At 40.7% G+C, this 69,193-nt stretch overlaps 1 protein-coding gene across 1 annotated transcript; it reads right to left on the bottom strand.

Annotated features, from left to right (window-relative positions):
• Window positions 1-21,448: 21,448 nt before the first annotated feature.
• Window positions 21,449-68,681, bottom strand: mrpl52 (mitochondrial ribosomal protein L52). The gene is made up of 5 exons (XM_028793648.2): window positions 68,582-68,681; window positions 52,330-52,423; window positions 30,759-30,826; window positions 30,594-30,658; window positions 21,449-21,602 (listed from the first exon to the last, which is right to left on the bottom strand). The coding sequence occupies exons 1-5, from the start codon at window positions 68,613-68,615 to the stop codon at window positions 21,450-21,452; spliced, it is 414 nt and encodes a 137-aa protein (XP_028649481.1). The 5' UTR covers window positions 68,616-68,681; the 3' UTR covers window position 21,449.
• Between the last annotated feature and the right edge of the window lie 512 nt (window positions 68,682-69,193).

Genomic DNA, 69,193 nt, shown 5'->3' with positions numbered 1-69,193 from the left:
GGTTAGACTGACTTAAGAATGAGTTATAGATGCGCTTTGACATGGACCGGCATTCCCCTCAAAGCTGGTTCCCACCTAACATCCGAAGATGCCAGAAAACTCTCCCACCTTTCGCAAACTCTGAACCGGTAATGCGTGGGCTCTGAAAAAAAGACGGACAAAAGAATAGTCCAAAGGTGCCTCCGGTCCACTTTAAATCGTAGTTGCGCTTAGCGAAGTTCGAGTCACTTCGTTACACTGTCAGCCCTCTATCCTGATGAGAAACGCGATAGGAACGCTGGACGGAGCAGGCCACCGTATCCTCAGCACATCCTTATCCTCAGCACATGTTCACCGCCTCTCGGGGAATTCCCAGACCTTCCATAAGCTATTTGATATAATCCCCCTACTGTGCCCTTTCCTTAGAGAAGGCACAAAGGGGGCATTCTTCTAATTACCTGCTCAAAGTACGTCAGCTGGCTGTGGAAAGCAGCGGCTCGACCTGAAGCTCCTTACACTGGCAGAGAGTTTGAGCCCAGCGACCCCAACCGGGAACTTCACTTCGGCCGCTTGAACCCCAAACTTTCTGATATGACAAGTCAGATGCTTCTCGCCTTACTATAACCAGTACTATTATTTGTATTATTATTGTCATCATCATATGTGTTGTCGCCTTTGTCCCGACGGATTCCCCTTGTCTCCGTCTATTGTTGTATTTTCTGCGATTGTTTCCTCAGATCATTTTATTTGCCCCAGATAGTATAAGCGCAGTGGCTATATTTACATTAGAAACATATTTGGTTTATCATTTAAATATTTGTTTTAAAAGTGTAAACATATTCTGGCCGCTTCATACATCGGTTGCGCCATCACTGTCTCCGTTTTGTGTTGTTAACTAAGCTAAGGCTGTACTGCGGCTCAGCCTCAAGTCGTATTTCGTTAATCCTCGTCATTTAGTTGTTGAACCTTCACTGATTCACGCAGCATGTCCTGAGCTGAACTCTCATGAGGTGGCCTAGTGGCTGTGAACCTGTACCGTAAGACATACAGATGCTGATTCAATCCCATCCACCGAATCTGTGTGACGCCTCGCGAGTCCCTCGGCCCGTCTATTGTAATATGGAGGTGTTTGCACTTGGATCGTTATTGGCAGTGCCCTAGAGTGGTGTGCAACACGCTATATTAGGTAAAGTTGCTTATTCTGTACATTTGGCTGGGCAAAGGCTGATGTGCAATAAAGCTGGGTGCTCTAAAAAAAAAAAACGTTTGTCTTACACCAGAGACAGAGGTTTTAATTTTACTTTGGACTGAAATGTATTACAGTAAGAGACTATATAAATGAGGATTATTTAGTCTGTCATTTCTACAGTCAGAGTTACAGAGTGTAAGGCACTCTATTTTTTTTACACTAGGAACAGAAGCTGCCATTTTATTCTATAGATGTCTACACCTTGGGACAGGCTGGCATACAGTAAGGTGCTATGTAAAATAAAGTTGTTTACTCTCTCTTTTTCAACACCATGAGTAGGGGATGCCATTTTATTCTGTACATTTCTATACTTTACTGGGATGTAATGTGGTAAGGCACTATATAAAAGTAATTGTCTATTCTGTATATTTCTAAAGCAGGAGACTTGGTCGCCATTAAATTTTGTATACTTTACACTTTAGAACAAGATGGTGTGTTGTACATTGAGGCATTACTGCAAATTAAGGTTGTTTGTTTTATACATTTCTACAGTTAAGGCAGGGACTGCTGTTCTCCCAACTAACTGAACCTGAAAATAAATGAAGATCATGTAAAATGCAAAATGTTTACAGTCAAATGGTGTAATGCACCCTGACCTTTCCCATGTCTGCCTTGAGAACTTTCTCAGGTTTTTGCCCAGTTTCAATATTCTGCTGCTTTCTGATTTTTATTTATGACACGTGAAAATTTGAAATAATATTTATCATTTACCAGATAAACATCTTGAATATATAGTGCCTTTATAAGCTGTGTCTACACAGCCTACTCCACACATTTGCAGACCAAGGCAAGTGAAACAAACAAACAAAAACAAAAAAGAAACTCCAAATGAAATTAAAATGGAAGCATGCTACTGAAGTGTTAAATATATAAGCTCTGCTGGCCCCAAGATAACTCAAGTACAAAAGGAATCCTGGGAGTTGACGGGCCTCTTGTCTGAATGGGATTAAATGCCACTGATCCATCCATTTTGTGAAAAGCTACATGTGCAAGGCAGGAGTCAGCCCTGGATGAGATGCCAGTCCACTGTAGGGAATACTGAAATGTCCTGAGCCAACTTACAATTCATTTGAGAATATTCTAGCACTGTGGGAACCTGCTATATGAGTAGACAATGTGTTTTACGTATCTTATACACCACCTTTCCCTGTTGAACCCCACATTGGCTCCACAATGGCTGATTTATTTCAAGTTGGTACTAACCGGTAAGAACAATTATGATGTTATTAAGCTGATTTTTCTCACCAGCTTCAGGATTTGGAATGCAACCCATAAAGCTGTGGGTTCAACCCCCATCTCTGACTCACTATGTGACCTTGAGTGAGCCAATTGCAAAATTAAATAAATAAATAAAATCACTTGTGTTTTTGCTATAAAGTTCAAAACTGTCAATGTAGAAAGGCACTATATAAGGTAAGGGGTCTTGATTTTTTGTGTTGTTGCCATAAAGATGTAATAATTTACAATGCCAAAGCATTGTCAGACCTGCTTAAACCACTTCAGGGGTTTGGGGGGCAACGCCTATCACAACAGCATTGGGCATACAGAATGAGCCAGTCCTGGGTGGGGCAGCTACATAGAGCCCACTCACATACACACACACACACACACACACACACACTCTCAGGGCCAATTTAGAGTCACCAGTGAACCTGGCCTGTGAGGATGTGGGACATTTATTGGTGCATCCATTGGGAAAGCCACAGGGACAACCATGACCGGGCACAAGAATCAAACCCATGAAGCACTACCGCCAACTCATTTAAAGGGTCTTCATTACAGAGTCAACTGGAAGTCAACAGAGGCCAACTGTGGTCTGGATGCCATTTTAGGGCATAGTTACATAGGGTTAGTTTGCGGTCTCCAATCAACCTGATAAGTGGAGTTTGGACTGCCGAAGAAAAGTAAAAGTCTCCAGAATAGGAACAAAGGGAGAACATGCAGATTTGACATAGAAGGCACCCCAGTGGACTGTAATCTGAGTGAAGAGAGAATTGCAAAGGATTTGTAAAGGTGCCTTATCCTGTATATTGTATCTGCATCTGAACAGTCAATCACTCTTTCTGAATGTGCCTAATCTAATTCAGGGTTGTGGGGAGCTGGAGCCTAGCAGTGTCACGTGCTAATTCTGTATGTGGTGTCAATCCATTGTATAACATGCTCACTCACACTGGTCCAATTTAGACTCACCAACCAACCTAACCTACACATCTTAAAGCTATAGAAGGAAAAAACAAAAACATACAGACATGGGGAGAGTAGTGATTATGGAGGCCAAATGTTTAGCTGACTGGCCTGGCTGCTTCACACAACACTATATTATTACAGAGGTTGAGCAAACTGAAATAAATAGAGGCAGCCTGTGACCTGCTGGGCCTCAATGGTTAGCTGAAAAGTAAGGGCAGTTGACACCAAAAACAATTCAACTGCACCCTGAGGAGCTCCATTCATGGCAATTACTGATGGAGCCGAATTTGGCCCACTTAAGGATATTACTGTTAAAAAGGTGGACTTTCTAAGAACCAATGGCCATTGGCAGCTAACCAATCAGGCTATTCATTAAAAAAAAACTGGCATGCATAATCTATTGAATTTCATGAAAATAAGTACATTTTAACATAATCCAGTATTGCTTAAAGGGAAAGGGCAGACTTGTTTATTATGAAGTCACATTACTGCAGCTGGAAAGAGAAAAGAGGCTTTGACCAGAAAGCAGCCACCAGCTTCCCAGCAAGCCACAGGCCAAGATCCGAAGCAGAGGAGATTGAGAATGAGATCTGCGCCTCCTCCTGTGCTGGGATGTTTGTCATGCCCTTGGCTTTTGTAAATCCTTTTGGTATTTCAAACATTTAACTGCTTAACTTTATATTAATGACATAGATTCCGATACAGTTAGTAAACTTGTGAAATGAGAAGTAGACCCTAAAATTGGAGTAACGTCACACATTGAGGGGGCAGTAAAAACCATTTAGAAAGACCTGGACATGCTTCAGAATGGGGCAAACATTTGGCAACTGCATTTTAATATGGAAAAGTGTAATAAATACAAGATGGGAGGCATCATCTTACGGGAAGCAACCTCTGAAATGGATTTAGGGCTTTCTGTTGACACACTTTCATTGTCTAAGCAATGTGCAGAAGCAATTGAAGGCAAAAAATGTTAGGATATATTGTACAAACTGTAGAATATAAATTGAGTGATGTTATACTTAGACTAAAAAGTTCACTGGTTAGACCACATCTGGAGTATTGTGTGCAGTTCAGGACACCATGGTACAAGAAAGACATAGCAGCACTTGAAGCTGTACAGAGGAGAACAACCAAGTCCATCTCAGAGCTTAAGGACATGTCCTACTGTGACAGACTCAGAGAATTGGGGAACTAATCCTCAAAGGCATTGATGAAGCAGATTCAGCAGAATTCTTTCAGCTTAAGGGTGAATCACGTACTCAAGAACACCAGAGGAAGTTAAGCGTACTTAGGACTGAAGTCAGGAAGTACTTCTTTATGCAAAGAGTTGTTGGAATCTGGAACAAACTAATGACACATGTAGTAGAAGCAGAAACCTCGACAATCTTGAAGACGAATCTGGATGAAATATTGGGACAGCTTAGCTATTACCCTAAAGGACTGAATGGTCTCCACTCATTGGAGACTCTTATGTAACTGCTTATGTTAATGAAGTGCAAATCTTTGCTAGAGGTCTTCAATAATTGTTCATATTTAATTAACCAAATACAACACGTCTATAGAGTCATTCAAATTAAGATGTCCACGAGATGTTTACAAGGTAATGGTGAGATCACTTGCTGTCCGGAGTCTCAGATGAGGTGTCCTTGTAAGTGGGCTGTCTGCTCTTAGGGGAGACAGACATAGAAAACCACTGCAGTGACTTATATTTAGCTCAAAATGGAAACATGTTTAAAACCTCTATAGGGAGAACATGCAAATTCCACATAGACAACTACCACTCTGTGATTTGAATGCAGGACAATGGAGCTGTGAGGCATCAGGGCTAACCCCTGCAAAATCATGCTGCCTCGTCCACTAAATCAAAATGGTTAATTTTCTTTCAAAACCAGGCTGAAGTGGACATGTCTGATGACTGCTATATAAATTAAACTTCCTCTAATTCTGCAAAAGTCCTGCTGGTTTCATTTTATTATTTGCAGAATGGCCATATAAATGTCGGTGGTGGAGAGGCGGCAGGGTCAAATACAAGTTCATAGCTCATGTTGGGAAATGTGTTTGCCAGCATCTCAGTCCTGCAGTCTGGATGCCAAAGCCTAAGCTGGGGAGGAGAAGACGGCCTTGGCCTTGTCGGATAGAAATGTGTCAAAATGAAGGACACACAAGAGTGACTTGACTGACCACTATGGCCCAAGCCTTCCCCACAAAAGCACACAGTATGAAAGGCTGCTGCTCCTCATTTCAACGTCCTCCCGGCCCGACGCTTGATGTCAGACTCTGCTGCTCCACCACGGCCTTTGTTTCTCAGCTCCATGTCAGCAGTGCCTGCTTTCACTCCCAGGCAGATCAGGAAAACAAAGGCAGCAGTTCCAGCCAAATCCCCCCCCAATACAACCCAAATCTTTATCTCTGTAAAGTTTCACAAGAGGATAAATCAGCCAGCCACAGAAAAGCCAAGAGACTAGAGCTCTGACATCACGTCTCTACACTGTGTCAGCATATCCAAAAACTGCCCCCCCCCAACTCCAGAGTCCTAAGACACTCATGCCGACTGGACAGGCGAGACTTCAGACTGTGTATCTGTGCAGGGACTAAGGCAAACAAAGAGTTAAAAGTGGCTGACTCCCTTTTTTCACAGGAATCTGCTCACATGCTCATTTTTTTTAACTGGAAAACACAAAGGGAAAAAAATAATAATAATAAAGTGCCTTTGCAAGCTGGTGAAACACCACAAACAAACTTCCTGCTGACTACCGCCCCCCCCCCCCTCCCCCTAAGGCTCCAGATCAAGTTGTGTTTCCAATTACCAACCCGCCCCCACCCCCCACCTTTCTCATTCCCGTTCCCAGCTGAGCTCATTTTCGGTGAAACTTCAGATTCAGCACTTTATTGCTCTCTCCTCTCAGCTCTCTTTCTCAATCACTGCTCTGCACTGCTGCCGCTCTCTTCCACTCCTATCCTTGTTTGGTGTCACTCTGTCTGACCCTTCCCCCTGCCCACCCCCCACTGCTCATTAAGACAGCCTAATTCATGGTAGCGTCTTTACAAGAGGAAATGGCCTCCCACTGCTGGATGGGCATGTCACCTCGCCCAGTACTCACCAGCTTTGCAGGATGTTGCTCAAAATATGCCTCACATGTCTGGTTGCCTCCTGTTTTTACACTGGAGAACCCCATCTGCCTTCTTTTAGAAGTGCTCAGCAGAGATCATCTTCAGAAGGCACATTTAAGGAAGACTAGCCTTATTATTAACCCCCAGCATCCCCTGGTCTCTTGTATTACACACTGGCCTTCTGGCCTACAGGAAAGTCAAAAGTTTTAAGTTGATTGTCTAGCCTTCAAGACATGAATTTCCCAACCTGTCCTTTTAATCATAATGGACAGCAACAGTCCAAACTGATCTTCTAATCTTGATGGACACCAACAATCAAAACAGATCATTTAGCCCTGATGGACACCAATAGTCCTATCTGACCCTCTGATCGTGATGGACACCAATAGTCCTATCTGGCCCTCTGATCGTGATGGACACCAATAGTCCTATCTGACCTTTTTTTATGGACAATGGTAGTCCAAAATAATCTGATCTTTATTTCTGTCTTGACAGACACCATTAGTCCTCTCTGATTTTCTAGTCTTGACTGATTCTGATAGTTCTAACTGACCTTCTGATTGTGATAAACACCAATAGTCCTATCTGACCCTCTGATCTTGATGGACACCAATAGTTGTAACTGACTTTCTGATTTTGATAAACACCAATAGTCCAAACTGACTTCCTGGCCTTCAGTGGTGCCAATAATTCAGATTGATTTTCTGATCTTCACAGACACAATTTATCATAAATGATTTTCTGGCCTTCACTGACAATGACAGCCCAATTTGTTATGATCATCAAAAATACCAATTGTCCAAAGTGGTCATCTCATCTTCAAGAACACAGAGTTGAAACTGTCCATTTCATCTCTTACTTTTTATACGGACAATGGTAGTCCAAAATAATCTGATCTTTATTTCTGTCTTGACAGACACCATTAGTCCTCTCTGATCTTCTAGTCTAGACGAACACTGATAGTTCTAACTGACTTTCTGATTTTGATAAACACCAATAGTCCAAACTGACTTTCTGGCCTTCAGCAGTGCTGATAGTTCAGACTGATATTTTGATGTTCACAGACATAATTTATCATAAATGATCTTCTGGCCTTCACTGACAATGACAGCCCAATTTGTTATGATCATCAAAAATACCATTTACCCAAAGTGGTCATCTAGTCTACAAGAACACAGAGCTGAAACTGTTCTTTTACTATTCTAGTTTTTAAGGACAATGGTAGTTTAAAATAATCTGATCTTCACTTTAATCTTGATGGACATCATTAGTCCTAACCACTTCTTCCCATATATACAAACATTTTAGAACACCTCTGTTTTTTCAGTTTTTGTGGAGATGCACACAGTTTAATTTCTTAATATTTCATGAAATTAAGGCAAAGAAATTCATCAAAGTAGCCACCTTTTGCTGATATAGCAGCCAAACTGTGGTAACCCTTTTGATTTAGAATCCCAGTCACTTTGTGCAAGTCACCAACTCTGCCTCCAGCAAAAGAACCCCAGAATAATCACACAACCTCCTCCATGTTTGTGACAGTTGGTGTCACACAATGAGGAACCACCCTTTCACTAACTTGACAGCAAACACCCTGCAAGATGAAGCCAAGATTCCCAATTTTGATTCATTGGTCTTTCTTCCAGTCTGCAGTAGTCCACAGCTGGTATGAGGTGAGACACAAAAATAACCGGATTGGTAAAAAAAAAAATTTATTGATGAATTACAGCATTCTAAACATTGTCGCCTTCTATCTACTCCACCACTTGATCTTTACACCGCTCCATACGTATCTTCCATTGATTGAAACAGTGCTGGAAGTCTTCTTACTTGAGGCTCATCAACAGGCTTACCGTTTCTGTCTTCACTTTAGTAAGTAAAAATCACAGGGAGCTAAATCGGGCAAATAGGGAGGATGATCGAGGACAGGAATGTTTTTGTCAGTCAAAAACTGTTTTATGGAGAAAAGAATTGCGCGTGGGAGCGTTGACTTGTCTTGTCTCGCTGTTCGCTTTTTTCACCCGACATTGCCGCAGCAACTTGTGTAGCGACTGTTATGCCAATACTGACTGGGCTATTCACCAGATATACTTAGATGGGCGGCGGTTTAAGAGGGCATGTAAAAGGGGATATACTGTGGTTCTATGGTTCACATCCAGCTGACCTCCAGACGGTTTTCCAGGAAAGCCTCAAGCTCAGTCCGGTTATTTTTGTGTCTCACCTCGTATTTCAAGGCCCTATTTCGTCCTTTAAGAAATGGCTTTCTTAACTGCCATTCGCCCTCTCAAACCTGAAGCATAATCTTCACAGTACAAACTGAGACTTGCTTTTGTCAACCAGCTCTGTTAATGTACTTGATCTGTTGTGCTGCGAGGTGTCTGTGATCACTCCAGCTGGTGACCCTCACAAACTTGTCTTCTGACTGGGTTGTGACTTTAGGTCGGCCAGATCTCTTCCTATCAGTTTTTCAGGTTTCCAATTGCCTTTGGATTGTGTAGGACACCACTGTACTCACTGACACTTTTTTTTTTTGCAGTTTCTCTAAATGAAAGGCATACACTTCCAAGGGTAATAATGTTCCATCTCATTTCATTTGTTAATTGCCATTATAATTAGAATATTGTCCAAGTAGTACTTCAGAGAGTGCAGTAACACAGTCTGTTCCCACTCTGCTTTAAGACAGACAGAGAGATTTTAAGTAATCAGCAGAAGCTGGGACACCTGTGCAAACTGTGTGCTTCAACTTGCAAGGCTTCATTTACGTTAATTGCTGCAAAACATCAGCAGGTTGTAATCTATTAGTTGTTCTCTAAAGAAGGCTCATTTATAATATTCTGAAGTTTCCCTTTTTTCAGTTTTTGCTAACCTAAACTTAAAATTTAGACCTCTTGTCAGTTTTCTGTTTACCTTTTCACCATTTTAGGTTATTCTTTATATTTCAACTGCATACATTTGAAGGAAAACTGGAAGAAGGGATGTGTTCTAAACTCATTGACCAGTACTGAAAGTGTCTTGCAAATCGAGTGTGGTCATCAGAGTGAGCACCTCTTTGTTGATTCGAGAACAAACATCCAAGCGTAGGTCCTCTTTGGTGAATCAAGTACAGCAGCCGTGGGTTGGGTTAGCACCCCCTTGGTGAATTGAGAGCAGGAGGGGGACCTACCCTAATTACCAATAAAGACAATAGCAACTCGTAAACTACTAGTACTCTGGGATCTTCTGGTATTCACATGCAGTGATGGTCCAAACTGATTATGATCTTCACAGACACCAACTGTTAACAGTGGTCTTCAAGAACATTAAAGGTGTTTTCACACTCATCATCCTTTTGTGTCAGGTAGTACGGTTGCGTTTCACACAGCATACTTTCATGAGAACCAAAAGTAAAAATAAACACCTCTTCGACTTCTTTCATTGGGTAGAAACAATCTCTTCCTGGGAACAATCATCATGGAGGGTCACCACCATACAGGCAATAATTATGTGGTAAGTGGTTTGTTTGTCAAACACAGCTCTGCGAACAGAATACCTATTATCTGTTAGCTAGTGGAGTCCATGTAAATTATGTGCTCCTTCGTATGCTACAGGAAGGACATGTTACATCCGGGCGACTCTACAAAAGACGGCAGGCTTTGCTGAGGGCATACAGTGATGCGCGTCAATTTCACTTAGGCAGTAGACGTATCAGGCAGGTTTCATTTCACAGTATTTTGCATATTTACTCTCCAGTATTCACCATATGAATGTAACCTCTATTTAGTTTATCTCAAATCACGTCTACTAGTCTTTAAGCCTATAAATATTTGTTGTATATTGTACTGAGAGGATGCCCGACCTGTGCGCATCACTCTTGCAGTGTAAGATTATGGCATTTGATCATTGGTTTCACAGGGCTTGCTTCTCATTGCTTTGGTAGATGGTTTGATTTACCCAATCACAATTAGGGAGATGTTAAGCAAAATGACACCTTTTTTTGGCTAAATAGAAAGATTATAATATGCAAGGTTTCGAGGAAACTCAGGCCCCTTCATCTTGCCTGAACAAGGGGCCTTAGTTGCCTCGAAAGCTTGCATATTGTAATCTTTCTAGTTAGCCAATAATAGGTGTCATTTTGCTTAACTTCTCACTAAATCCATAATGGCTAACACAGTACAACACTCTAGAACTCCAGTCACAAGTGAAATTAAACCTTTTTTTGGTTATATAACATGTCCAAACTTTAGTTAGAGAGGCTCTGAGACTAAATCAGGCGCTAGGCTTGCTCTGATTCGCTGGTATTTGTGCCAGCTGTTTAATGCAAATTCTCAGAGGGGGTATCTATCTGGGTGTCTGGATGTCAGTAAAAGCACAGCATGACTACAACTTGCACACACTGTACTCCTAATGCACAGTATTTACTGTACTTACATCATACGTCCTGTGAACCACTCCAGGGCTTGCTAGGTAGGGCACCAAGACCACCGAGTGTTTCTAAAGACTCTCAGTCTGGTTGTTTTGGTCTGCACCAGAGTTCATATCTACCTAAACCAAGAGAACTATGGGAAAAAAATCACTCTGGAGTTTGAAAAAACTGGTCCAAAGACTTAGTGTGAAAACACTGTCCTTCTCATCCTGTTGTCTTCAAGAACACTGCTAGCGAAAAACAATCTGATCTTTACAGAACGCCAACAGTCCTATCAGCTCCTATTCACTGAAACCATTTGTCAGCGGCATAACTAGAATCCTTTAGGCCTTAGCCATGCAAAAAAATGAATTAGCGTCCCTCATGTGAAATTCATTTTAAATCCCAGTTAAGAACTATCAATTACAGTAGATATGTCAAGCATATAAGCTACGTAATTAGGCTTTATGGAATGGTGAGAATGATAACACCATTGACCTTTTCATTCCAGTGTAAACTAGGCAATTGTGTTTATAATAAAAGTTTGAAAAACAAAAACACACGGCCATTGTTAGCCTCCCAGCCCCATGGGCACCGCTGCAATTGCCCTGCCTGTACTGCCAATCATTATGCCACTGACATTTGTCCAAATGGATCTCCTGGTCTTCATAGTCAGAAATTCTAAAATGATACGACCTTCACATACACACAACAATTGTTCTTCTTCTTCTTCCTTTTCATCTTTTCTCACTTGTATGTGGGGTTGATGTGCTTGATAAACCTTCTCTCCATATAGCTCAGTCAGTCCTGCACCACCACCTCCTCAGTCAAACCCGTTTCCTTTAGATATTTTTTTTTTTACTTTATCCATCCATCCATCCGCAGGCGGAGTGGTGGCTCTGAAGCTAGGGATCTGCTCTGGAAATCGGACGGTTGCCGGTTCAAATCCCTTAAATCCCAAAAGGGACTTTGCTCAGTTGAGCCCTTGAGCAAAGTCCTTAACCTGCAATTGCTCCATCCTATGACGTCAATCTGCATCCAGTCCTGCATGTAGGCCCTCCAACCTGCACTCCAGCCACCATACAAAACCTCACATTGGTTCCATTCCATCTGAACTAGTGTGGTGCTGAGGTGTTGCACGCTGCATGGCTGCACTCGGGTCCTAATCTCGGATCCTGAGGTGGTTTGTCATGTAGTGAATGCGGCAATGCGCTGTATCAGCGTGTGCTCCTGACCTCATCCATCCACCTCCGACTTAGCTTCCCTCACTTTCTCTTCCCTTGTACTTCCATTCCTATCACTTATCCATCCATCTATTATCCAACCCATTATATTCTAACTACAGGGTCACGGGGGTCTGCAGGAGCCAATCCCAGCCAACACAGGGTGCAAGGCAGGAAACAAACCTCGGGCAAGGCGCCAGCTCACCGCAGGGCTCACACACACACACACACACACACACACCAAGCACACTCTAGGGACAATTTAGGATCGCCAATGCACCTAACCTGCATGTCTTTGGACTGTGGGAGGAAACCGGAGCACCCAGAGAAAACCCACGCTGACACAGTGAGAACATGCAAACTCCACGCAGGCAGGATCCAGGAAGCAAACCCAGGTCTCCATACCGCGAGGCAGCAGCGGTGCCACTGCGCCACCATGCCGCCCCTATCACTTATTTGTTCCCATATTCATTGACTCTCTATATCACACGTCCATATCACTCCCACCTACACAATTATCCAAAATGGCTTTCTGGCCTTCAAGAATTATATTGGTTTGAATAGTCTGAAGTGATCTTATCTTCACTGACATCAATGGCCCACACTGATCTTCTTTGACACAGATTGTTTTAAAACAAACTGTCTTTCTGGCTTTCATTAATAACAATGGAAGTCCAAAATAATCTGATCTTCACAGATGCTTTTCTCTTCACTCCGTACACCTCAGACTATAAATATTACAGATCAGATCATGTTACTTGCAGAAGCTGTCTGATGATTCTGCACTAATGGAGTCTATTAACAGGGAGCTGAGACAGAGTATCAGAGTCAAGTGAAGGACATTGTTTCTTGGTGCAGAAAGAATTGTCTGCAACTTAACATCAGCAAAACCAAGGAACTGGTTATTGTTGACTTTCTCTGCACCAAAGTGAAGGTGGTGCACTGCTATAAGTACTTGGGGGTCCACATCAATGACAGGCTGGACTGGTCTCATAATTCAGAGGAACTACACAAGAAAGGGCAGAGCAGGCTCTTTTTTACTTTCTCGTATATGAAGTATAGGGAAAGTATTGTAATTGTCCAAAAATTTGATGTTGAGATTTTGATGAATCTCGACATTTTAGACCTCCCCGAGTTTGAAAATACCATTTCTGGAATTATGTCCGTGTGTCTGTCTGAGTGTGTGTTTGTGTATGTAAACACGATAACTTGAGTACTCTTCACTTAGGTCAACCAAATTTTGCATAAAAGTATTAGGTACAAAATGTAGAGTTCTATCAACTTTTTGGCTATTTCTGCTGACCGGAAGTGGTACTTTACCTGAACACATACTCGATTTTTTTTTTTATTCATGCAGCTGAGTCTGATTTATTCAACTTTACTTCTATAATAATTCAATATAGTATTATTTTGATTTGATTTGTTGTTGATGGCTCTTTAATTTACATAATATAAAAATATAATCATTGTCTTGCGGTTTACTCTTCAAATATCCATCCTCATATCTGATTAAACGAGAAGGTCTAGGGAATTTTTTCTTAGGAGACTGCATTCCTTTAATGGGGGTAATGGCATTATACACATTTTCTATGACTTTGTGATGGTCATTGCTGTGGTGAGCTGGAATGGTAACATCACTTCAAGAGAGGCCCACCAAATCAACAAGCTAATGAAAAGGCCAGCTCCGTTAAGGGACGCACTCTGAGCCCCCTGAAGGTCGTAGCAAAGGAGAGAATGAAGACAAAACTGAGTGCCATTATGAACAATACAGCACATTTTCTCTCTTACACACTAACACTGAGGACTTTCAGGCAATCATTTAGCAGAAGTGTGTCAAGAAACATTACTGGGGCTCCTTTATTTATGCATCTATAATGTCTCACTGTGACTGTGACTGTTCTTTTATCTTTAGTTAAAAATAGAAGTTTTTTGTTCATTTATTTTTGTATACTTTTAGTCATTCTGATGTGCATTGGGGGTTGTTGTTGCTTGTTATAATATTTATTTACTTATCTGTTGTGCTTCTGTGAAATGTCACTTTTCCCCCTGGTGACAAATAAAGTGCTATCTATTGTATATAATCGCGTATAAGTCGGGTCTTGAAACCCGAAAAATCGATCATAAAATCAAACCCCGATTTATACACCCGTTCAAAAATGCGACACTTAATTTTTTTCTTTTTTAACATCTTCTTGCCCCCTCCAATCTCACACCATTTTCTCAGACACATCGAATTTTGTTGCAGCAGCGCAATTACCGATTTCTTTTGCCACTTCAATGACTTTTTATTTAAAAACAGCTTCATATTTTCTTCTGATCGAATGCTCCATCGTAGATAAGAGATGCTCTTATGATAAAGGTGTATGAGGGTGTGAGATACAAAAAACACAAATCAGTGCAAACGTCGCTTCGGTATGGTTTGGGTATCACCGTGTGGTCACGTAGGCGAGAGACAGAGAGAGGTTAGGAGCACACGCTGATATAGCACATTGCCACACACACATAGAAAAAAAAGGCCATGTGCTCCGTGGTTACTCTCTCAGGTGGGCATTAGCACATCATAATCTCTTGGACCAATAGTGTGAGTTTTCCACATTCGACTTATACGACTGACATTATAAAATACCAGAGATTATACAGTAAAATAAAGTCCCGACTTATCCAGTACCTAGTCTATATGGTACCTATCTATGTATCTAATAATGGTGCAAAGTGATCTTCAGGTCTTCGTGGACACCAATTCTCCAAACTAACCAGATAAGCACAGATCCCAACTGTCAAGAGTGGCCCTCTGGTCCTCATGGACACTGGTAGACCAAGTTACACCTTCTACTCTTAAGAATACAGTAATGTAAGCTGACCCAATCACCAACAGTTCAGGTTGATCTTCTAATAGTCCTATCTGATCTTGTGTTTCTCCAGCACCAACACTTCAGACTGAACTTCTGATCTATGCAGACTTCGCTACTTCTGAATAAACATCTTCACTGTATTGGTACTTCATGTTGATCTTTACTTAAATTTCTTGGAGTGACCTTCACCAATGAACTAGGCACTACAGTACTCATCTTGGTGATCATCAAGACAGCTCTCCAATTCCTTAACTCCTTCAGATGTGTAAATAAGGCCTGGATGACTCCCTCAATGCTCACCATAGGCACACAGTAAAGTACGCCCTGACTGGCTGAATCACATCCTGGTATGGCAGCTGCTGTTTCACAGGGTAGTGAAGTCGGTTGAGAATATCACTGGTGCTTTCTGTCCAGTACATTAATACCACATGCTGCCATAAAAATGCAATCAGTTCCTTGAAAGCCTTCAGCCTTCCACTTTTCTCACTCCTCTGTTTAGAAACTTTAACACTCATATCACAAAATTCAGGACGTTATCCTACTCAACAGACCTTTGCATGGATAATTCTGATTCTTTCTCATATTTATCGCAGGACACTGTATTTATTCTTTTGCTGTTGGTACTATACCACTGTTACCAATGTGTGGGCGCCATGCAGGTTAGAATTTCAATGCGCTGCTGGTTATAAATTTGAACTTTTTTGGTCCTTATAGATGTTACAAATCAAAGCTGCTCTTCATGTTCCACACCAACTCTATTCTAATTTTTTCACAGATAGATATTTTACATCCCAGTGGCCTGTTTGTCTGATCCATCCTGCCTTCCATACCATTCACACGGTCAGTGGCGCCCTGCTCCTAAAAATCAAGTCTAGCATTACGGACGCCAGAGGACAGCAGGCTTCTCCCAGCAGACACTCTCCTGTTCCTGCATCAGCACCCCAGCCACCACTTCCCCACCATCCCTTTTCCGTATGCTCACAGACAGCTTGCCTTGTGGTTTCAAGAAACAAGAGTCAGCTAGAAAATAAATCCCCCGACACGGAATTAAAAAAAAGAAGAAGAAAGATCAGAGCCATGAGATCAAGGGGGTGAGCACAAGAACAAAAGTGAGCAGTCAGCCGCGATAGTAAAGCTAAACAAACCCGAGGCTCGGCTTCATGGTGGAACGGCTGCCCTCTCATTCTTACCGCAGACGCCATTTACCGTGCAGTCAAGAGGAGAGCGGGGCCGCTTCCTGCATTCCAGCAGCGCATGGAGAGGGCCAACCAGATGCTGACACGGACCACTTGGGCCACCCGTTTGGTCAGATTATGTGGTGGGTGCCTGGGGGGAGGGGAGCTGACTCAGACCACCAGGTGCCAGAGGACCCAGCCTGACTCAAGAAGTTTAGGAAGCGATCTTCATCTCAGGCAGCTGGGATCTGATGGGGGTGACAGAGGTGTAGTTAGCATCCTTCCTCCCAGCTTCTGTTTTCTGAACATCCAGCACAAATGACCTTTGGAGTGGTCATACAGGATGTCACTAAGCCACCGGCCAGGCACACAGCTAAGGTCATGTCTCTGGTTTTAAAGCCTTTCCTGCCAGATGCAGGTGAGCCCATAATGAAGTCCCACGGCTGTGGTCATTGATTGCGTGTTTCTTCCTCTTCCTCAGTTTGCTCATTCACAAAATTCCAGACTCAACCCTTATGATCTGCAGAATCGGATATAAATAACACTGTAATCATCTCTTTTTCTAGTGACTTTTTGCAATAAGGAAGTGAGTCACATTCTGCCAACCTTTTCACGCCTTCATAACTGACCACTATGGCGCAACAGTGAGTTGATCTCTAGGAGCGAGAGGTTATAAACAAGACAAAAAACCTTTCCCCATCAGCAGGAGCATAGCGCTACAGGCGAGGGCATCTCTGAACCACCATACACCCTTCTCACTCCCTTCGGTATATCTCTTAGGCGAGTCCCTGGCTTCATCGACAACAGCAGGCCACAATTTGAATATACTTCCCCCCCCCCCACTCCACCCCACCCCAGCCTCTGCCCCCACCTCCTCATTCCCTCAAACATGCTGACGTGGTCAGTGGAAACAAAACCGAACTCGCATCTGGTTCTCATCTTCAGAGCAGAAGGAAGACTGGGGTTTAATATTTCTGGGATGGTTTCATTTATCAAAGACAGCAAATAGTTCTTTGAAGGAAAAGAAAAAGAAAAACCTCTCGCTACAAAGCAAAAAAAAGATCCATTCTGGGAAAAGTAAAGCCGCATGCCCTGCAGAATCGAGCTCCATGCACAGGCACTCAGCAGCGCCGCTCCTGGTGTAATCCCAGTGCCAAGCCCATCCAGAATCTGGTGTCGATACAGTTGATGCCATCATATGTGAACAATGGTAACAATACAATTGAGGCTCCCACTGCAGACTAAATACAGCTAAGTGCGCAGTATCTAGATTCTAGCAGAAATACATCTGGGACCATTTTATACACGTCCCGGTACAAAGAGAGCTAGTCCACTCTGTCCATACTCTTGCACCAATACAGCTGGGCCCATCTTACCCACACCCAAACACAAATTCAGTTAAGCACACCCTGTCCAGACTCCAATTTAATGCAGCTGAACCCACCTCAGCTGGGCACTGGTATCAAAGAAGCTCATCTTACAATCTTTGCACGCCAGTGCCAATAGCAGAGAGCCCAGATTGTCCATAGGCTAGTATCAATAGAGCAGAACCCACCTCTTCTCTTCTTCATTACCATTACAACTGAATTCACAGATGTGAACATCAGTTTTAATATAACTAAGCACATCCTTCCTTAACCCGAGTATTGTTAAGGCTAGGCCAATCTGTTTGAGCTCAAGTGTTGAAACAGCTGAGCCCAAAATGTCCAGACACCAAAATCACTGCAGCTAAAACCCCTGATCCTACCATGTTCGAACACCGAGGGAAACCCTGTCCACACACATGAATTACCTCTTCCAGGGCAGATGATGCCTTTTGTCGAAATTCAGGGTTAGGGGACAGTAATCAGTCGTAAACTGCTACAAAACTTGCTGTTACATTTTAGTTTGACTCTCTTTGCTAGAAGGAAAGTTAGCTTTGTTGATTTGCTCTCAGTTTCCTGCATGTGTAGGAGTTAGCGAAGAGCAAACAGTCTCTAAAATAGCGTCAACATGTGGCAAGAGACCAAAGCGAATGTGCAGAGCAAAAAACTCTATGGACGTCATTTTTCGTATTATGATTGTTTCTGACCCTGACCTGTCGGACCTCTGATTTTGATGCTAGTTAACAGGAGATGGAGATTGAAAACTAAAGTGAGGTATCAGCATTAGCCGATCGTGGTGCTGAATATGTTTGTGTAGCTGATGTGCCTACGGAGGTAGGCTTGTGAGGTCACCCACTTATGTTGACAAGAAGTACCAACCATGCTGGCTCACCATACATTTCTGCTGGCCCATGAGCCACCCCCGCGCAGCCACATCACTGCATAACAGCAGATTTATGTTGATTTATGGGTGAAACAATTGCTTTGTGTGCTTTTAAGAAAACTTGAGTTTTGGAAAAAAAATATTCAGCCCTCAAAGAGTTAATACAGCACATGTATTAAAAAGCTCTCTTCATCTGGACTCCCAAGTCATTACAACAGAGCCCATCAGAACTTGGACCACTTAATCTGGAAAACAGTATCAGTACCGCAATACCAACACAGCTAAGTCCATCCTGTGAAAACATTAGCTTTAATACGCTTAACTCTGCTCATCTGTTCTCTGGTATCAGTATAAGAGCCTGCCTACGTGGATACCACCTTTCACACAGCCAGACTCACCTCGTCTGGACACCAGCACTAACCCAACTGAGCCCACATTGTACATTACCCGTAATGTGGTGTCTACACAGTTTAGGCTTCTGCACCGCCCTGCTGAAAAGATCTGGCACAAAGGCCCAGCGTGAAGAACACCCCTCCCTACTTTGGACCACTTACATGTCCACACACCTCAGACATAACTTTTACTCTTACCCATGCACCCAGCTGAAATGAAATTTGGTTAGACAGGGAGCTGGACAGCCTTATTCCTAATATACACTTCATTGGGGTAATTTACTATAGTTGTTAAGTGCCAGTATGTAGGCAGCCTACTCTCATGTATTCTTCTGAAGGACATCTGTTCATAATTGTTACACCATAATTAGTGCACATAAGCCCACCACATCTGGAGATCCTTAAAGAGAGAAGAACTCACAGGCTTGGTCACATCACAGTCTCTCTTAATTTCACGAGTGCCCCTTCTACTTCTCTTCATAAGAGAACACACAAATCTGAAGGGGCCTGCTGTGTCCCTATACCATACCGCAACTCATATCCCACCCTGTACCCTGTCATTATGGCCTTTCAATCAAGCTTATTTACATTTTACTTTCAAGTTGCCATTCGATTGGACATAAAAGACAGTGACAGACAACACAGGGGATTACAGCTTCCATAGTCATGATAGTTATGACCTGAGGATCACATGATGGACAAAGCAGTCACTTACACCCGGGCTTGAGAAGGCACTTCCTAGTCACTGGAGGAGACTAAAGGAATCAAATGAATGCCAAGAAAGAGGTCTCCTAGAAAAAGAACACAAAGACACTGCCATCCAGTATCAGAACACCATGTCCACGTAGTGACTTACTGCTGGAAAGCAGAGAGGTAGGCCACAACAGGAGAACCTTGGGGCAACAAAGTTACCTTTTCCCCAGGATCAAAGGAAACAGCTAGCAAGATTCAGTCATTAGGCCCCAGAAAGTGGTGACATTTGAAAAAGGAGTCCGTCAGCAGGGCACATACAGGCTATTTTAACTGTGCCCAACAAAACCTCAGCTATGCTGCCCAAGTTGCAGGGCTCTCTAATCTGATCACAGCTGCAGCAGACTGATCGATATAACAGAAATTAACCAAATCCCCCATTTCATGCCAGGCAGATTCCCAAAGAGCCAAAATGCCTTCTTGTGGATGGGCTGCCAGTCAAAAGCAGGGTACAAATGGTCTCAAGGGTGGTGGTACTACGACTACACAAATAAGTGAGAAAAGAACCCAACTAAGGAATCCTGAAGCTCATCGTATCATTAAACATGGTTTTTCATTAACATATTATTATGATCAAGCTAAAAAAAAAAAAAAAAGTGTACTCAATATACTTCTTAAAAATGCCCATGCCAGTAAATGAAAATTTAGGGACTACTTTCCTAGAAGGATCACATTTAGCAATAAGGATTTTAAGGAGTTTTCTTTCCTCTGAAAAGTAAGGAAAAACATCACAAGATTTGTTAGAATGCCAATGTGATGCAATGTGTTTTGCTAAAATGTGGCGAGCATTGTGGCCCTCTACTGCCCATGTCTGGTAATTACACTTTCAGAATAAAGACATGTTTAGCTTAACTCCATATTAGATAATGAAGCCAATTGGGTTTCAACTGTAAACCTATATAGACTCACCAATAAAATGAATTAAAGTGTTGATCTGTAAAGCATTAGGATGAAGGTTAAATTCTCTACTGCCAACTTCACATCCAACTTCAAGAAAGGTGCTTAACCTGCACGGGCTCCTTTTCTAACTACGTGCCTCTTAAATGATAAAATAAATGTAAGTGCATTTGGTGAACTATTAAATGCACGATGCATATCCACCCTAAAACCTGTTTGAAACAGCTGTGAGTTTGGAGGGGATGTTCAACACTGTACGATTATTTCAGTTTCTGAAACAGCTGACACTAAAGCTTATCTAGCCAGTGGCCCTTTATTCAACTACAGTGTGGACATATTGAATAAATCAGCTTCCATTTTATTTTCATGCTTGCTTTTCAAATGAAAAGGTGATTCACTCATTATACTACACTGCGTTTCTTTGTTTGTCCAATATGTGGCAGTTAAATGACACTGCTTTAAGGCAAAGTTGTGAGTCACCTTGTTTTGCAAAGCCAGCAGATTGGCAATAAGGCTTAAGACACTTCCGGGCAAGTGGAATCATATGTTAGAGAAAGCTGACTACTTTCCTCTCACACTGGAAATTTGTTTGCCTGCAATGTGTTTTAAATTTAATCAGGAAAAAAACAGAAAAGCTAAATGGCCCATCTTAAGCATGAGGTATTTACTGCATGTAGCCACTTCCCCCATTCTAAGTGACTTACAGATCAATTTGTTCTGGTTCTTTCTTATCACTTAAACTGTATGCATAGTAACTTGCAGCTTTGCATATAGGTATCTGCTAAGGAATGCCTAGTAATTATAATATTTTGATATTTCATACAATGCAGGTTAAGTAACAAAGTTTGTCAGAAGTGGTACTGAACCAGCAACATATTGGTTTGCTGTCTAAATCTTCTGACAAAAGGCCCACCAAGCTAAGTGGATCAGAGGCCAGCCATCAGGTACCCGCACAATTTAACTGCTAAGGCGTATGGCACTTCTCTTTATTACAAAAACTTGCTCTTTATTTTTTGCTCTTTATTTGTTTATGTAGAGCTCCTTTAGACTTAAGTTGAAGGGCTGTCCTCTGTTTCTCTTCCACTTCCTTCTCTTCCAGCTGCTTTCTCCAACGCTGCATTCCTTCATCCACCTGGGAACTCAGCTGCACAACACGCCTCTGAAATGATAAGAATAGCCAATTTTAATAGGCAAACTAAACGTGAACATAGAGTGGAGGACATTTCTTTTGATCCAATCCACTTATTTCTTGGAGGCAAATCAGAAAGCACTGATGATGCATTTATTGGTGAAGATGAACTACACATGTCCCTTAAAATACTGGTTGGGATGCAGAACTGCAGGAGCACCAGTGGCTAGCCTAGCAGAGAAAGCTGTAACCAAATTGTCTTCATGGCACAATTCAGCAATTGTGACCCAGAAGGTGATGTTAGGATGGGGCTATAAAGAAAGGTGGGTATTTGGCAAAGGATTAATAAATGGAGGGAAGCAGAAGCCAGAGAAACAGCAGTGCAGTAAACTGATGCAAGGTTAGTGGGTTGTGGTGATGCAGGATTGTGGGTGAACAGACCAGCCACACCACGTGGTAGTCAGGGGACTTTTATTTGTACACGTAGGCTTTTTAAGGCATGAGGTAATTTAGTACTTTTGCCATTTTGTTGTACTTTTTGTTCTTCCTGTTGTGCTTAACCTCTCCTATAATAAAAGATTTCACAATTTTATACTCTTGGCTTCCTCGAGTCATCTTTGGATTTGGGGGCTTACTCATTAGCATCCCCTTCAGTTCACATTAATAACATTTCCTTTCTTTAAAAACTGCTAAATAGGATGGTTATGGCCACCACCTCAAGAATGAAGCTCATTCACTTCTGTTAGTGCAGTTTAGGGCCTAGTGGTCTGTAGCACTGGGCAAAAGACAGGAACCAGTCCTAGAATAAAGGTGCTGAGCCAAAACTGAACACAATCAAACAATCATTTGCAGTGGATCAATACAGCTTAACTTTAGAATGTGGGGAAAAAATGAGAACACCTGGGGAAAATCCACACAAGAACAACAGGAAGAACATGTAAACTCCACATAGATAGATAGATGGAACTTTATTGTCATTGTCACTTTTACAAAGGAACAATGAAATTGAAGATGCAGTCGACTCAGAGTGAGGCATAAGAGTTAAAAAGACAAGAAGAGAAAATAATAACAAACCGAACAGTAATAAAAGTACTTTACAAAATATACAAATTGCACTGGTTGACTTAAGGTCTATATTGCACATTGGTAGAATGATATGGAGCAGTTTTATTCTGAGTTCAGGGCCATGACTGCTTTCGGATAAAAGCTGTTTTTAAGGCGGTTTGTCCTGGTTTTCATTGCTCTGTATCTCTTGCCCGATGGCAAAAGCTGGAAGAGGCAATGACTGGGATGTGATGAATCCTGTGAAATGTCTATTGCTTGTAGATTTGTTCCAGAGTGGGGAAGGTACAACCAATTGTTCTTTCCGCTGTCCTGACGACCCTGTGGAGCGCTTTCCTTTCTGAGGAAGTGCAGCTGCGGTACCACACACACAGTTCATACGTGAGCACACTCTCTATGAAACAGTGATAAAAGGCAAGGGGCAGATTTTTGGGGAGATGGTTCTTTCTGAGAATTCTCAGATAATACAGTCTCTGCTGTGCCTTCTTCAGCAGCTCCTTGGTGTTTGCGCTCCAGATCAGGTCATCGTCCAGCTCAATGCCCAGAAACCTGAACACCCGGACCCTCTCCACACAGGCCCCACCAATGATAAGTGGCTGGATGTCAGTTTTGTTTTTTCTAAAGTCAATAACAAGCTCCTTCATTTTTGTGGTGTTGAGGAGCAGGTTATTGGCTCTGCACCACTCTGACAGCCGCTCTACCTCGTACCTGAATACCAGCTCACCCTCCTTGCCCAAGATGAGTCCGACCACCATTGTGTCATCCGCGAACTTTATGATCTTGTTGCTATGGTGAGTGGGAATACAGTCATATGTGTAGAGGGTGTAGAGGAGCAGGCTGAGCACACAACCCTGCTGCGTCCCGGTGTTGAGGCTGACAGCAGTGGAGGTGTGGGGACCCAGCCTGACCTTCTGGGATCGACCAGACAGGAAGTCCAGTATCCAACTGCAGGTGAGTGATGGAAGTCTCAGATCTATCAGTTTGGACGCCAGTCATTGTGGGAGGATGGTATTAAACGCCAAGCTGAAGTCCACAAAGAGCAGTCTGACGTAACACCCCTGCTGCTCCAGGTGGGTCAGGGCAGCATGAAGGGCTGTGGCCACAACGTCCTCCGTGGATCTCTTTGCTTTGTAAGCAAATTGAAATGGGTCCAGGTCTGCTGGCAGGCAGGTGATGAAATGACTCCGCACCAGTTTCTCAAAGCACTTCATGATGACAGATGTGAGTGCCACGGGGCGGAAATCATTCAGGCTATTTGTGATGGATTTTTTCGGCAGCGGAACAATGATGGAGGACTTGAGGCAGGATGGGACAGTGGCCTGGGACAGGGACTGGTTGAAAATCCTAGTGAAGATTCCAGCCAGTTGATCCGCACAGTCTTTCAGCACCCATCCAGCCATACCGTTGGGTCCAGCAGCCTTCCTTGGGTTCACCTTCCTCATCACCCGCCTCAGCTCACACTCTTCCACCATGAGTATGTTGCAGTTGTGAATAGGAGGCTGTGATGGAGCTGCTGTTGGTATCACCTCAAAGCGGGCAAAGATGATGTTCAGCTCCTCTGCCAGAGAAGCGTCTCCCTCAGCGGCCAAGGAGTTGCTGGATTTGTAGCCGGTGATGTGCTGGACACCCTGCCTGGTGGTGTTACTCCTCAGATGGTCCTCTATCCTCCTTCTGTATGCTGCCTTGGCCTCTCGGATGCCTCTCTTCAGGTTCGCTCTGGCTACACTGTAAAGAGCCCCATTCCCAGACCTGAAAGCAGTATTCCTGGCTTTCAGCAGATTCTGGACCTCCCTCGTCATCCTGTTGGAATAAATCCTTATGTGTCAGTCCATGGTGACGTTGTCTGTGCAGAACCTGATGTAATCCAGGACTGCCGTAGTGTGGTTCTCCAAGTCTTGGTGATCGAATACCTTCCAGTCGGTTCTCTGGAAGCAGTCCTGCAACTGTTGGGAGGCCTCCTCGGGCCATATGGTAACAGTCCTGGTCATAGTGGGAGCTTGTTTCCTGAGAGGGGTATATGCAGGGATCAGAAGCAGGGATGTGTGATCAGACTGGTCATGGTATGCTAGGGGTTTAGCCCTATAGCCCTGTCTGATGTTTGTGTACAGCTTGTCCAGTGTTTTAACTCTCCTGGTTGCACCCTTTATATGTTGATGGAATTTGGGGAGAACTGCTTTCAGATCTGCATGATTAACGTCCCTAGAGATGATGTGAACAGCCTCAGGATACTTGCTCACTTTACTGCTGATGGTGTCATACAAAAGCCCCAGAGCCGAGCTAGCATTAGCATCTGGTGCTATGTACAAAGCAGTTAGCAGTATGGCGTTGAATTCACGGGGGAGGTATATGGGTCTGCATTTAATTGTCATAAACTTCACGTCTGGAGAGCAGTGTCTGGTGACTATGGTGGAATTCATGCACCAGCTATAGAGGCCGTAGTTCAAACCCAGGACAACAGCAGTGGCACTAACCCCTCAATCACCATGCCTCCGTTAACTAAAGAACCAATAAGTAAAAACACATGAATACCCAGGGGTATGGAGATCAGCAAAGAGCAAGAAAAGATTCTGAAAGATCCACTCTTTGCAGTATTTCCTGTGACTGTTATTGAAACGTTGGGAAAGCAAAGATCCGTTCAAGAACCCCTGAAGATGATGATAAGATGAACAAATGCCAGGGCAGTATAGTGGATGTATTAAAATCTGAAACAAGAGCTATGGAAAGGTTTCAAGGGTGTGAGCAGAAGAATGAGGTCCGGCTGTGTTATGAAATAAGTGAGCGCCTTTCGGTCTAAATTTCTGCCTTCAGTTACTTCTCAGCATAACATATGATCTTTGTAATGGCCTGTCATCATTCCCAATAAACTTTAAGCATTAGCACATATCAATCATGGCAACCTGTGGGTAAAGCTATGTTAGTGCATGCACAAAGTAAGTAGAAAGGGCACATTCTGCAGAGAGAAAACTCAACAGATAAGGCCAGACATGTTACTACAGTACAGGGACATTCTGTACTTACTATTGCATGGTAATTCAGGAGTTGGAAAAAGGAAAAAAAAATTGTGGGTTCTCTTTAAACATAACCCTTGTATAACCTGAAGCATTTTATTATTCACAGCAAAAAGTACCAGAACAGCTTGGAAAAAGACTCAATTGAGAAAGTAAGGGCTAAGACTATAGCAATATAGGTAATTGGCCCAACTCATATTAAAAATGCTTCTTGAGCAGAGATTCCCATCTGTTAGGATCATTAAAAAAGCACATAAACATTGCATATAATAGCAGGCAGGCCTGTTGAGTCCTGCAAAAACTATAACTTGCAAGATAACCTTCATACTTGTTTGTGCTTTCTGATTGGTAGAACACGAGGAGACCCAAGGGTGCAGTAAATGTTGCAGAGTCACTCTCAGGAGGAGATGGCGCCACTCTGCTGAAAGTGAATTCAAGCCGTTACTCCGCAAAATGCAATTACACGTAGCTAAGAGCCCACAAGTAAAAAATCTGCTGGTTTTATGGTCCACTGTTTAAAATGCTGAACTACAAAACACAAGACTGCTAGTTCAATTATTACCATCAACTCACTATGTAACCTTGAGTAAGTCATTTAAACTGGTAGAACTTATACTGTTTAAGAATGAAAAAGGTACTATGACTTGTGGTTTAAAAAGTGCAAGTAAGCCATTTGAATATCAAAAAAAAAAAAAAAAAAAAAAGAAAAAAAAGCAATGAGCACAATTGAAGTTAGAACTGCTGCCTCGCAGGGCCAGAGACCTGGGGTCAACAGTTGTTGTCTCTATGGAATGAACATAGTTCTCTGTCTGTCTGGCTGTTCCCCAGGTACTGCAGGTTCCTGATAACCCTCAAAAGCAAGCACCAAGGTTGAGTATTGTTTTGATTGTCTCAGTATTAGTGAATGTTTGAAATTAAATAAGTCAATTCAGTAAATGAATCAATTCATTTTTGCACCAGCTTAAAGTAGAGCAAGTCTAACCTGGCACCATGCAGTGCAGGGCAGGAAACAGTCCTGGATAGAGCACCAGTCCGTTACACAGGGTACTCACTACACACAAATTAATTTCACCAAATAACATAACATGTACATCTTTGGGATGTAGGGGAGAAATAAAGGATTGCCAAGAGGTAAAAGATGGAGAAATTAGTGCAAACTCCCCACAGGCAATAACAGGTCCATGGCTGTAACTCAGGCTCCTGGAGGTAAAGGACTCAAGTACTAACCACCATGCTACTGTGTCACCCATAAAAAGAACAAAGTGGAAATAGGGCTAAACAGTTCATTCAGATATCTGTTGCAAGTGTTTATTTGACATTACAAAAAGTCTCAATGTGATAATCTGCAAAAGTTAAATCTTCATGGATCAAGAAGATTTCTGAATAAACCTTTACAGTGCGGGTACAAAACTTTCATGTTAAAAAAAGGTCAACAGTGCCCCCTGGTGAAAAGTTTTGCTGAAACTAAATTGTGCAAAATAAGTGGTGGCAAGTACTGTACATTTTTATTTTTGGTGATATACAAAGCAAAATAAACATGTTAGACAATGTACACATGGAGTAACATTCAGATGCGTTCATCAACTTAAGTTAATGAATATGAATGTTGGAGCATTTCACATTTTTTATTTACTTCATCTAAGAGTCAGTTATTATACTTTTGTTTATTAAGTAGTTTTGTAACAATGAGTCATATTCAAAAGTAACAGCAACATAAGGATGCAATTCCATATGTTAGCAGACTACACTAACTTCATGCTTTTTAAAAGCACTTTACATTGGGGCTAAAAATGGAGCACAAATAGGATTGTGGTGGCTCCTTAGCTTATATACACAGCAAACTGCAATTCAAGTGAAGTAAAAATGGCATTGATTGATGTGTGTTAGAGGTGTAGGGTCTGTTACTAATTGTTGTTCAATTCTCTACAACATAAAATTTTTGAAAATACACCCAACACAGTAGTATCCAATAATTAAAAACTGGAAAATCTCTATTAATACAAAATGAACAAGACTAGTATAAAAATGAGTCAATATTAAACTATGAAAGGATAAAAGGAAGTGAAATAAGTTCCCCATCTAGCTATTAATATTAGTTAAAACACAGTAATCCATTAAAATTATACAAATAAGTAAGAACTTGAAAAGGAACTGATTTATTGTATAAAGTGTATACGAATAGCACACAATAGGCAAGAAGATCAGGGGCTCACCATGATTGTTCACATATATCTGGGACTGAAAGATCAGGGGCTTAAGCCACGGAAGCCCCCTCCCTCCCAACACCACTGTCCATTTTTAAACCTGTGTTTTTCCTGTGTTACTTAGTTCAAACACCATTTACCTGCAGGTAGATAACATTGGTTCTTTGAACTAATACTATCTGTAGATTATTATGGTAATCAATTCAGTCTTATATATGCTTATAAAATTGCTTCCCCTTCCGCTTACTTCCAGAGAAATTACATTTTCAGCATTCTACCAATTAACTTCCCTAAAACAGCAGGAGATGGGCGCTGCACTGTGAGGTGTTTGTATGTGTGCTCTTCCCAGCATCTGACTCACTTGCATTGGGCATCCAAGCAGCTGCCAGACGAGTAAGACAGGAAAATATGCACAATATATACAAGGTCAGGCAACTGCAACTCAAGATAAAATTGAAAAAGTAAATTTCCTAGTTGCAGTTGCACAGAACGCTTCTCCATTTTAAGATGTATGAGTTTGCAAATTTGCCAATGTTTTTCAATGGGAAATTTAGAAATTTTAAAACTTTATATATCTCTGTTTGAGATATCTAGAGGAAAATTGAACTGTTTCGACAAATTTGTCTGAAGAATAAGGGTGTCACAAAAAATTGGTCCACAGGTGGCCCGATTTGTTTCAGCTGGACAGACAGACATGGGCTTTTGTAATAGGTGTTTTTCGATCATTATATGCCAACATACTTAAGAAGGAACCAGAACTATGCCAAACAGATTGAGGAAGATTAGAGGAGAGAGAAAGAAAGTTCCAAAGAAAGAATAAGAAATACAAAGAACTAAACAAAACGAAAAGGGTATAGTGTCTTTTCATTCAAAACATAATACAAGGCTACAGGTTATTTCTTTTATTTTTATCATACATAATTTTTGGTAGCGCTGTATTTCTGTATATCAATGTCATGCAAATAATATGTGAATACGTGGATAAAAAATAATAACAGAGAAATTGCAACATAAAAAATACAAACAGGGAGAAGGAATTGAATAAACAGTGAATGATCAGATGGAGAAAGGTGTACAGTTATTTGACAAGACGTACTCCTATACATAATTACAAAGCAGTTAATACTAGGGAATCCATTCCTGGGCTCCCGATTCCCGGACATTTTTCATTCCCGTGAATGAAACTGCTGTAATTCCTGGCAAAACGGGAACGGCCAAGCTCGCATATATAGCGTGTAAAAGTGTAAAAATCGATCAAGAAATAACAGAGTTATCGTTGAAAATAATTAAGTTGCCGCCATTGCTGCAGCTTGCACTTCATCAGACAACAGCTTTGAACAGCAACTTGCAATTGCAATGCGTCAGTCTGTTGCATCCGCATTATCTGTGCCAAGAAACTTGCCATGACAGAGTGATGACAAGAAACTGGATGCATCAGTAAAAGCTGAAATGGTGGTGTTTCAGTGCAACGGCAAGCGCGGATGTTGTTTAGAACAAGTCTATCAGTATCTGATGATTGTGCCCCCTACTTCAGTGGAGGCAGAGCGTGCTTTCTCAGCAGCTGGCGTACTTCGGCACGAAGGTGCGCTCTTGCATGGACGACCGCACGCTGAACATGTTAATAATAATCTTATATATAATTTGCCAGTCTCCTCACTCACTCACTCACTCACTCACTCACTCACTCACTCACTCACTCACTCACTCACTCACTCACTCACGTCCGTCCAAAACCGAATGCGCAGTCGCCTTCTGCGCATGTCCGAAGCCGAATGCGCAATCGCCTTCTGCGCAGCTGCCCGAAAAACCTTACGAGACCGACATTGCAGCAGGCGGCAGATTTATGGACGCGAAAATGCAAAGAGAAGGGTGACTTCGACCAACATCGTGGCAGGCGGCGGATTTACGGCCGCAAAAATTCAAAGAGAAAGGCGACTTCGATTAAAGCTCTAGAGGCCTGAAAGGCGATTTTGACTACAGCTCCATTCATTCAATACACCTATATCAGGTTTGTGGTGCTTATACTTATTACTTACTATTCCACTCGTGCCCATTTCATCTTACGTTGTCGAAACGGGCTCTTTGTCTAGTAATAATAATAATAATTCACTTATTACATTTATATAGCGCTGTTCTCAGTACTCAAAGCGCTATCCACACAGGGAGGACCCAGGAAGCGAACCCACAATCTTCCACAGTCTCCTTACTGCAAAGCAGCAGCACTATCACTGCACCACCTGTGAGGACGTTGTGCTTTCTATGCTCTTATTACCGCAACTAAAGATACATGTACTTCTATGACAGCATGAACTGCTTGTAGATAAGGTTAGTCTTTTATTTGTGTCAACATACTGCAGTAGTTTTATTAAAAATAATTGTTGGTCATTCTAAAACCGTTCACATGTGAGATGCCCGTGCACTGTGTCATCCCTGGAAGCCCGGGATTCCCGGGAATGATATGCGGGATTCCTGAATTCCCGGGAATGGATAAACCCATCCGGGAATGGATTCCCTAGTCAATACTAGAGTGACTGGGACCCTATCTAAAGAGTGAAGTGATAAAGCACCAGTTTTGGAACTAGGGCATTTTGAAAATTGCAGGATGCTGGTGTTTTTACTTCCTTGTGTCAAATGCAATGGATGTGGAAGAAATTCAGGGTTGTTTTGTAGCTTAAGGCCCCACCCATGAAAACATAGTGCTGGTATGACTTAAAAAAAAAAAAAAATGGTTACAAATGGACAATTACCGCAAAGTCTGCTCTTTCTTGCTTCCTCCTAATGTGCCCTTTCATGGGTGGTGCTGGTCGGCCGTCTGAAATAAAAGAATCACTGAAGTTAACTAAAAACTGTGAATCAGCTGTGAATACTGTAATGATTTTTACCATTATAAAAGAACATAAATGTCAACTCACCAGCAAATGACCAGTCAGGTAGATCAGTTAATGGTCCATATTCAGTGCCACTTCTGGCAAATCCATGCCTGGATTATATAAAAAAAGGTTTCAGTTATTTTAAATTGAATTCAGTTAAGGTAAATCTTATTCTAGTCCTTCACCAATGCTTGTGGCCCACTTGACAAGATAATGGGCAATACAAAGGTAGTGAAATATTTACAGTAGGTTAACTTTATGAATTTATATTATTCTTCCTCCTCAAAAATCTCACCTGGTACTGCCAAAACTGTGAACCCTTCCAGGTGTAAGTCCATGGAACTAATGAATCCTCAGCTTTGGTCTATCACCATTCGATGGTCTAATCCAACTAATTTCTAGGTTATACAACAAACACCTGTGGTGAGAGAGGACATGCAAGTGATGGGTATGACAGAACAAGATGCAGAGGACAGAAAGATACGGAAGAAGATGATCCGCTGTGGCAACCCCTAACGGGAGCAGCCAGAAGAAGAACAATGAGAGTAGGGAGCAGATTGAAGAGACCCTGGAGAGGTGGCGATGTCCTCTAGAGAGGAGAGGAATGAAGGTCACTAGGACCAAAATAGAATACATGTGTGTAAATGAGAGGGAGGTCAGAAGAATGGTGAGGATGCAAGGAGTAGAGCTGGGGAAGGTGGATGAGTTTAAATACTTGGGATCAACAGTACAGAGTTAATGGGATTGTAGAAGACCGGTAAAGAACAGAGTGTAGACAGGGTGGAATGGTTGGAGAAGAGTGTCAGAAGTGATTTGTGACAGATGGGTACTAGCAAGAGTGAAACGGAAGGTCTACAAGATGGTAGTGAGACCAGCTATGTTATATGTGTTGCAGACGGTGGTACTGACAATAAAACAGGAGACAAAGATTAAGAAGGAACAGTTAAAGATGCTAAGATTTGCCTTGGGTATGATGATGGATGGGATTAGAAAAGAGAACATTAGAGGGTCAGCTCAGGTTGAATGGTTTGGAGTCAAAGCCAGACAGGCAGGATTGCATTGCTTTGGACATGTGCAGAGGAGAGATGCTGGGTATATTGGGAAAAGGATGTTAACGATAGAGCTGCCAGGCAAGAGGAAAAGAGAAAGGCCTAAGAGAAGGTTTATGGATGTGGTGAGAGAGAACATGCAGGTGGTGGGTGTAACAGGACAAGATGCAGAAGACAGGACGATATGGAAGAAGATGATCTGCTGTGGCAACCCCTAACAGGAGCAGCCGAAAGAAGAAGACGACAACAAACACCTGAATATTCTTTTCCTTTCATACTACAAAGTATTGCTATTGTAACAAGATATATCCATAGGATAAAATTTATCTCACAATGATTTAACTCCACATTATGTCTCGTATTACTGGGTGAATAATCCAGCATAGTAGGTAGAGTAGCATAGCAGTTAGCATGAATGTTTTCAAGGATCCAGGCATCCTAGATTGGAAACCCTTATCCAGTCATTGTCTGTATTGGGTTTGCACATCCTCTCCACATCTGTGTTTTTCTCAGTGAACTCGCTTTCCTCTCACATCACGAAGTGTGCATTAGGGTAACCAGAGATTTTAAACTGGCCACTTGTAAGTGTGCATGCTAGCATAACTATAAGCTGTAAGAAAATGCCACTCCTGCTTTGTGTTCCATGTTGCCGCTCTGCACAACCAGGAATTGGAATCATTGGGTTTGACAGTATTTGTTAAATTATTTCATACTCCAGTGCTAAGTGAACTCTACTTTATAAAGATACAAAAAGCCAAAACCAAAAGACTTTATAATAAAAAAAAAAGTTTTCTAACAACGCCTTCTAAATAAAAAAAAACAACATTTTGACGTCCCTCTTTCATAGTAAAGAGCCAAGTATTCAATGCCAGAGCTCTAATTCACTCAAATGTGTTTCACTTTTATGTACTATTCCTTTTTATCAGACGTATTTAATAATATTTGAATATAAAGAAAACGTGTTTTGGATGTTTTGCGCATACATCTACACATCTGGCAAGTGGAGTATGCAACAAGTTGAAATTTTCATGGACATTTTAATATTATTTCCTGTTTTTAAATATAGGGCCCTACTGGCCCCATTGAAGTTATACCAGAAACATTGTTATCTCCGTTTTTCATTAAAATATGGGATTAAAATTTTTTTCCCCTTAGCAATCACTATTAATAAAGTATCTATCTATCTATCTATCTATCTATCTATCTATCTATCTATCTATCTATCTATCTATCTATCTATCTATCTATCTATCTATAAACAACACAGAAGTTGTAACCGGTTTAAAAAAATTATAATTTTTGGGTGGATTATTCCCTTTTAAAAAAGCTCTTCCCCTTTCACCCATGTATTATTATGAGGTTTATTGGACGCATTACTAATGGTAGTGAAACAACATATAGAAAGGAGGTGACTCATCCAGTGTCTTGATGAGCTACAAATAACCTGGTGCTCAATACTACCAAGACAGTGAAAATGGTAAATGACTTTTGCAAACAGCGGTTTCCACCTCTCCTACTGGAAATGAATGACTCTGCAGTCAACATGGTTGAATCCTTCCAATTTTTAGGTATAACTATAAAGATAACCTCAGCTAGGACACTACCTACAATACCAAGAAGGCTCAGCAACAAATGTACATTTTAAGCCAACTACAGAAATTAAATATTTCACAGCCCAACATAGTACAATTCTACAAAGCCAAAACTGAAAATGTGATCACATTCTTTATTGTTGTCTGGTTTGGTTCAGCTACGATCCATTGCAAAAATAAATAACAGCCTGTTGTGAGGTCTACTAAGAAAAATAATTGGCTGTGCTCTTTCATCTGCCGACCTATATGCATCTAGTGTCATAAACCATGTCAAAATCATCACCACTAACTCATTTCACCCAAGTCATAACTTGTTCCAAAGATTCCCCTCTAATAAGTGCTATACATCACTTAAAATTAAAACTAACTGACACCTAAACGGTTTCTTTCCCAGATCCACAGCCCTACCAAAGCATTTTTTACCCCGTCTTACTCACTTATTTGTGTGTTCTCTTATACTGTAGAAAGCTGTGAGTGTTTTTTTGTGTGTATGTACGGTACATGCTACACACACACTTTCATTTGCTATTCTGCAACTATTTATAATGCATGCTGCTTAACTTATGTTATTTGTATGTGATATTGTTTTCTGTTATAAGCATCTCCAAAGTTATGTGGCCGTGTAAACCCATAGCCAGGTTACTGTTAAGGATTTTTTTAGTTTGTGCATGGCCGTTGCACTCTGTCAGCCAGCATATGTACTTGTATCGCACATGCTTTCAGCAGCCATGGGTAAAAGCATCCACAAAATAAACTTCCAGAGACAATTGTTCAGGCAATCACAGTATTCCTTCTCATGGCTGAAATAACCTGTCTCAGTATTTCAGAAATCACTAAATTGGTGTTGATGAGCTGAATGGACAGTATTAAGCTCAGCAATACAATCCTGAAAGCAGTAGAGTAACACATTAAAAGTAACTTGTGTTACATAGCTCAATTACTTTTTAGAGTAATGAGTAACCTAACGCAATACTTGATCTAATTGGAGTAAAAATACCTGAATTACTATTACTATTATTATTCCAGCAGCACTAGGTGCAAAGCAAGAAGTACATACCAGGTCCTTCGCAGGGCTCAAACAGCCAAACAGAAAAGAGTTTGCTGTTTTGCAGTCCAGTAACAAAAACCAATAAATAAAGCATCGGTTTGACTAAACCTATTTATATAATACAAAAAAATAATTACAGGCATTATTTTTTTTTCCAAATTCACAGTGACTGATAACGAAGTTTTAACTCTTTATTTGCTCAGTTTAATGACATTGGAGCATTTTGCCAAAGAAGAACTCCAAAAGATTACTTGTACATGTAAAAGGAGATTATTAAGAAACCAGATTTCTGCCTTAATCATGTTATTCACCTTAACCTGATTATGTGTGTGCATGTAAACCCTCTGATTAAAAAGCAACTGTGGAGACGCCAAAGATGAATAAGTCAAAAAAACACTTAGGAACACTAAAGCCCATTTCAGTTTGGTGGCACTGAGTTGAATGACAGTGAACAAAGAAATGCCTTCCAGCAGTGGTATGTGACATATGAAACATCTTTATTTATTAGAAAGAAAGAAAGAAAGAAAGAAAGAAAGAAAGAAAGAAAGAAAGAAAGAAAGAAAGAAAGAAAGAAAGAAAGAAATTATTTTACACTCATTTTTTAAAGTAAACTAATGAAAGGAAAACGACAAATTTCGCAGTACAAAAAGTTTTGGTTATCACTACAAAAGAAGCACCAGTCTTCTAGTTATAATTATTTTTGATTAAATTGCAGGATAAGCTATCTTTTTCTATTGTGTTTGATTTCCCAGAATTAAATAAGAAAAAGTAATTCCTCAGCATTTCTATATTTTTATGCCTTAATGTTAAAGATTAACAACATGAAATTCTAACAAAATCTATTCTACCCATTAATGTATTCATGTCAGATGATGACAACACTACAACTCTACTATATGATGGTTTATGTCCCAGGTTTACTAGCAATTCTAAAAAGAAATTGGTCGACTAAGGGTGTGCAAGTGAGTGGGCATGGCTATGGACTAGTGTTCTGCCCCAAGGGTGGTTACAAGTATAAGCCCTGGCCACCTTGATTTTACTGTATACTGAATTAAGAAGGTTTGAGAATATTCATTTTTATATTATACTACATAAAGGAAAAAAAAATAACCAATACATTGGCAGATGGCAGTCATAGGGTGCGTGGGAAGCTTAAAAGGAAAAGGATTCACACAAAGGAAAACCACACTGTGGACGTAGGCACACTACTTTGCCTTGTTTGGTCAGCTTTTATATTTAGCTAATAGCATCACTTCTGGGAAATTCCTCTACGAGATGTGGAAGAGATGCTGACACACATTTAATTTTTACCTTTTCATTACATCACTTGTATTTGTTGTTTCTCTTCATACTTCACTTCCCGTAGTTGATGACACTTCTAGTCATTTCTTATTGACAATTTCATTAGAGGCCTACAGCACATGTCCACTAACCACAAATGATGACATGTCTGCCTCAAATGTTAAATGCAATAATTTCCATCCATAGCTGCTAAATATTATCAATTCTGTCTTCTAACCTGTCAAACAAAAATAACTAATAGAATAATCAAACCTGGATGTTCCACATTTGAGGAGCATGAAAATAGGAGAACAAGTTATTTGTATGAGAATTCTGGCAACTCTGTGACACAGTTAATGACACTGATTAGAAGTGCCAGGGAATTTCCAGATTGCCAACTTGTCAGTGCATGCTGTTTCACCAGACAGAAGCATACAAGTACATGGGAGGTCTGAGTGATGTGGAAACTGTTCCAGTCCAGCACATCCCACATTCTTAGCTTCAATGAGACCACAAAAATCACTTTACTCCAACAAAACCTGTCTATAATCCTCAATCTGCACAATTAACTGATTTTCAATTGGCACATTGCTAGGAAAAACAACAAACGAAACAGCTCTTAATGTATGTAGCACCTTTTCAATAGAGAACACTGTCCCTAGACAAATTGCAAACACAGACAGTAAAATTGTTTATATCTTTTTTTTCAGTGGAGTACAGACATGTCAAGTGATTTCCTCAGGTTTTGCATAGTCAGTCAGAAATGAGGACAGAACTGAATAATTCACCTAATGAATACTCAGCATTGAAAATAATTAAGGAAAAATGGCAAAAATTACTCCAAATTAAATAATTGAGTCACTTAAAACACAAATTCAGGGGAGAAAATGCCCAGAATCATATGTAATATTAGTAATAATGTAATAGGTATGACTGTCATTATTATACTAAAGCTCAGCTTTAACATTCCAGTTCTGTCTAGTGTTATGCAATTATTACCACTTCCCTGCATCACGCCTTGAGTGCTGACCATATAAATGTTTTAACTTGTAAAATGACCACTCTGCTATATGTCTGGCTACTGAGACACCTGCTGTAAACATGAAAAACAAACCACAAGTAGCACAATGCCCATAACTATTAATCTACCACCACTGAAAAATAGCAAGGTTTGCTGATTGTTCCCCTAACATCATCATCAGTTCACTGATGACTTTGTCAAGAGAAGATAAAACAAACATGGCTTTCTGACAAAAATCAAGCAAGCATCACTTCTCTACATACAAGAAGTGATGATTAATCTTTCCAATTATTCTTTATGAATGTGTTTACCTAGATAGATAACAGGCTGACTAATGTTAGGAAAAAGGTTACTTTAGCAAACCAAGATGGAAACCTATATCAGTGGTTGTCAAAGTGTGCTCAACGGACCAACAGTGGTCTACAAACATTAGTCAACAAGATGACACCATATCAGAACAAAGCGACTTTGAAATCATTTATATACATTCATGTGAAAAGGTAAGTACACCATATGAAATGTTTTTTTTTTCTTTTTTTAAATATGTGGTGTTACATATGCAAGTCTGAGGATCACCATCCAAGCTCTTCCCAGGTACGTAGTACCACCCAGGGCCGAAAGGAGGCAGTGCTGCTAACAGCCGTGTCATGATCTTCCTCCACAGCCTGGAGAAAACTCCCAGTGAGGGTAACTGACCTAGCCCATTAAGGTCCTAGGGCTTTAAAAGGATGGCTGCTCGAATGGAGATGTCTTTTGACTAAGGAGATGAGCCTGGCAGAACCTCCTTTAAGAGGATGTGCGAAAGCCTGACTACTGAGGTCACTTCTTACATCATTCAGTATTTTTGTATGAAAGTGACAATACTAAATGGGGAGGGCTATATTAGCACCCCAAACTACTCTGTCAACTCTCCTTCTCTCGCTCACCACAGAGGACATATCAAGATCTAATCTCCATTTAAACAGTTTTGTATGACAAAGTGGGCATTGACCATTCTGCTAGTCCAGTGTTTCCCAACCTTTTTTTTATACATTGGCACATTTTTGTAACCAAAATCATCCTAAGGCACACTGATATTCTACTTACCACATACACGTATATAGTGTATCTCATACTGTACATGTGCTCAACTGCGCAAAGGGGCAGGACTACTGGAGAAGCCAGTGGAAAAAGGAGTTCCGAGATCAGTGTTCACAGACACAGCACTTGTTGAGCACTTTGGTGGCATCTCCAAGCTGCTTCGCCCCCTTTGCCCGTCCCTCTCTAATTGAGAGGCAACTCATATGCCCACAATCCTCCAGCCCTGCGAGGCTCACTGGTGACAACACACCCAGTCCTATCCTATTCAGACAGATCTCGACCACCTGCGAATCTTGTCCCTCTCTGGTTTCAACCCAAGTGCACTACACCATTATTTCTACAGTACATGTGGGTAGCTCTCGCAGTGTGCCATTGTGCACCAGCACGCTTGTTGAAAAATATCGTGCTAGGCATAAAGTTGCAAACAAGGCCTGTTATGACAGCAGATTTAACAGGGACACAGAAATTCAGTTGCACTCCTCCCAACCTGCATTCCTGACTTGAATGACTGAACTACAGCTCAAACCAACACTTTGGTCTGCCCTGTACATCGTTCTGATAACAAAGGTGTATATTACAGTTCAGCGGACACCTCTGCAGAGGCTTTTTATGACAAGAAAGTGCCCAGATAAATTTCATTTTAAGCTTGTAACTGCTAACTGACCTTTGCCTGGCTGTGATGGACAAAATAACCCTCTTATAAGCAGGCACTTTATCTATAACTGGAAGGGACCTTGATCCAATCGCCCAAGGTTACACCTTCCTTCAAAACTAGCTATATTCATCTCTTTTGTCTCTTTGGAGACCAGAAATCTGATTAACTGCTCTCTTTGGGGCACACTGAAAGATTACAATCTGTTCTCTTTGGTGTGAGGATCTACTTACTTTATGTGATGCAAACAGCTCACACATGTTCTTTGGCCTGGAAGCTACTCTATATTGAGCCTTTGAGCTGGACTCCCTAAACGAACTCTAAAATCCACTGCCATCTCTGCCAAGCCAAGCACTGTGCCAAAGACAGAGCCCAGTCTGTGAAGACTGAAATGCAGCATTAACTTAAGAAGGGAACTTTAGCACCAGTGCTCTTATGCCAGAAAAGTAATGTTTTTCCTTATGAAGTTGCAGAGGGAACAGCAAAGAGACTAATAGTGAGTTGAGGAAGCCAGCATCACACCATAAACAAATGATCATGTAACAAAACCAACTCCAATGCAAGAACAGGTATACACTTGAACCCCTAGCAACAACAATCAACTGTACAGAGCATCAGACATCACCAGTAGGAGCATTACCAAATTAACTAATTACTTGCATTGCCAAAGGCAAGACTGATAATTAATTAATGGATTGATTAATATCAATCAATCTTTTTTTATCACATCCATACTAGAGCCCAACTTAAAGATTTTTTTTCCACTGGTATCAATTCCAATAAAGAGTCTGATTTCCAATAACCAATATTATTGGACTATAAATAGCCACCACAATGGGCTTGAAACACAAAAAAATAACCTTGAATTAAACTATATCAGTATAATTAAATAAGACAATACTCAAAATTGTGAAACAAGATTATATTCTTAAATTGTTCCATTTAAAAAACTAGGGGGCTCTGCCCACTGCTTGCCCACCCCTGGGTTTGGTTATCCGGATATACAATTTTAAGAGATTGTTATTTTCATGGGAATTGTTACATATGCATTACTTTCACTTTTACTTTAAAACTTTAGTAAAAACAGTATTTGGAATTAACTTTTCTACAAGATCGCATTGAATTTTGATTCCGTGTTTGGACTTGCATCGTGACAACGCAGCGTATAACTGCCTGTGGGTGAATATTGTTTCCTTCTCTCTAATAAATAAAACAACGTTTTTGAATGTTTTCCATCCTCTTTCTTCTTCACTTAGTCATTGATGTGTCATCTAGAAGGTATAAAATTATCGTCCTGATAAGATGTATAAGAGCTGATAGCGCAGGAAGTGCGTCTGCCAAAAGCATTCACACGACTGAGGTTAGATGACCGCGGTAGGGCGTGACTTGAAAGAATCTCATGTTAAAAGTCTCCGCCTCACGGGACTTCATACCATGCTAACATTTTTGGAAACTTAATTCTCGCTGGCAATATGAATTAGATGATCTACAAGTCTTGACTTAAAGTTTAAATCCAAACAATATATTCAATCTCTTTTCGTTGTTCCGTTATTTCACCGAGTAACAATTTCTGTTTGTTTGCGCTAATGCTTTTTTTGAGACTTTCAAATTTTCTTACTTCCATTATTTCTAACCTGCTCTGCATGTGTACAGCACCAACATTTTTTAATTCTTTACGACATTCTACTTTGTCATCTACTCTTTGTCCTTTATTTCTGGCCCCGGGCGTGGAATCATCTTGTGGGACGTTCAAGTGTCTCTCCGAGAAAATCACGTCTCGTCTCAATCTTCTCCAGCATCCTAAAAGTATTGTTTAGCTCCCAATTCTGTTTCATTTTACTCCTGAATGTAAAAAGCCCTGATTTGCTGCTGTTTTATAACAAAATCGTTAAAGCATTGATTGCAGCTCACATTAAACATGAGAAATAACTGCCATTTTATGATTTTTCCTTTTACAGCCTTAAACTTGCCATTTTATAGAGCATCCCTAGTGTCAGGAAAGCATATTTAGCTACCTCAACCAACATGTATCTTTTGGAGGCTGCAGACTCACAATCCTTAAAACAAAAGCGTAATAAAAAAAATAAGTACTAATGTTACATGTGTTATATTTCCACTGAATCTGTAAAGGGGGAAAAAAGATTAATCCCGTATGTTACTCTTTGAGCAATGGATTCCAAGTACAGCACTTGCGACTTGGACAGTGCCCTGCTCTGCAAGCTTAGCAAATTGGAATCCACTGGACACTTCATCTACTTATGGTTTTTGTGATTTCTTTTAAAATTTTGCTAAACATTACTTTTTCCTCAATAGTAAAATTTTAAAGTTGCTGTTAATGAAAATTAAAAAGCATTACTACATTTATTATATTCAGTAACACCAATTGTGAAACACAAATAGACTTACCACTTTTATAAAATATAGATGGGCACTGACTTCATGTTCTTTGTACCCAAGAATCAGAGGGGCACGTATTGTATCTGAGTGCTGGAGGATGGGAAAGGTGCACAGGACTAAAGTAACGAGTGTGTATAATGTGTTGAAGTAATCAGGAGCGATTTTGTATAGGTTTTACTTATGCACACAGTTAAGTGAATGTTCCAGTTTCACTTTTCTCTTTGACAACAGAAGTTTAAATGCACACAAAATTCAGTTTTTGTGGTTGGCTGTGTTCTTAAAGAGAAAACTATACAGTGCACATGTCATTAGTGCTCCTGATTTTCAGATTCACCACAAACAAAAAAGCAAAATTATTAGTAATAATGAAGCATACAAAAGCACATTAAGTACAAACATAAATATAGTAGCACATAGAATTATAAATCTATATTAGAATATATTTGAATATTTACTTATTTTTAATGTGAGTATTCAAAACCTCATTTTTGTATAATTTGACAGTCCTAGACAATTATTATTAATAGGGTCTTTACATATTGTTATAGAAATACTATCTACAGCTTAACAGGCTCTAAACACTAAAATAGTTTAACATCTCCTTAACCCCTGAGTGAAGCTGTCTACTGTCTATGTATAGAATAGGTGGTTGTATACGCAGCCACTGAGTAGATCTACTGTAACATTTTGTGAATCTGTCATGCAAGCAGAACAGGAGTTAAAGATAGGGTGATGTATTTGTAACATTTTTTTTTAATTCTGACTAAACAAGGAGGACAGATGCACATATTTAGAACATAAGAAATTTGACAAATGAGAGGAGAGCATTTAGCCCATCAAGGACATTTGTTAAACTAATAGACCATTCAATTTATTTACAAAACTAGTCTGAGATCCAGACTCAGCCACGGACCTGCATTCTGATCCAATCTTTTTTAATGTGGAGAACATGCACTAATGCAGGGGTGGGCAAATTCATTCCTGGATGGCCGCAGTGGCTGCGGGTTTTTGTTCCAACCCAGTTGCTTAATTAGAAAACAATCCTTGCCAATAATTACATTTCATGGCTTGTTAGTGCTTTAACTCTGCTATGTCAAGTCATTCTCATATCCTTGTTTTTTTTTTCCATTCTAAGGATAACATCCAAATACTTTGAAGTGTAAAACGGATGGGTAATTCTCAATCCTTCACTTTTTTCTCTTCTCTTTCCTTCCAAGTATTTAATTAAACCAAATAGTGCACGATAAATACACACAGGTGTAAAGGGTAACAAGCAAAATGGATAACTGCTGGTTTCTTTTGTCATTTGCATCTTATGGCTAATAAGAAGCAATTAAAAACCAAGAATGCAGCTGTTTAATACTTAAATAAGCAATAAGGGTTCATAATCTTAATGAGGGAGATAACTAAAATGAAGCAGAAGTGTTTCTAGAGCAATAAGGGCTTCTTATTAAGCAATTGGGTTGGAACAAAAACCTGCAGCCACTGCGGCCCTCCAGGAATGAATTTGCCCACCCCTGCACTAATGTAAAGTCACACGTAGTCTAAGCATTTTCATTTATTTTCTGTGGCACAACTGCTTTAACCCAGCCACAGAGGATGCACAAACAAGTGTGTTTCTTCATGCTGGTCCCAAGCCCGGATAAATGGGGAGGTTTCGTCAGAAAGGGCATCTGGTATAACTTTTTGCCAGTTCAATATGCAGACAGCAATACAGATTTTCATACCAGATGGGGCGAGGCTCATGTTAACAATGGCTGCCACCAGTACTATTAGCCAACATGTTGTTGACAGAAATTGGGATACAGAATTTAAAAAAATGACTCTACTGCTTCAGTTACTTTGCACATAAGTTTGACTGTTCAATGCTCAATACAACAAAAACTCCACAAAATGACTGAACAGCAAACCTTTTTTTTTTTTCTTGCTCCTTCTCCAAAAGTCTCCTACCCCATTTACACTGAGAAATTCTTAGGTTAATTATCCATCTGAACTAGTGTGGTGCTGAGGTGTCACCTGTTGCATGGCTGCACTCAGGTCCTAATCATCCTGAGTTGATTTGTCATGTGGTGGGTGCAACAATGTGCTGTATCAGCGCATGCTCCTAACCTCTCTAATTAACTAATTCATACATACCACTGTGACAAAGAAGCTTTCTAAACTGATATGGTTCTGATCTGAAAGTTTAATCCCAGAAAACTATATGAAGATTTTTATGTTCAGAAGTTTTTCAATAGCCCAGTGCAGTTTTTTTAGTTTCCTAAAAGAAAATAGACTGGTGAGCAGCAGTGCTGAACTGTTGCATTTCCTTTACTGCTTAATTTTTTAATTTGCTCAATACATAAAAAGTCCTTTTAGAAATAAATAACACCAGTGATTGAAAACTGCCAAATAAAAAGCATAAGTACATAACGATGAATGTCATCATACTACAACTTTTCTACAAGTTGCACGCTACTCAGCTTCTACAAAATATGCACTGTGTGCCCCACTCCTGCAGCTATGTTGATGTTTGTCAGTCGATGAAGTGTGCAGCTTTTTTAAGTGGTAAGAAGGAGGCTGTGCACAGCTGGGCAATAGTTTCTGTTCAAAATGAAAGGAGAGAGCTCTCTTAGGTTAAAAGCCATCCAATAATCACAAGTCACGTTTTAAACATGTCAGTAAAGAAAAACATTTGCAAACAATCAAAAACAAGTCTCTTACGACTGTTTCACTCTGAAGAACATCAGTGTACATAATGTATATGCATCCTGTGTACTTTATCTCACAGACTTGTGGTGTTGTTTCCATGTAAGTTGCCAGATCAAAGTCCCACTCCAAAAGATCTTCATAAGGTATAGTAAATTCCAGTAAGATTTGTCTAGTGTTTTCTGCAACCAGTATGATATATGGTCTCGGGGTGGTGCTTACATTGTGCCAGTGAAATCTGAACTACCTCTCTAGATCCATCAACAGGCTGCCAGTCTCTAGCAGAAATTAACATACCTAAATCTGGTTTTGCTAAGGGTGTGCACAAGCTTTAACGCAAGCAATTGCTTTGTTAAGGGTAGATCTGTTTACTGTCTCAAATTCCAGTGGTAGCTTTTTCATTGTGCTTCAGGGCTCCTCGTGTTGGATGTGGGTGCACCCCCAAGAATGTTCCCTAACCCATATGTATGTCTGGAAGTACATTATATACTGCTCAAAAAATTAAAGGAACCCTTGTTAAACATACTATAGCATCAAGTCAATTACACTTGTGGGCTATTGATTTGGTCAGTTAAGTAGCACAAGGAGTTGTTAATCAGTTTCAGCTGCTTTGGTGTAAATGAAATGAACAACAGGGGCACTAGAGGGGCAACAATGAGACAACCCCCAAAACAGTAATGGTTTAACAGGTGGGGGCCACTGACATTTTCCCTTCTCATCTTTTCTGACTGCTTTTTCACTAGTTTTGCATTTGGCTATGGCCAGTATCACTACAGGTAGCTGAAAGCGATACCTGGACCCTACAGAGGTTGCACAGGTAGTCCATCTTCTCCAGGATTGAGCACTGCCAGACCCCTACAAAATGAGCTCCAGCAGGCCACTGGTGTGAATGACTCTGACCAAACAATCAGAAACAGACTTCATGAGGATGGCCTGAGGGCCTGACGTCCTCTAGCAGCCCCTGTGTTGAGCTTGTTTAGCATTTGCCATAGAATACCAGAATTGGCAGGTCCACCACTGGCGCCCTGTGCTTTTCACAGATGAGAGCAGGATCACCCTGAGCACATGTAACAGACATGAAAGGGTCTGGAGAAGACATGGAGAATGTTATGCTGCCTGTAACATCGTACAGTATGACTGGTTTGGTGGTGGGTCAGTGATAGTCTGGGGAGGCATATCCATGGAGGGATGCACAGACCACCTCTACGGGCTTGACAATGGCACCTTGACTGCCATTAGGTATCGGGATGAAATCCTTAGACCCATTGTCAAACTATGTTGGTGCAGTGGGTCCTGGGTTCCTCCTGGTGCACGACAATGCCCGGCCTCATGTGGCGAGAGTATGCAGGCAGTTCCTGGAGGATGAAGGAATTGATACCATTAACTGGCCCCACACTCGCCTGACCTCAATCCAAAAGAACACCTCTGGGACATTATGTTTCAGTCCATCAGACTGTCCACGAGCTCAGTGATGCCCTGGTCCTGATCTGGAAGAAGATCCCCCAGGACACCATCTGCGGTCTCATTAGGAGCATGCTCTGACATTGTCAGGCATGCACACAAGCAAGTGAGGGCCATACAAACTACTGAGTATGATTTAGAGTTGCTGCAATGTAATTTTGGCTAAATGGACTAGCCTGCCACATCATTTTTTCATTTTGTTTTTCAGGGTGTCTTTGAATTCAGCCACCTTGCAAGTTGATAATTTTCATTTCCATCAAACGATGTGCCATCCTTTCACTCCTAAGACATCACCCCAGTCCATATCAGTAGAGATATCCAGCAGGATTTTTTCCCCATTGAGATATGATGTATTTTCAAAGTGTTCCTTTCATTTTTTTCAGCAGTTTAAATTGACACTTAAGGAATTCAGTGTAGTGAGGTTCTGCTTTCTATAACTCTGACTATTTGATCTTCCTTTACATATCCTTCATTTAGCTTTATTCAGGGTCCATAATGTCTTATCCCCAACACCCTGCTAAATCTCTCCTCCTCTAAGCTCTTGATGCTTCCTTTCGAACCAGGTGGATGTGACAGATCGTAAAGAATCCCAACTCTGCCCTAGCACAAGACACTACACCAATCTGCCCGTTATGGCCAAGCCATCACATGATTATTGAGCAGCTTCCATGCTTTGTACAACCACCCAAACTGTTTACTTCATCCTCTGGCTCAGGATACTTTTGTGACACTGGACTTCCTGCACTGCATAACCACTCTAGCCTGGATCACCTTGAACTCCTTTCCCAATGATTGATAGGTATCTTCACCTTGTTTAAAATTACCATAGACACAATAATATTTAATCAGACCCTTTGGCAAACCCAGTCATTTTGATATAAAAGCACTGATCTCCTGTTCTAAGAACTCAAATGTTGAGACTAGAACTTCATGGATAAAAGAGCAGTCATAGGATTCCAGCTGAAATTCTGTGTTAGTATATCCACACCTTAAAATTTCCTGGTATGACAATTTGATCTACTACTCTCAATCAGCTTTTCAGCTTAGTGTAGAAAGCTTGAATTTTTGTCATGTATCTCAAGCTACTGACATAGAAATTGCTATGTCTTTTTTAACTGTTATCTCAGAGAAGACTCAAGCTACCCTTGTGATGCCAAAGTGGAATTTGTTCAGAATGTTTCTTTTCTTCCTCCACCCAATCAATATCCCTGGTTCCTAATGCATTCATTGGCATCCTGGCACAGACTGCAATTTCCAGGACATTAGTAAAGCTGAAGGTGGTTGGTACACAGCAGGTTTGGTTTTAGGGCCTCTGCATGTTTCAAACGAGGTTAGCAGGCAAACAGGATCAACATTATCTCATAACCTACAATCACAAATCATTTTTACAGTATGTTAACCGGATATAACTGAAACTGAACAGAATTATCATGTAAAACTGTTATAATAATCTGCAATAAGTTCTGGAACTTTTGTTTGCTTATGTGCTGGATCGTCTTGTGTGGTATTGAGTCATAAGGATTAGTCAGACCCAACCACATAAGTACCATGTTATTCTTGTGAGTACCCAAGATGATATAAATAAAAATGTTGCTCAAAACAACATGGAAAAGAATCCAATGGTCAAATTTGTATGTAGAAACACTCAGGATTCAGTGGTCATTGTCCATTTATATGAGGGCCACGTCTGGTATTTTTTTATTTAAAATTAACATATGTGTCTAATGTTATATACCAAAAACCTACAATGTCATGAATGTTGTAGATGCATTGAGCCTCTTTGGCTGACATAATCAACAAATTAATTTACATAAAATTTCATCTTAATGACAAACCCCACAGCACAGGAGTTACAGCGTTACTAGCTGAACAAACTAAGGATCAGTTAAACTTGCCTGGCATATCCCTGCATGCATTCTTTTTTGATGTCATTATTTCCATTACAAAGTTACAGGGAGTTTGAGCCAAGCAAACCTAGTCAAGTAAACCGCCCTGGATGGGGCAGTGGTCCATCACAGGACATGTACGCACCATGCAACACATAATGAAGTAAAAATAACTAAAAGCTGGATAAAAAGTATACTTTAAGAATATATCTGTCAGTTTAAAGCCAAGGACGTATTACCACAGATGGAAGCTATTACTGGCAATAAGTCACACTGCCAACAATGACTATAACATGCCATTTTAGGTTTACCTTTCAGAATTTTCCATGCAGCCAAGTGCAAGGTCTGGACTTAAACTGAGTGCAACAGAATAACCTTTCCTCTTACAATATGACCAAACATTCCAATAGCACAGACATCTAATATGAGAAAGGCACACTAAACCATTCTGATAAACCTACTACACAGATGATGCAACTTGGGAGAACATTTTCTAAATCAGAAGTTTCCAAACTTTGTCTAGATGTACAAAAGTGTACTCCCACCACTCAAAAAAAATTGTGTTATTTTGCAAAGATATTGCCTGCTGCTAGCAATATAATGCACGAACGTGCTTCGTCATGTAGTGACAGGATGATGCCCACCACAGCAGGCAGTATTCACTGTGGATTCATTGCGTAATAAGACAATATTAATTTCAAAATAAAGCAATACATTTTCTTTAGTGGCTGGAATAAGCTTTGGTATTGAAGTAACTCAGTCTGTTGAATTCAATTCTAGCCAGTTAATTAACTGGTAGGCAGTCTCTGTTTGTAAGTGAACTCCAACATTCAACTGAAGATGCTGCAGTTTCCAGATGTATTGTATCAGTACAGATGTTATGGAATTTATCAAAGATCTTTGTTTTTTATTAACAAGATCAAGTTAGTTGTTCTGGAAGTGCATTTTAAGTTTGCTCTTATATCACTGGCTATTACTGAAGTTGTTACTGCTCTTGTCTTCATCTCAATAAATCAGGTATAAATGCTACCAAATCAAAAATTGTGCATTTAAAGTCAAATGTGGTACAAATCCAACCTGAGCAAACCCAATGATCTTGCATGTACACTGCCTACAATGGCTATAATATTGTGGTTTTTCAGAAAGGCCTACCAAAAATATAATCTGACCTGATGAGAAACACATGACTTTAGACTGCATTACCATTACATTTAAAAAGCTGCTAGTATTTCTGACTGTGTAACCTCACATGCACATATGCAATATTGTTGATTTCCTTTATTATTAAACATTTTGGACACTGCATGCTTTCAGGTGTTTAATTAGAATCCAGAATAACACACAAAGAACCTGAGTAAACAAATAACTTAACTTATTTCACTAATCAGATGAAGAATGTTACCCAAAACTAGCAAGTACTCTTTTACAAAAGTAGCTCAACCCACCCCCCTCACCTACAGAAGCAATGACTGCTTCTGATAATTATTATTCAGTTTTTCATGCGTTGTTGATTCATTTTAGCACAAGTTTCTTTAAACAATTGCTTAAATGTACTGGTAGACATTTCAAGCATAAACTGATTATTTTCTGGGCCTGCTATAGCATCTCTATTGGTTTTAGGTCTGGTATTTGACTAGGCCAGTTCAAAATTTTAATTTTGCTTCTTTTCAGCAATTCTGATGTGGACTAGCCATAATATTCTAGGTCATGGTCTTGTTGTATGACCCAACTGCACCTCAGTTTTAGCTCATGGATGGATTACTGGACATACTTTTTAAAATGGTTCTGGTAAAATGCAGAATTCTTTGTGCTTTCAGTCATGACAAGTCATCTAGGTCCTGAGGCAGCATGGCATCATTATACTAATGCCACCATGTTTGACTGCTGATATGATGTTCTTACCATGGATCTTTTTTTTTTTTTTACACTAGATACAATGGGACATATGAAAGCAAAAAATGTATCTACCTATTTATTTATTTAAAGAGCTTCTGTAAAAAGCTAAATTTCCTCTGGGCACAAATAAAGTTCTATCTAAATTAAAATCTAACTCTAACTTCCACTTTTGCCTAATCGGCCCATTGACCGTTCTCCCAAATGGCTTAGGGATCACTCAGTTGCTTCTAGACAAGTGCCAGATAAGCATGTATGTTCTTTTCCTGGTTAGCAGAGGTTTCCACAGTGATACTCTCCAATGAACCCCATTTTTGCCCAGTGTCTTTCTGATAACTTGAAGCCTTCATTTCTTTGGATGTTTTTTAGAATCCTTTGTGGATTCCTTGGTGATTCTGTGCTGTTCTCTGGAGAAATTATGGCAGTCAGGACACTCCCTAGAATATTCACTATCGTTCCAAGAATTTGGTATTTGAACATTATGACTCTCATTGTGGTTTGGTGGAGTCACAGAACCTTAGAAATAGCTTTGAAGGCCATTTCTTACTGATAATCATTTTTTTATGATTTCTTCAGGAATTTTATTCGCTTAGGGCAATCATTGCTTCTTGGATCTTTTGGCTGGCAAAATGACTATGATGTCATTTTAAAAAGTTAAAGTAAGGAAAGATTATATTGGGCAGAACTGGCTGTAATCAAGACTTTAAATATTCCTTTAACTTTGTAAATTATCTTGTGGTCGATAACTTTTTTGCAGTGCCCTTTATCTTATTTTAGATTTTGGTTAAACATTCATTATCACAAATCCTAAATAACAGAAGAATTGAGGAAGATGGCAAATTATTTTTCATGGCACTGTCCAAGCAGATTACATAATATATGAACAGCCAATGAGACAGAAGTTGGGAGCAAGTGCTGATAGTGTCTTGCCACATCCTCCACACAACGATTGGAACCCAAGTACAGCGGGTGACACCTTAGCACCACACTGGAACAGTGCAAGGTTTTTTACGGTGGCTAGAGTGCTAATCGTGCCACCAACCCCCATGTTGGAGGACTTGCTTGCAGGGCTGGATGCAAATTAACATCATACCCAGGACAAAGCAATTGCAGGTTAAGAGCCTTTCTCAAGGGCTCAATGGACTAAAGTCACTTCTGGCATTTACAGGATTCGAACCAGCAACCTTCTGATTGCCAGTGCAGATCCATAGCCTCAGAGACACCACTCCGACATACACTTTAAAAAGTAAGTTCCATTAGTTACACCTCATTTAAACACGATTAATCTTATATGGGAACACTACTGATGACATCTGCTTCCTTTTACAAGTAAAAATGATTAAGCATATCTAATAGCAGAACCTAGGTCCAAAATGGGATCCCATCTAGGACAGGGAAGCAGTTCATCACAGAGGCCAGCTATGTACAGTGGGTATAGAAAAGAATCCCCCCCTTTAAAATATTCCCATTTTTTTTTGCTTTACAACCTTAAATGAAAACACACAAACCAATATTTTTTCCAGCTTTACTTACTCAATGCAATCTGTAACATCCAAGTGAAAGATATCACAGCTACAGTTCAGAAAAATTATAAAAAATCAAAAACAAGACATACTGAAATTAATAAAGGATCACCCCCCCAATGTCAATATTTTGTGGAAACCACTTTTGCTTTAATGACAGCCTTGAGTCTGTTGGGATACTTCTCTAACAGCTTTGCACATCTAGATTGAGCAATATTTGCCTACTCTTCTTTACAGAACTGTTCAAGTTCGGTCAAATTCGATGGTGAGCATTGGTGGACTGCTATCTTCACATTTTTCCACAGATTTAGGTCTGGGCCACACAAGGACATTCACTTTTTTCTCCTTCAGCCACTGTGTGGTCAATTTTACTGTGCTTCGGGTCATTGTCATGTTGAAAGGTGAACATTCTGCCCGTCTTCAACTTTCTGGCAGAGGGTAGCAGGTTTTCCTCAAGAATTTGACAGCATTTTGCCCCAGCCATTGTTCCTTCTACCCTAACAAGAGCCCCAGGCCCTGTGGGAGAGAAACACCCCCATAACAGGATGCTGCCATCTCCATGCTTTACTGTAGGTATGGTGTGTTGTGGATGGTGAGCTGCACTGGATTTCTGCCAGGTGTACCGCTTGGTATTGAGGCCAAATAGTTTGATTTTGGTCTCATCTGACCATAAGACCTTTTTCCACTTGGCCTCAAAATCTTCAAGGTGCATTCTGGCAAAGCTCAAACAAGCCTTAATGTGGCCTTTCTTGAGAAGTGGCTTTTTCCTTGCGACCTTCCCGAACAAGCCACAATTGCGGAGCGCTTGTGAAATTATTGTCACATGCATTGGCCTCTTGGTAGCCTCTCTTACCGGTTTCCTCCTTGCTCTTCCATCCAGTTTGGAGGGACGGCCGGATCCAGGGTGGGTCCTAGTAGTACGAAACCCTTGCCAATTCTTTATTATGGACTTTACTGTGCTCCTTGGGATTGATAAAGCCTTTGAGATTTTTTGTCTCCATCTCCTGCCTTATGTCTGTCCACAACTCTATCCCTGAGATCTTTTGAAAGTGGCTTGCCATCCATAGTCAGTTGGCTCCAGGAACAGCTGTTTTTATGCTTCACTCATCACACGGATTACAAATGATCACAGTTGGAAGCCAGTAACCATGGTCTGCAATGGAAATGGTGGGCACTTACACCTGCTTGAGTTTACAAATATTGTTTAAGAGGGGTGATCCTTTATTAATCTCAGTATTTCTTGTTTTTTATTTTTTAATATTCTTCTAAACTGTAGCTGTGATATCTTTCACTTCGATGTTATAGATTCCATTGAGTAAGTAAAGCTGGAAAAAAATATTGGTTTGGGAATTTTTCAAAAGGGGGTGATTCTTTTCTATACCCACAGTATATGCCAACACTCAAACAGGGTCAAAGTGTAGTCACTAGATAACTTAACACACTCATTGGGAAAACCCACATTAACACAGGAGGAGGAGGTTAGGAGCACGCACTGATACAGCGCATTGCCGCACCCACAACACGACAAACCAACTCAGGATCCAAATTAGGACCGAGTGCAGCACAGGGAGAATATACAAATCCCACAAAGACATAGCCTGGATACAGGAATTAGACTCAGGATTTAGAAGCTGTCTAGGCAGATATCCACTGTCAGCCATGATATCCTAGTGGAGTTCAACGGCATGAATGCTAAAAACAGTGTGCTCATTTAGATTTACTTATTTGGTTGATGCCTTTATGCAAGGCAACTTACAACATATATAATACAACTGGTTACATTTCTTTTGGTTTTCCAATTGGAGCACGGGCAGGTCGAATGACTTGGTCATGGTCACACAATATCAGTAGCGGGACAACCTTAGGGTAAGTCCAAAGCCTTAACCACAACACCTCAGTGCCTCAACACTGTGCTCAAATATTATTAGTTTAATGTATGAGGCCATAATCCTGTCTGCAGCCAACTGACTTTGTTATTGTGTGAAGTTTTACAACCCCATTAGCTGTTGAGGTAAAAGCAGCGGGTTTAGGCCAGTACTTACTCAATCCTCCATTTGCTGCCTGCCAGTAATGCAGCTTGCAGACATACATTTTGCACCCTGCAGCTTGTGCAGAGTAATGAAGTGAGCTGCAGACCTGAAAAAATGAAAGAAAAATGCCAAGTTACTCAAAGGCATGGTAAGCAAGACCAGCAGAACACAACAGTCTGTTAGGCACTGCAAAAAATATTCATACAACAAGCAGAGAACACTGAATACTGGGCAACAGAGATCTCCAGATAAGTAACCAGTGAATTGAAAGCTCTGATGGTGACAAATAAGGCACACTATAGTATGTGCATACTCCATTTTGATCTTACCTTTAATCGTATTACAAGAGAAAAATGAAACCTATAGCTCCTTTGACATTATCTGAATGTCTATAGTTCAGGTGCCATAAAATGAATAATTATGAATAAATACACATCTAAATTTCCCCTTGAAATTAATAAAGTTTATTTAATCTAATAATACAGTAAGCGGATTTTCAAGCACACACTAAATCTGACTCACAGACATATTGGCAGTAGAGTAGTATGTTCAAAAAAGCTAGACTGATGGACTGACACATACACATTAGGAAACACTAGTTTGATACACACTAAAGAGAAACTAACTGATAGACAGACTAACTGGCAGATGCTGATGACCACCACACATTAAATGTAAACACCAATGGGTAAAATGGGAACTCTTGACTGTTAGAAAGAAATATTGATGGCTACTAATGACTAACATCATTTCCTCTATGCAGTATATTTAACTTGACCTGCTTAAAGACTGCAAACAGCAACAATGTTTGCAGGAATACTATATAAAAAGAAGTAGGAATACTTATGTTTGAATGGATAAACAGGAGTATTATAGAAATCTACTTTCCCCTACTTTGAACTTAATGTATTCAACTCTTTGTAAGGCATTCTACAGGATCCTACCAATATTCTCAATCTGGCTTCATACTATGTTCCCTCAATCTCATGTAAATAAACTTCAAAAATGTAATTTTTTTTCTCTAAGAACCCAAACTATCAACACTTCATATGTTTGTACTGTCAATATCTTACCCCCAGTCAGCATTATGCCATGGGACTGACCTATGTGACATCTATATATGATGAATGCTCCAGGCACATTTCTGCACACATCTGGGAATGCACGCCAGTTCATGCTTTCTGGTCTGCAATCTCCAATTTTCAGCTCTCCATTCTTTCTATTAATATACCTTTACCTATACCTCAAATATTCCTTCGTTTAGACCTTTCTTCTCTCCCCTTACGGATATCCGGCAAAACATTTTCTTTCTAGCTACAATCACTGTAAAAACTGTGTTCGCCGTGCACCCTGATTCTCAATCCTGGTTTGCTTTTACCTTTCAAAACCGCCGATGGACCTGGACCGTCATGCCTCAGGGATATACTGAAGCCCCTTGTGTTTATGGTTTTGGCCAGAAAAAGATAATAAATTGATACAGTATCCATATTACTAACCGAGAATGCTAAACCGGATGATGGACACAGGCACATCCGGCAATGGGCCGTAGCTGCAAAAAGACGTACTGCGCAGGCGCAAAAAGAGTCCGCGAGAGTCGGCTGAGGAGCCGAGAAAGGCAGACAAAAGAGGGCGAGAGAGGCGGATGAGGGTCCACAACAGGCGGACAAGACCACAGAAAAAAGGAGTGAGCACAGGAAAAATGGAGAAATGAGGCGCAAAGAGCACCGAAAAAAGGAAAAGGCACATAAAAAAGTATTCAAACGCAAGCAAAGCACGAAACACATTGCACACGAAACTAGACCCAAAAAAAAAAAAAACAAAAAAAAAAAGAGGCTCGCGCACAACAGCAAGGCACCACCTCCCCCCCCTACAGGCACAGGACGGGACACACACCAAGAGGGGGATTCAACAAGACACAGGAACACAAAAAGAAAGAAGACGCTCGCGCAACAACAATCCCCCCCCCCCCCCCCCCCACACACACACACACATCCATAAGAAGTGACACCCAAAGCCACATATTCTAAGTGAACATCAACACCTTCACACTAGACAGCATTGGTGTCAGCATTGGTGGATCTCCTTACAATAAAGCACTATTAACCGTTCAACTGCAGAAAAGGAAACATATTAACAGTGACTGCGATCCTCCTTATTACTTATCCATATTTCGCATGCTGAGAAAGAAACAAGTCATGAATACACGGTCACGGGTACAAAAACGAAAAGGAAATGATAACAGGAACAAACACACGAACACGAAAGAAACAACAAAATAGACGGCTATGCAGCATAGGTGGATCTCATTACAATAAGGCACTATTAACCGTTCAACCGCAGAAAAGGCTCCATATTAACAGTGAGTGCAATACTCCTTATTACTTATCCATATTTCTAAAAGAAAAAATGTCTCGACTCCAAAAACGCAAAGCTCAACTAAAGCTTCTAACTAACGATGTACCTAAAAGTAAAAACTTTATGAACTGCATTAAATCCTACAATAGTTCATTTGCTTTTGCATATACCGGAGTAAATATCAGGCCACCAAAAGGCAATGGCCCATACTGCTTTCGCATATGTGCACAAATACTGCATCGCATTGGAACTTCTCACACAGCACAGGCAAATCGATTACAGCTCCAAAACAACACGTCCCAAATACTACACATGCAACAACGCGCCTCTCAAACGGCACAAGGAAAACATACACCGGGAAAATTCATTCGGATTAATGAATGTCATTTGCAATCATTGGCATTCACTTCACTTCCCTGAAGAAACAACTGGCAATACAAGTTATACATTTACACGTTGTTGTCAAAAGGGTCAAATTAGACTGCCTCCTTTACATTCATATACTGAATATCTACAGAAGCTTCTAACTAACGATGTACCTGAAAGTGAAATCTTTATCAACTACATTAGATCCTACAAATCGGTATCCACTATGAACATTAACGGTGGCACTGCACGTGACATCCGTCTTGAAAAAATGTTGTTTATTGATGAATGTTCAATGACATGAAGTCACTTACTCAACACCATTCATAAACTTCTACAAACGTTTATGAATAATAATATTCGATTTGGAGGAAAGGTACTTTTATGAGGAGGAGATTTTAGACAGTGATTAGCTATTCTTCCAGATGCCATGCACTCAGCTATTGTTCAGTGCACCTTAAAATACGCAGACAATTGGCATTGCTTTCAAAAGATAGTTAGTAAAAAAGATACGATGTCCAGAACCAGATCATAACAATTGCTTATTACAACTGAGAGATGGTACACTCACCAATACAGATGGACTTCAGCCACATATTATTACAGTTCCTCAAGCCTTTATCTGCGACGACTTAGTTACAGAGAGATTTGGAACAGCAATCTCATTAGACCAAATGCCCCTTTTAACACAACGCACTATATTATGTCCAAAAAATATTAATGTGCAAAACATTAATACTCAAGTCATTCCATTACTTCCTGGAGAGACACAACTCTTTCTAAGCTCTGACAAACTTGACTCTGATCACAACAATAACCATTTTAAATGACCTTACAAGTTCTTAGCTGGAATTACCTTTTACACTTAAACGGCGTGTATAAAGAAATTTTCAAATAAACCTTTACACTGTGCCACACACTTTATTGTTTGCTTTCTATTTGCATCATCTACACCGTCACACTATTCTATATCTCATTCATACATCACGCTCTTTGTCATTCCCAACACCAGGGGTTGGCGAGCGAAGCGAGCAGGGGGCGGAGCCCCCTAGTATAGATAAGAAAAAAAGAAAAGAAAAATAAATAAACAACAAGTGCACATGATACTCAGAAAATTGCTATTCTTTTTAGGTGAAAATGGCCATAAAAAAGTGTCGAAGAAAAAAAAAAAAAAAAAAAAAACTGCAGTTACTTCAAGCTATCGTTAAATATTTAGGTCATGACATTTCTTGCGATACAAGAGCTCTCTCTAGCGGCCGTTTAACCATCATTCAAAACCTTCCAAGACCGGTCACAAAACAACAGGTTAAGTCAGCATATTTCTCTGTGGCTGCATAGCTTTTGGTGGGAATGTTTTCTTGTTGTGGAGTTGTGCTGTGTGTTTCCCGAGATGGATTATTTTTGTTTGCAGTTGGCATTTGGGTCGCCACGGAAATTAGTGTTTCCTTGTTGTCGCTGACCCGGTTCCGCCTCAGACTTTTCCATGATCTGGAGGCTAGCATGTATGGCACCATGGTAGGATGAATTCCTTATTTAAAAGTAGTACCAGCTTGCGGCCTGAGAAGTTGTTTGATTGTAAGTTTTTCAGGAGGAGCACAGCCTTTACAAAATCTAGCTAACACTGCGATCTGGCTGCATGTAGTGATATAGCAGGCTGACAAGGCTCTATGTGATTAAAAAAAATAAATAAATCAATAAATAAATAATAATAAAAATGCATTACTCTCACTGACCATATTCTCGTCCATTCACTGTGTTCGTGGACGAAAAAGGGGGGATTAATGAATGCAGTTTTAACGCAACCACATACAGACAAACAAAGTGCTCATGAGCCCCCTAACAGTAAAGGTACCTCACACCGTTCGTTCTATTTTAGTAGAGGATTTAAGACCAGCGCTGGCAAACCGATCCAACATCAAAAACTGATTGAATCCCTCTTAATAGCTATAACTAAACCATCAAAGTTAGCGATCGTTAAATGTCAAGCTCACATAGGAAAACAAGATCCTGTCAGCAAAGGAAACGAATTAGCTGATCACTTTGCTAAACAGGCTGCATATAATAACACACAAATCTCTTTATTCCAACAGAGAAATAACCAGGACCCTGATAATCAACTTGTTTCTTTACAGAGTGCAGCCACGGACAGAGAAAAAAGAAAATAGTCCAAAGAATGGTCCCTCTCTTATGGAGTCTGGACCCATAGGCAAACTAACAAACCTTTCCTCCCAAAGGCTTCTTTCCCAGGTATGGCAAAAATCGCTCATGGTCTAGACCATGCTGGAAGGGACGCCATGATTCAGGATGTTGAAAAACACTGGGAAGCTGCAGGCTTTTCTACATATGCAGAGCAGCTGCAGGCGGTGTGCATTATGTCAAAAGTCTAATGTAGGAAAGGGCACCCAGGTAAGTCCAGGTAAGTCCCGCCGTTACACCTAATCCAATGGGTCCGTTTGAACACCTCCAAATGGATTTCATTGAACTAACTCCGTCTAAAGCTTACCGTTATTGTCTAGTAATTGTTGATGTGTTCTCCCAATAGGTAGAATTTTTTCCTTCTAAATACGCTGATGCTAAAACTGTAGCCAAAGCTTTAATCAAAGAAATTATTCCTAGGTGGGGCATACCACAGAAATTGCAAACCGATAATGGCACCCTCAAATCTAAATTAGCAAAAATCTGTGAGCAGACAAATTTATCCTGGCCAGACACTTTGCCTCTGGCCTTAATGAGATTGAGGGCAAGAACACACCGGCAATTAGGACTGTCGCCGTTTGAAATTCTGACCGGACACCCATGCCTGTGGGCATGGTTATGCGAAATGTTAACCTGCATACTGTGGACAATGATCTTCTCTCTTGTCTTACAGGTCTCCGAGCTTCTCTGAAAGAAGTCCACGAGCAGGTTAACCAGGCCTGGAGGACTAATCTTCCATCTAAAGACACGCCGATTCCCTTAGGCACTTGGATCCTCGTCCATGACACTCGGAGGAAACATTGGCATCAGCCGAGGTGGAGAGGACCGTTCCAAGTTCTTCTATCCACACCACATGCAGTGAAAATGGAAGGATTGCCTGCCTGGATTCACGCCTCACATTGCAAGAGATGGCACCCTTGATTGCTGTGCTACTATGCTTTCTTTTCCCTTGTCTACTGCCCTGGTCACCTTGACTTTCCTGTTAGGAATCACCACATCAGTACAGGTTGATTTCTGCTCTATTATCAACTGTGGGACTGGTCGACAAGCCCAGTGGACCTGGTCTGACAAATATGTGTGTATGACTGTTTCGAAGTATTATTGGGGAAGTAACTGCGACACCTGGCAATGGGTTTTTGCTAACACTGGAACTGAGGACTGGGGTTCTCAACCTTTTGAGGCCCAAAAATACGGTTTGAAAAATCGATTTTCTATCATAAAAGGACATGCTTCTCATAAATGTGTTGACAACCATTGTAACCCCTTGATCATCATTTTGAAGAACTCCTCTTTACATGACTCAGGAACCTATATATTAGGGGCATATGTATCTGGAACAGACCCTTTAGGGAGATTTCTAATTAAGATTGACAATCCTGTTACTAACACCTCATTCTCCTGCACGCACACCCGTCTCCCCAACTTCTGGTTCAGACTTTTCTTCTGTTAAGATTATGAATATTTCCACCCTCTCATCCACTTTTTCAATTGAAACTGGCTATGGTGATCAGAACCGTTGGTTACAGTGGGTATTATATTCCGCTAAGCAAGTAAATCAATCTGATTGCTACGCCTGTGCTACGGCCAGGCCACATTTGGCTACCGTTCCTTTCCCTCTTTCTAATATTTACCCTGTTGGTCTTCCTTGTCTCCTTGCCCTTTTTACCTCTCCGTCCACACCAAAAGACTCTAACTGCATTACACTTTCTCTCCTCTTTCCCCCCCCACTCCTCATATGACTCCCCCGATGTTCCAGTCTCATGAAGGCAATTATACCTGCTTCTCTAGTAATTATAGTTCCCCCTTCCGAAGTACTAATGTTGGTCATATCCCTTCTTCCTTCTGTTCCCAGACTTTCCAGGTTAACTCCACCTCATTTAATTCTACATTATCACTTTTCCTGTTGACACAGTCCACTCCACGTGCTGATGTTTGGTGGATGTGCAGTACATTAAAATTACTTGATATTCTTCCCCCTGTTTGGACTGGCACATGCGCATTAACCCAACTTGATATGCCTTTCCGCCTCCTCCCTTTGAATTCTCCTCGCATGTCGTCCAGCTCTGGCCGACGTCGTCGACCCCGCTCTGCTGACCCCTCCACATTCTCTCTTCACGGCCCTGGCATTTACTTTGATTCCATTGGTGTCCCTTGTGGAGTCCCTGATAAATTTCAAGCGCGAGATCAAGTTGCTGCCGGATTTGAGTCTATTTTCCCCCAAGTTACAATAAATAAAAATGTAGATTGGATTAATTACTTATATTACAACCAACAGCGTTTCCTGAATTTTACTAAAGAGGCTGTTGAAGGGATACATGAACAGCTTGATAGAACATCCCTTATGACTTGGCAAAATCGATTAGCATTAGATATGCTCCTTGCTGAAAAGGGGGGTGTATGTGCTATGTTTGGTGATGTGTGCTGCACTTGCATCCCTAATAATACGGCTGCCGATGGATCAATCACCGTGCTTTGCCAGGTTTAACTGCCCTTTCAAATAAATTAGCTACCACTTCTGGCATTTCTAGCCCCTGGGGCTGATGGCTCAGGTCAGTTTTTATTTCACTGGCCGTTGCTTTTATCATTCTGTTGCTTGTGGCCTGCTGTATAGTCCCCCTAATTAGATATATTGTGTCCCAGTATTTCACTGCCTCCGTGGCCAAGGCTTATATGTTACATGAAGAATGCATGCTTCCCATTTCTTCCTCCTTTCCTTCCACTCCTTCCCCTTCTCCTACTCTCTCCCTTGTTACTCCTATGTCACCCATATTTTTGTTGGTTCAAAAAGGGGGGAATGTAGAAGAAGAATGTTCTCCTCAGCACCATGTATTTTGTGTGTTTAGTAAATTAGAATCTTTATAATAACTATTTTGTAACTTGCCAGTGAGAGACGCTTTGGCTTATGAACTAACAAAAATATGTTATTCCAGGGTTCAGGAGAAATAGTGTCCACATGAATAAAATGTAAGCTGTTTCTTGTTTTTTCCCTTTCTCAGAGTGAATGTTTCAGGGACAAGGTCACAAGGCTGCAGAAAGTACATGTGGTTTATGCAAAGGCGTCTCTCCTGTGCTTAGCTTCCAAAACACAGATAATGCTTAGCTCAACAGACATATTGTTTAACTTTACTGTTTTGATAAGGATGTTCTTTCTGTCTTATTAATCATGAGATGCTGAAGTATAAAAAACCCCTCCTGGCTTTTGATCAGGGTTCAATTGAGCTTTGCGGCAATAAGTTATACTCTTTTGAATCTCTACTTACTGCGACTCCGAATGAATAAATAAAGTGAATTGAGAAAATATTATCTGTCTGCTTTCCAGTGTGCCTTTTTCGTCCACACCTCACACTTTCAACTTCCTGACACTCTTTCTTTTCATAATGTACTTCTGCTTGAACTTTGTGCAGCAAGGATCAAGGGGTCACCTGGCCCCAGTATCAGAAGGTGGAATTTACTGGTGAAGCCAAGTCCAGGGTCAGGTGACATGCACTCAGTGCACTGCTCTTGCTCTTAAGGACATTTAACTAAGTTGGGACAATACGGTTAAAAATATCATTACAATGTATTACAGTATTTATATCATTCAATACTGATAACACTATTACTGCAGTAATTACATACTAGTGGCTAATAACTGTCAAAATGAATATCTTTCATAACGTTATTTCACAGAGACAGGCTAAATGCTAACCTGTATTAACACTGAAGATTATCACAGCTAGTTGCAGCAGGTGTCCAACACACAGCAGAAAACCTCAGCTGTTCAGTGAGCAGGCTTTTCACATTGCTCGTATGGTCTTTGCTCAGACCCCAAGAGTTGATTGTGTCAATGAGCCCCTGAGCAATGATTTTAGTAATGTGTAAAATATGCCATTTGGAAATATTTGCTTTGAAAATCCCACTCCTCATCTACATAATGAAAGGGAAGCCCCACTTAATATACTAGACACGTTACTGTATCTGTTGTGGTTCACCCAAAAGCTAAGACAATGCAAAGTTTGAAAAATAATTTCTGCTTGAGAGCCCCAATACTTGGATTCTTTTTCTAACATGTTGACAGGCATCATGTCCTTGGAAATCCAATAAGCAACTGTGTTGGTTATTTATATAATTTCCCTTTGACTTCCTGTCAGAAGAAGATTGTGTCTGACAACTTGGACACAGCCAGCCATTGCTATGAATGAGTTGTACTTACGGCAGGTGAAGGTGGCCTTCTCGCAGGAGAGATACTATCAAGGCCTAAAACAACAACTTAGATTCACACATTCTAAGTTTTCTTATAGGTGGCATGATTTAAGATTGTGAAACAAGCTGGCAGCATTGCCTATTTTACATCACATGAATTTGTTTGCAAATAGTTTTGGATTATACTGCGTTCAATTTGAGAAATCGGAAAACTTTCACGCTTCAGATGATGTATGAGTTTTTTAATCTGTTTTCACCTGTTGTTTTTATATGTACAGTATTCCTTTTCCATAATAGTATCCTATCCTACACCTCACACCTGAACAAACTGGTGAGGAAGGCAGGCTCTATTGTAGGCAAGGAGCTGGACAGTTTGACATCTGTGGCGAAGCGACGGGCGCTAAGCAGGCTCCTGTCAATCATGGAGAATCCACTGCATCCACTGAACAGCATCATCTCCAGACTGAGGAGCAGCTTCAGCAACAGACTGCTGTCACTGTCCTGCTCCACTGACAGACTGAGGAGAATGTTCCTCCCCAACACTATGAGACTCTTGAATTCCACGGGAGGTAAACGGTAACATTATACAAAGTTACTGACTGTTATACCTGCCTCGCACTCTCCACCTTGCACTTTTTAACTTGCACTATGTTTTTATCACTCTTTAATATTGTTTTTATCAGTATGCTGCTGTTGGAGTATGTGAATTTCCCCTTGGGGATTAATAAAGTATCTATCTATCCTTTTAACATTGTGCCAATACAGATTTAAGGAGCTTGCTAAATCTCTTGTATACTTTAACAAGCCCGCGATTCGCTAGCGAATCGGAAATCCAAGAATGGCAATCAGTTTCTGTTCCGTCCGATATTTGGATGGATGACATATCATGGAGGGTGGGTGCGTCTGGGGAAATGTCATTTAATTCAATAAGCATATCTGTACTAAAGCGGTTTCGTTTTGTGGAGACATGATTCTGTTGCCTTTGCTGACACCGACTGCTGGCAGAGTGGAGCACAGCACGTGTAGTTTACAAGTTGTGGTGTTCGTGTGCCAGCCACTGAGTCGGGGAAGCTGCTGGATTTGAGTCTGTGACCGTTATGTGATCTATATTACTGGCACAGTGGATTAGAGCAAGTGTAGTGAACAGGTTGTGTTGTTTGGGCGCCACCTACTTGCTCTGGGAAGCCGCTGCGTTTGACTCTGGGGCGTGCGCCACGGCGCAATATGCGGCTCTGTGGGAAGCCACTGCGTGATGACATATCATGGAGGGTATATGCGGTGGTGTGGGTGGTCGCGTGCGGGCGGCTGTACAACCTGGCGTGCACGCTTTATCTCAGGTGTAGTTCACAGGTTGTAGGCATGGTAAAGTTTCCATTTAATTCAATAACCCTATTTGAACTAAAGCGGTTTCTTTGTGTGGGCGCCTTCGTTCATTGTTTGTATCCATGACTGTACAGGTTGTGTTGTCTGGGCGCCACCTACTGACTCTGGGAAGCCGCCGCGTTTTGGGAAGCCACCGTGTTTGACTCTGGGGCGGGCGCCACGGCGAAGCACGTTGTGTTATTTGGGTGCCACCTACTGACTCTGGGAAGCCGCTGCGTTTGACTCTGGGGCGGGCGCCGCCGCGTTTTGGGAAGCCGCTGCGTTTGACTCTGGACTCTGGGGCGGGCGCCAAGGCCACAGTGCGCATGCGCCTCGGTGCCTCCGCCGTGCATAAATTAACTGTGGTTTAGTAAGACAGATACACTGGCTGAGTGATCAACTCCTTTGGAGTGTCTCCTTATCCTTAAGGAGCAAAAGTCACAAATCTCCAGCAACTGTTTTCAAGTAGTAATTGTCCAATGTTCACATATTTTTCTGCTAATACCTTATGAAGAATAGAAGCAGGAAAAACACTTTATTGTAAGACGAAACATGCATTATTGTTATCTGAAGAGTGAAATAACAATAACGCAAGGGAGTCTGGCTGCTAACCTCCAACAGGCCATAAATTCCAGAGAATGCCCTACCTGGCCCAAACCCTGCAACAATCAATGAAAGATTCTTTTCATTGGGTGGCTGTCAGAATAGCCTGTACTCTTCTTGTGATTGTTGCAAGTGCAAAGAGGAGCTTTCTACAGCCATCATTGATAAGAACCTATTTCGGATGTTCCACATGTCAGGGAAAGTTGAATGGGAATGGCAATAATCAGCATCAACAACAAAGTTGGGAGAGAGATCTCTTATGATGTTATTGTTGATTTTGCCTCTACAAATGCCAGAAAGCACAGAATCTTTAAATAAATTGTCAGGTCACACAATAAAGAAATTAATTCATTTATTAAGTCATTATAGTTGAAAATTGTTTCTTTGTGTGAGCTGAACCAGCTGCAGCTCAACACCAGTAAAACTAAAGAACTGGTGGTGGATTTAAGAAGATCACGATCTCCAGTTACTCCCTTTCCTATTAGGGAAGTGGATGTGGAGCTCATTCAGGAATACAAGTATCTGGGGGTGCATATGAACAGTAAGTTAGAATGGACCAACAACTCACTGGCCATTTATAAGAAGGGTCAAAGTAGGCTATATTTCCTATGAAGGCTCAGATCTTTTAGGGTCTGCAACACTATGCTGTGGATGTTTTATGAGTTGTGGTTGCCAGTGCTATTTGTTTGCTGTGGCATGCTGGGGGGGCAACATGAAAGTAGCAGACATTAAGAGGCTAAACAAACTAATTCAGAAGGCTGACTCTGTGGTAGGAGAGAAACTGGACAGCTTAGAAACTGTGTCAGATCAGAGAATGTTGTCTGAACTTCAGTCTGATATTTAAAATGCTAATCACCCATTTCATAGTGTTGTGGTTGGACAGAGGAGTGTTTTCAGTAGTAGGCTGACTAGAATAATGTGCTCCACTGAACGCCATAGGAAATCCTTCCTTCCCCAAAGCCATTAGACTCTATAGCTCTTCATCTGGTCAATCATCCACACTATAAACTGTTTCCTTTTTCTTTAATAGATACCCCACTACATTTTCAACTACTTACATGTGCAATAACTTGTCTGTTCTTCTCACGTGAAAAACTTTCTGTTCTCAGAATGTGTAATATTTTCACTTAACATGCAGTATTATTATGTCAAATACTTCAAAGCTCAGTATGCTATTACTGTCTAGTATACTATATTCACATGCATAGTATTTACTGTATTGCATTACCATGTATCTGTAGAGCTTAGTGAATGATGATTTGTTATGCTTTATTTTGATATCTATATTCTATTTATATTTTTATTTTACATGCTTATTTTTTTTTATTAATTTTTATTGTAATCATTCCATACAAATAGATCAATTTATAACCAAACAAATTAAAGACAAATCAAACCCCACCCCTGAGAAGGAGAGCTTAGCTAAAGGAGAATTGCTTAGGGTTTTTTAATAAGACAACAATAAGCAAAGGGAGAAATGAATATATATGTAAATAAGAGATGGAGAAGGGAATTAAATGCGGTAATAGTTATTTCTCTTATTCTAAAATAATATTGATCAGATCCTGCCAGGTTTTGAAAAAATTTTGTTCAGATCCTCTAACTGAGAATTTGATTTTTTTCCAATTTCAAATAATATAAAACATCGGTTTCCCACTGACTTATCAGAGGAGAGTTAGGATTCTTCCAATTTAACAGAAATAGTCTACGTGCCAGAAGTGTAATGAATGCAATCACCATTTGCTTGTCCTTTTCCACTTCAAGTCCATCTGGAAGAACACCAAACACAGCTGTTAGTGGGTTAGGAGGGATTGTGACCCCAAGGCTGTCTGAAAGGCACTTGAAAATTTTTGTCCAAAATGATGTTAATTTGGTGCAGACCCAGTGAGGCAGGAGCTTGGTTGCAGTGTTCGCAGGTTGGATCTTGCCCTGGAAACATTTTAGACAGTTTTAAGCGAGACAGATGAGCTCGATACATAATTTTTAGTTTTAGAATAATTCTATGCTTTGCGCATATGGAGCTCGAGTGAATTCTCTGCTTTGCTACCTTCCACTCCTTTTCTGATATATTGATTACATCTTGCCTGAAGAAGGGGCCTGAGTTGCCTCGAAAGCTTGCATATTGTAATCTTTCTAGTTAGCCAATAAAAGGTGTCATTTTGCTTGGCTTTTCTCTACATTCATAATGGCTAACACGGTACAACACCCTAGTACTACTGATATATTGATTAAGAGATCTTCTTCCCAATGTCCTCTTGGATCTTTGAAAGGTAGGGACTCCAATAGGATTTTATATAATGCGGAAATGGTGTTTAATTCCTCGGCAATGAGCAGTATTTTTTCCAGCATTGTGGAGGGTGGGCGGCACGGTGGCGCAGTGGGTAGCACTGCTGCCTCGCAGTTGGGAGATCTGGGGACCTGGGTTCACTTCCCCGGTCCTCCCTGCGTGGAGTTTGCATGTTCTCCCCGTGTCTGCGTGGGTTTCCTCCGGGCGCTCCGGTTTCCTCCCACAGTCTAAAGACATGCTGGTTAGGTGGATTGGCGATTCTAAATTGGCCCTAGTGTATGCTTGGTGTGTGGGTGGGTGTGTTTGTGTGTGTCCTGTGGTGGGTTGGCACCCTGCCCGGGATTGGTTCCTGCCTTGTGCCCTGTGTTGGCTGGGATTGGCTTCAGCAGACCCCCGTGACCCTATGTTCAGATTCAGCGGGTTGGAAAATGGATGGATGGATGGATTGTGGAGGGTGCGAGGTGGGGAAAATCTGGCAATTTCTGTTTAACAAAATTTCTAATTTGAAGATAGTGAAAGAAATGTGTAGCTGGGAGGTTGAATTTTGAGCGTAATTGTTCAAAAGATGCAAATATGTTGTCTATATAAAGATCTCTGAGCATTTCAATCCCAAAACTTTTCCAGGTATTAAAAACTGGATATGTTTGCGAGGGTTGAAAGAGGTGGTTTTCTTGCAGAGGTGCCACCGATAAAAGATTTTCCATCTTAAAATGCTTTCTAATTTGGTTCCATATTCTAAGTGAGTAAAGCACAATTGGGTTATTAGTATATTTGCGATAACTTGCATTTATTGGAGAGCAGAGCAGGGAGTATAAAGAAGTACTACAGGATTTTATTTCTATTGCGGACCAGGCCTGTGTATGTTCATTTATTTGTGTCCAGGTTTTTATGGCTTGTATGTTTGCTGCCCAGTAATAAAACTGAAAATTAGGTAGAGCCATGCCACCTTCTGCCTGAGGTCTTTGTAGGGTTGCTCTTCGGATACGTGGGTGTTTTGAGTTCCAAATGAATTAGGTTACTGTTGAATCTAATTGCTTAAAAAATGATTTATTGATATATATTGGAATGTTTTGAAATAAAAAAAGAAGTTTAGGAAGGATATTCATCTTAACAACGTTAATTCTTCCGGCTAGAGTGAGATGAAGGGTTGACCATCTATCCAGGTCTTGCTTAATTTTTTCCATACAGACGGCAAAATTTTGTTGATAAAGAGCTTTATGTTTACTTGTGATATTTACCCCTAGGTATTTAAACTGATCTGCTATGGTAAAAGGTTGGGTGTCCAATCTGATATTATATGCTTGTGAATTCACTGGAAAGAGTATACTTTTATTCAGATTAATTTTAAGACCAGATATCTTTTGAAATTCTGTTAGTGCTGTTAGAACTGCAGGGACAGTGTATTCTGGGTCTGATATATATAAAACCATATCATCTGCATATAGAGAAATTTTCTGTTCCAGTCCTTCTCTGACAATCCCCTTTATCTGATAAGAATTTCGGCAGTGAACCGCCAGTGGTTCAATAGCGATTGCATGCTTATTTTTATATGTGCGCTATTACCTGTGTACAGTTGTAACATAAATAATTTCCCTTAAGATTAATAAAGTTTTCTGTTTCTGATTTATGTCTATTTAATTAATATGTCATTTTAATTTGCACTTTACTGATGGGTGTTTTGCACAATGATTATTTTTTCATTTTATAGTTTAGTTAAGTTCTTATATAATTTAAATTAGTGGTCTCCACTCTGGTCCTGGTGTACTACTATGGCTGCAGGTTTTCATTCTAACCCTTTTCTTAATCAGTGACCAGTTTTGGCTGCTAATTAACTTCTTTTCCCTTCAGTTTAATTGACTTGTTTTTCTAAGATTCAGTCCTCTGAATTGCTTCATATTTTTCCCTAAATGACACCCAAACAGAAATAAGATGTGAAGTGAGCTAACAGATGACCAGCTAAGCTGGGGCCTCAAACCAATTTAATTCCAACCAGTTTCTTATGTAGAAGCCAATTCTTGTTGTTAAACTTCCTGTTTACCGTAAATCATGGTTTGTTGGCGTTCTCATCCTGCTACAGCAGACATTTCCATAACTGTTGTTTTTCTTTTTTTTTCTAAGACCACAGTCAAAATGTTTGTGGACCTGTGCAGATTAACAAATTAACAAAAACATAAATAATTGAGAGGTCCCAGTCTTAAATAGCAGGTCAATTAAAATTAAGGAAAAATAATTAGCAAAAACTGTTAACTGACTAAAAAAAAAGGTTGCAATAAAACCCTGCAGTCACACTACCGCTCCAGGACCGGCGTTGGAGACCCCTGCTTTAAATGTTCTATTCGTTTTCTTGTGATTTTTTTAGTACACTGAAATCACTGCTTTATTGTGTGTGCTAGGGGGCCCAAATTCAAAATTTGCTTAAGACCTTATAAATACAATGGCCGGACCTGTGTGTGTGTGTATGTACGTCCGGGGGGGGGGATGGGGAGAGAGAGAAGGGTCACAGGTTCAATCTATTTTAACAGGCAGCACAGATTCCTAGATTGTCACAGATAAAAAGGAAATCAAAACTTTTAAGGCGGACGTGCTTAAATACTAAGCAGCTCCTAACAGATAACACATATGTATTAAGCAGTGAGACGAATTGCTATTTGGGAGTCTAAACCGATTAGGCTGACATACGGATAGATGACAGGGATCCCCAGACTGTAGGTAGTCTCGGGTGGTCAGACAGGTGGCGTCAGCAAAGCACAAAGCCTGTTAAACGGACATACAAACTGATACGGAGGTTCCGACTAAACCACACAAAAGGCAAGCATAAACGTTATGTATGAACCATTTCATACCTTGTTTTTTAATACACAGTAAGCATCTTAACTTTTCGCGACGTGTATCGAGCCAGAGTCACCTTCTTACCTGTTCTCACACGGGTACATAAGGAAGCCGCCATGTCTGCTTACAAACTCACTCGACTAACGGTGGCCACGCGAGACCAAACAGTGCGGCCAGACAGAAACGCGAATTCAATGGAGGAACACCTTTCACGCTGCTGTCCCTGCCGTTAAACACTTACTTCTACGAGAGTTTTGCATTGTATTGTGTTTCATTTGGTAATAAAAAAACACGTACTCAAAGTGATAATTTCAGTGGTTACTCTTGTGAAAATTAGAGATAGATTTAGAGAAGTTATTATTTTAAAGAATATGTGCAGATTTTTTTTTACGGGAAAAGATTTGAAATGTTTCTGAGACTGAGAAATTTCTATTGGGAAACAGTGCCACCTAGTGGCAGATACAGAAATCCAAGGTGACATACAGGGGATTCAGAAAACATTCAGACCCATTCACTTTCGGAACACTTTTCTGTGTTGAAAATTTATTTTCAGATGGATACATTTGGTAGTTTTTCCTATCAATCTACACTCAATATACCATAATTACAACTTGAACATTTTTTTTCAAAAAGGTTTGCAAATTTATTAGGAGTCAAAAACTGAAATTACTAAAAGCACGACCGGGTAATCAACAT

The sequence above is a fragment of the Erpetoichthys calabaricus genome, chromosome 2, assembly GCF_900747795.2.
Source record: "Erpetoichthys calabaricus chromosome 2, fErpCal1.3, whole genome shotgun sequence".
In the NCBI taxonomy this organism is placed as follows: domain Eukaryota; kingdom Metazoa; phylum Chordata; class Cladistia; order Polypteriformes; family Polypteridae; genus Erpetoichthys; species Erpetoichthys calabaricus.
This window is presented reverse-complemented; position numbering and strand designations above follow the sequence as displayed.

Coding starts and splice junctions, on each gene's coding strand:
- mrpl52 (XM_028793648.2), bottom strand. CDS start 68,615: ATGGCGGCTTCCTTATGTACCCGTGTGAGAACAG. Junction 52,424..68,581: donor ATGTACCCGTGTGAGAACAG/GTAAGAAGGTGA, acceptor TCATTTTTTCAG/GTCTGCAGCTCACTTCATTA. Junction 30,827..52,329: donor GGCAGCAAATGGAGGATTGA/GTAAGTACTGGC, acceptor TATATAATCCAG/GCATGGATTTGCCAGAAGTG.